This window comes from Lathyrus oleraceus, chromosome 2 (genome assembly GCF_024323335.1).
Source record: "Lathyrus oleraceus cultivar Zhongwan6 chromosome 2, CAAS_Psat_ZW6_1.0, whole genome shotgun sequence".
Classification (NCBI taxonomy): Eukaryota; Viridiplantae; Streptophyta; class Magnoliopsida; order Fabales; family Fabaceae; genus Lathyrus; species Lathyrus oleraceus.
Window position 1 is genome coordinate 137,470,347 of NC_066580.1, and position 72,089 is coordinate 137,542,435.

Sequence of the window (72,089 nt, forward strand, 5' to 3'; positions counted from 1 at the left end):
GAGATCTACAAGAATCACATAATAAAATTGAGAAAAGAGAGAGTCGAATTCGTGACCTCTTGAAGAGCAGTTTGGAAATTCGTGTGTTCCAGGCCTTGTAGTGCTCAGATCTTCCTCTAGCAAGCTTGTGGAGTGGATTGGATGAGGTTTGGATGTTCAATTGGTCACGATTCCACAGATTCAAGATTTTACCATTGTTGAGTTCTTGCTTTGAGCAGCTCCAAATTTGCACGAATTCAAGTGGTTCTTGCTTGAATATTGATCAGTGATGATGCTAGATGACGAACTAAGCAAGAAAATGCAAATTGCTTGAAGAAAATGAGAGAAAAATTTGAGAGAAATTTGAGAGAAAAATTGTAGATCTGAAATTTGTGAAGTGTGGTTATGATTTTCTGTTAGGGTTTTGGTTTAAATACTCTCTACTAATCACCCTCTAAACATGATTAACCAATTGGTAATGGAAATGATTAAAATGGAGGTGTTTTGACAAAAATGGGATTTTCACCCTTGCATGGAAAATGGTGCATGAACAGTACACGAATGCAAGCTATTTTCACTCAAAATGAATTTTTAAAATCAATTGAAATGGCAAAATATTCAAATGATTTACCAAATTTAAATTGTGAAATTTCCCTCCAAAAAATCAAGATTTTGCAAATGATCATGTGATGATGATTGATGCAATGCAAGGCAAGATTATGAAATTATAGGTCATGACAACAATTTAGCAAAAAGAGCCACATGATTTGGAGCATTGGTTGAGAAGTTATGCACATTTGAACCTCCATGTACACTTGGCCATGTTTTGATCATATCTCCTTAACCACACATGAGAAATGGATGATCTTGGACTTTTTGGAAATGGGAGAGAAAGATCTACAACTTTCATGTTCAACAAAATTTCATTTGAAGCTTTCTTGATGATGTAATCTTGAGGAGAAAACCTTTCCATTTTTGGAAATTTTGAATTATAGGTCACTTTCTATTTTTGGAAAGTTTTGACCTGACTTTATTTTCTTCAATGTTGATGTTTGAAATGTCAAATGAGACCTGTTTGAACATGAATGAAGTATTTCTAATCACTTCCCACCTCCAAATCCACAGTTGACTGGGCAGTTGACTGGCTAGGATTTCAGTTGACTGAAGAATGCCTTGAGGAGATTCAAGCCTCTACCACTTGGGGTTTTGATTCAAAATGATGTCATAGCTCATACAAGCTCTTGTGGATGAATGTGGTGTCCAAATTCCCAAGAATGGCCACCACCTATGGCTCAAATGAATGCATTGACTGCCTTGACTGTTGATTGCTTCATCTGCAAGATAAGGGTTAGATGACATATTTTTGTACTTTTGGTTAGTGATAAAAGGAAATGCAATGATATACAAAATGCAAAACATGCTTGGTGATCAAGAACCACTCTCAAAAGATAACCCACCCACAGGAAAGCAGGCAAGATGCACAATGATCCTTAAGGCAATAAAATGATATGATATGATGCCATGAGGGATCTTAGGGACAAAATTGGGGTCTTACAGAACCCAAAGTGCGTCCAAGAAATGTGGATGCCCATTTAAAATTAGGTCAACTCCGACGAAAGATGGGTCTGGTTGGAAGATTGATGTAAAATGTGGGTTACATAATCATGGTTTACCTGATAGATTAGAAGGTCATTCCTTTATTGGTAGGTTGACCACAGATGAGAAACAACATTCAGCATTTGATTTCATCATACGGATCAGAGATATATGATTTAGCAAAATACCACCCAACCATGTGTGTGTGTCGTGTGAGTGCATTCGGTAAAGCAAATAAAGCTTGAAAATCAACCACAGAATGAAAATAGTCCTCACATAGCAAAATGCACAAGAAGTGCCATAGTCATACATCAAGCTAATACAAATCCAATACAATTCTCCAGAATCAGGAAGGAAAATACAAGCAAATGAATTCCATCAACATGCCTGACGATAATCCAACACAAATGACAAAGGTCTAGCCGGATGAGGGTCCCACAGAAGGCCCTATATCATCAACCATCTTCGCGAACTCTGCGGCGAACCTGAGCTCGGTGTTCTCTTGCTGTAATCTCCCCACCTCTTTCTGATGAATCTTCATCTGCCTGAAATAATGATCTCTCTCAGCAATGTAGTGATCTCTCTCGGCGATGATCTTCAGGTTCTCTGATTCCTTGATCTTCAGCTTGGCTTCCCACTCAGCAATGAGAACTCGGACTCTGTCGTCCCTCTGATCTCTCACGAGGATTTGCCTCCTCTTCTCATCTTCAATGACCCTTGAAGCTCTGGCTAGCTTTTCCTTCGTGATGTCATGCTCCCTTGTGGACGATGCTAAAGCCTGATTGACCTTCCCATAGTAGGCAGTATCCATCTCAAAGCGCTTTGCTTCCAAGGCATGTCGCTTGTCTTGATCCTCCATCTTCACTCTAATCTCCTGGTTGGCCATCTGAATACGAGCAACACTCATCTCCAATTCAGCTTTCTCTGCAAGCAACTGATCTCTGGCTCTCTTCATCTCGAGGAATTCTTCCATACTGACAGAAGCACGCGGACCCTCGATCATAGGACACCACGGATCACCTCCAGGAAATGGCAAATGTGTAATCTCGATCCTCTTCCGAAGCCAATCATCAAATAGAGGAAAATACCGGCTGTTGACCTTGCCAAAAGGAACCTTGCCCTTTCTCTGAATGTTACGCCATTACCCAGACACTTGTATCAACTTGGCCTGATCACCCTCAGTTGAGAAGTAAAAGGACTCCTGAATCTCTCGCTCGAGAGGAGGAACCTCCATGGCAAACCCCATCTGTCTCCTAAGAAGCGTTGGATTGTAATTGATGCAACCCTGAACACCTATGAGAGGCACATTGGGAAATCTCCCACAGCTATATATGAAATCCCGTCCAGCCATACCATTATGAGTCCAAGCTATGTCAGCAGCCCGCAAACCCATCAATCTGACCGACCACTTGACCGTAGGATCAAGAGAAGCAAAAGCACCTCGGGAAGGCAAATACCCCATAAACCATCTGAATAGCATCTGAGCACAACATCGGATCAGACCACCACGCCGCTTCTCATTCCTGTTATGAACCGAGTAGTAGACATCTCCGACCAGAGTAGGAATAGGGTTCCTCTGCATGAACAATCTGATAGCATTATGGTCGACAAAGCTCTTCTGATTAGGAAACAGAATGATCCCATAAATGCTCACAGCAATCAAAGCACAGACCGTCTTCCAATTACCCGCAGCAGCATGTTCCTTGGCTTTGGCTTCCAAGAAACTCAAATGAAAACCGGGTAATTTTCCTTTCTCCTTCAAACCCTCCTTGATCATCTCCGGGCTCAAATAAAGAGCACGAGAAATCCCAAGGACGTCAGGCACTCCTCTAATAGCACAGAAAGGAATCTGATCTCGGATCGGAATACCCAAGATACTAGCATAATCCTCCATCAGAGGCCCCAACAAGTAGTCCGGGAATACAAAACATCTCAGCCCCGGGTCATAGAACTGGAGAAGAGTATGAATGGCGCTTCTGTCGCTGTCAGTGAGCCTGAAAACCATCTTCAGAATACTACCGTATGACTCCCTAAACATCCCCACATGGTCGGGCGTGATCAATGCTATCATCTCTCTCAGCTCGTCAATCTCTGGGTTGAAGAAGCTATAGACAACATCGTCTTTCAAACCAGTTCTCATATCTGAGCAGAAAGTCTCTCAACCAGGATCTTGATCGAAAATGTCCCTGCATATGGATAAACATGTGTTAGATGCAAGTAAATGCAAGATGTAATGATGCTAATGAATGAATGCAATGCCTTGTGCCATCCTCCAAGTCATCTGATCATCTGTTGCTCTGAATCACAGCCCTGATCTCTGAACCGATCACAACCATCTGAAGGAAAATGTAACCACAAATCCAACTCAAGGGTTCCGAAATAAACGGAAGATACATCACCATTATCATCATCAAACAATCTCTGAGCAGATACCCATAACCATCTGAATCGGCCCGGGGAATCCTGAAATAAACGGATCCCCACTGATAAATACTCGGACAGCACTCCGGCGTCTCAGAAATAAACGGCCATAAATCCGACTTATAAATATGACTCTGATCAACGGAACCAAAAGTCACCATCAAAGTCACTGTCTGATCATGCATCTGAAATAATCACCCTCCCCTCACAGGTAAATTCTAATCAGGTTATCCTAATGCGGATAATAGTCTCGACAATCGGGCAGAGATACTCAATGGGTTTGCCCTTTCGGGTGTGCCATTGTAGCTCCCTTAAGATCGTCTAAACCAAAGATCCGGGAAATGATCGGTCACCGGAGTCAATAGCCCAAAAGAGATAACCCAACCAAAGTGGAGCGCTCCACAAAGGAAGAGCTCTCAGATGAACCTCGTCCGGCTTGTGGTATGTCACGTTGCAACAATATGCTAATAAAACAAATGAGGAACGTGAGACCACACTAATCCTAGGTGTACACTCGGGCCTGGGTTTTAGCCCCACTCAGAACACCCACCCCAAACAGAGGAACCACCTGCACAGAGGACGGCAACATGACAGTATGATGCATGCGAATATTTATGCAAATATATATGGTCATAATAATAAATGCAATAAATAACACAACACAAGCAACCTAAACTATCCTAGAACGCTAGGAGAGACTCGCTTAGGGAAGATGGACCAGCACAGATCAACACCTCAGGTATTCCCCAGCAGAGTCGCCAGCTGTCGCATCCGCGAAAAACAACCGGCGGGCTGAAACAAAAACAACACAGAGCCGCCACCGTGCGTTATTTATCCCAACAGAGGGAAAGGAAACGCTCAGAGTAAACCTGGAAAAAGCATGGTCTCGCGACCAAAGAGAAAGGGTACGGGAGTCGGTTACGCAAGGGGAAGGTATTAGCACCCCTCACGTCCGTCGTACTCGACGGGATCCACGCTCTAAAAGAAAGAAAAGGTTGCTAAACAAACATCACACACACACCGAAGACAACACAGGTGGGGTAAAAGAGGAGAGGGCTCGCTAGGACATCGCATCCTATGCCTACGTATCTCGTCTGGAACGAGAATCAGAGCTGCCGTAGTTCGGCTTACGCACGCCAAACTAGACACACACAAACACAGGCAAACCTGGAACCCGAACGCCAATCGCTGGACTTACATCGGCTTCCGAACCAAACAAACACACTCAGGATACGGACAGCCAATCGCTGGGCTTACATCCATATCCTGACACACAAGAGGATTAACAAGCAAACACACACAAAAAGAAAAAAAAGTGCCCGGAGAGACCTCGCACGGTCTCCTGCCTACGTACCTCATCTGGTATGAGGATCAGGGCGACGTAGTTCCCCTGAAAGGGAAAGAAATTCCAACCAGATACAAAGGGAGACACACTACTAGGGAGCTGGACTCGAGCCTAGGTGTTATCATGCATCATTGCCCTATGTTATGGTTTCTACCTACTTGCACAACAGCAAGCTAATCCTAACCAGGAAAAACAAAGCATGCAAGCATAAACAAAACATATCAGACATTCACAAGTAGCACACACTATATCCAGTCAAGTGAGGCTCAAACAAGGGTGAGGCTGCGAGAGCAAGCCAACTGTACAGGGTAGTGTTCGCTCTTAACCCTGACATTGAGAGTCAGGGTGAAGCAGATGAAAGGTGAGTGAAGATTAGACTTCACAGCTCTTATCCCTGGCCAGGGAGAGCTTCAGACAAAGGAGTGTGGGTCCAGAAAGTGGGAACCCTTCTACACTCAAGACTCTGACTCGACTGTACAACTGTACAAGATCTTGGGTTAATGTCCCAATGCATCAACACAGTGGTGTGAGCAGAGGGACGACTCAACAAGAATAGCAGGGGATGGATTGCACATCCCTTGGGTTCTGCCAATTGCCTTAATCAAGGTCTTTACCTGCTTGGGGACAAAATTAAACAATCACAAACATTGCCTCTTAAGGAGGACTTCAGACAATTGCCTGGCCAAGTAACAGGCCAGGTCTTCCAGACTACATGGAGACAAGAGAGTCTACCTCAATTGGTTTATACAACCAAGCAACAGCAAAGCAAGTTCTTAAAGAACTAAAGCGACTAATGTACCTGAAATCAATCAAGTACAGTCAGTATACCAGACAAACCAACATTAAACAGCAAAAGTCAAACACAAGTTAATGCACACAAGTGCAAGCCATGAGCTCAAACTCAAGCATCAAACCCTACAACACAAAGTCAAGGTTATTCCTAAACAATTCACAAGTCAACTTAATTAACTTGCATTTTCCTCCTTAAGGCATTTGCATCTCAACCTGAAAATCCAAACCAAACATGAGAAACAAGACCACTAGGCCAAGCCTAGGGTCCAAAGGAGATGAAAAAATCAAAACAGCAAGTGAAAATTATCCAAAATCACAATTAAACAATTTAGAAACAAATCCCATTGGTCCCATGCTCATATCATTCACCACTATCATTTCATGCACAAAAAGGTATCACACATGCAATTTGCAACTTCAAAAGACCAAACAGAATGATCAACATCAAATCCATACCAAAACAATTCAATTAATTCCACAAAAATTCAAGTCTAAACAGAACATATCCAATGAATAGCATGTCAAATTTCAGCTCAATTGGACAAAAGGAAGTAGGTCAATGAAAATCAGAAAGTTCAGACAATTTCAAACAAGCCAACACAAGGCATCAAAACAATCATCAACCTCCAATAATCATAAAACAGTGACAACATATGATAAATGAATGGGATCAAAACCATAATGACCTATAATGTGTCTACAATCCACATGTCAAATTTCACATCCATCCAATTAATCATGAGAATTTCACAAATCAAATGCCAACATGTGTCACAAAATGAGCCAACAGAAGAGAAAATCTCAATCAATTAGGAAATGCCAACAATAAATCCAGAAAAATTCACATGTCATCTCAACATACATATGCTCATACATGCAAAAAATTAGCTCAATTCAACATTCCTAAGCAAGGCAAATAAAATCATGAAGTTCATCAAGCTTGGTGTGACACAAATTGTCACACCTCTAATCAAAAATTCATATCTCCTCAACCAGGTATCCAAAAATTACAAACTGCATACCAAAATCACCATCAAAGAGTCCAGAATAAGCACAAAAAATTTCATGAATTTATTTGGAAATATCATCATTTCATAAGTGATATGGTGAAACATGTACAAAATGAACACATTCAATCAAACCTTAGGCATTTTGATTTTTTACACGTGCACAAAAATCACAAAAATCACCATTAAATTCTACACATTACAAGAAACATCATGAAAAAAACCTCACAAAAATTGGACAAGAAATGAATGATTTGTGAATTTTTTAAGAACATAGATCAAAATGAAATAACAATGAAAAAGAAAAATGAAATAATATTAATTAATATGAACCAGTGGCATAAGCGTAATATTTAAACGCACAGGCAAAACGACGTCGCCTCAATTAAATGCCATGGCGCGCTCCTATTGGTCCAAACCCGCGGCAAACACCAATTCAAAACGGAAATGGAAATAAGCGGATCAAACACACATTTCATCGTGTTCTTGAGCAAGAACACTTCAGATTTTCCAGAAAATGATGATGAACATTTTTCATCCAAAACGAGCAAACTATACATCATTGGAACCGTCTCTCAACCTAGATCATGGATATGTAACTAGTTTCTCCTAACTCTCAACATGTTAACCGGATCGATCGAAAAAAGAAATGCACATCAAACTTCAACTCACGATTTCTCATCCGATACTTAACCAAATCAAAAACTATAAACAGAATGATGATCTACAGTCAAAGACCTACAAAAGCCATATAATAGTTCATGCAATGGAGGAAATCAAAACTCTACCTCTTGGAGATTGCAGATCGCGAATCTCGTGTTTCCAAGCTTGAAAAGGTGAAACAGATGCAGTTCCTTGATGTGGAAGTTGATAGCAACGATTACCTCAGCTCAAAACAGCTCCAAGTGCAAGAATCATGAAGTTGCCATTGTAGATCAAGCTTTCCAACAGTCCAATTCAGCAAGCTTTGGCCACGAATTCAATGAAACAGTCCTTCACCAAGGCTTATGGAGCATGGATCAAGCAAGAATCAACAAGATTGATGAGGAATTCAATGAAAATTGATGAAAAAAGTATGAAGAAGTTTGGAGAATTTTGAGAGAAATGGAGGGAAAAGCAGTTAGATCCTTGAAGAATGTGATGTCATTACCAATTTCTGTTATGATTAACATTATATACCACATCCTTAATCCACTCCTTAATCCAAATTAGCAAAAATGACATGTATTAGTGAAAATGCAATTTCAAGTGAAAGTCCAAAATTAGCCTTTTCTAAATCAGGCCAATATGACAGCAAAAACCAGCTGGAGCAAGTCTAAAATGATGTATGTGATGTGTTGGAATGAGCCTTATGTGCCAATGCCTTGTATTTCACAAAGTCACTTGTTTTCCCACCAATTTTCAAATAATCCACTTGAAAAATGACTTTTTGCATTGCTTATTTTTGATGAATTTTGCCCATGCATCATGAAAGTACATGTGAAATGGGGTTTGCTCAAAGAAAGATCATCCATTTTGGCCATTCCATGTGAAAGTTATGCCACTTTGAATTTAGGCATTTTTGGAAAATGATTGGACCATAACTTGTCAACCATTCATGAGAAATTCAAGTTCTTGGACTTTTTAGAAAGGTGAGAGCAAGATCTACAACTTTCATGTTGAACAAAATTTCATTTGAAGCATTTTTGGACATATAATTTTGAAGTGAAAAACTTTCCATTTTTGGAAACTTTCATTACAAGTCACTTTCCATTTCTGGCAATTTTTTGTCTGACTTTATTTTCTTCATTCTTGATGTTTGAAATGTCAAATGAAACTTGTTCAGACATGAATGAAGTACATCCAACTCTCTCCCACCTCCAAATCCACCAAATCAAGCACAGTTGACCACAGTTGACTTTCAATTGATAGATGAATTTGGCTATGCATTGATCAAGTTGAGCCTCAAACTCCTGATGACATGGCTCAATGATGAAACCCTAGCTTCCATAAGCTCAATATAATCACATGATGATCCCCATATTCATTGTAGACCCCATCTCCTTGCCATGCCCTGATTGGCCCAATGCAAATGATTCAACTGATTAGGGTTGACCAGTGGTCAAAACCCTAATCTCAAGGTACCTGATCAATCTCTTGGATCATATCAAGACCATGATGATGATGATGTATCATTTCAAACAAGATGAAGATCAACCTCCTTGACAACCAAGAAACCCTAATTTGTACCACACATCCTCAGATGATTAATGATCAATTCAATAAAAACCCTCAGGCTTGAATCCCAACCTCTTATCTTCTGACCAAGACTTGAAGGATGACTTGCTCCATGTTACCACATGATATGAAATATGCAATGCCTAATGACCTAATAAATGCAATGCAATATGTTAAGCTAATCCCAAGAGAGGAGGGCAAATTTTGAGGTGTTACACCTTGCAAGACCGAGATCTTGAGAATGTCACTCGGATTACGCAAGTATACAAGCATAAGAGTGTGATACAAAAAAAGATATGAGGTCCTAGAAGTGAGATACAACATTTTTTTAAGCTTATTAAGGATGCAGGCTATGTGTATTGGAGTAGAAAAAAGGATGACAAGTTCACATTCACCAAATGTCTCTATTTATTGCATTGGTTTTGTTAACCAAAATCATTGGGTTCAGGTACGTATTTTGTATGACGAGTTATTTTATATGACTTAATATTTTAATTATTTCACTTTATTAAATATATGTTTTAAATATTTTCATCAGGTTAACATGAAAGAGGGGTTTCCGTTGCCAGCGGTCACATTAGATTGGAAGAAGTTTCGTTCTCATACAGTAACATCTTGGATGTTAGGATTTGCAGGACGTCTACAACACTGACAATTACTTACGCCTATATTAGCATGAATATGTACTCAAAACATGAATATGTAATCAAAACATGATAATTATATTATGTATATTATATTCAGTTCTAATGTGATCGAGAAATATACAAAGCTTCAAATAAATATGTAATCAAAACATGAATATTTTCTAAAACTTAATACATAAATCAATGTGAACGAGAAATATGAAAAGCTTCAAATAAATCTGCAAACTGTGGATCTTCCTCTTCGGTATTAACCTGTCTCAAATAACGATGAATCAATGTAGATACACGAGCCCAATTAGGATCAGATGGTCCTGCGTCATAAACAGGAACTGGTACCTCTCTTGGATCGTCACGATGGGGAGGGACCAAACGTGGATGCGAAACACAATAATACCACTCCAGATAACCATCTTCTACATCAGAAGGAGTGGTGGCCAAGGTAGTTGGACGGATCACAGCGATAACGCTCTGATGGTAACCAATCCAATCAACATCAATATCAACCGCCATCATACAATCAAGAGGTGGGGATGGAACATACTACTTGTACCCGAACTGACGTAAACATCTATCAGGCAAGTATGGAACAACTGTGTCACCCCACATCAAACACCCCTTGTAGAGACATTGTTGGTGTAAGCCCTAGAGGCCAATGTTTTTGGTACTTGTATCGAATTATTTATTAATAATAAAAGGCTTTTTCTTTATTATGGTTGATTAATAAAGTCCCTGGAATAGATAGTCCGTTTAATGTATTAAGTGTGACTTAATCATGAGAGCACATTAAACATAAGGACACTATTCTTAAAGTATCCGTAGTCGAGCTTTAGTGTGAAGTGGGATAACATTAAAGCATTAACACTATTATGTTTGTAGACAGATGATCACATCTTATGGATCATGGATAAAGAGTTATCAAGTCTTAAACATAGGTATGAATATTAAGAGTAATATTTATACCGGATTGACCCGCTATGAGAATACTATATAGAAAGTTATGCAAAGTGTCATAAGTTATTCTCATGGTGATAATGGTGTATACCACTCTTCGACCTGAAACCACTATGGATCCTAGATGTAGAGTCGAGTGCTTTATTGCTGATCCAACGTTGTCCGTAACTGGATAACCATAAAGACAGTTGATGGGTACTCCACAAAGCATGTTGAGGGACATGAGTGTCCTAGATGGAATTTGCCCATCCTGCGTAACAGGATAAATGTCTATGGGCCCAATATTGAACTGGACAAGGATGACACGGTCTATACCTTGTGTTCAATATAGACATAAGGGCAAAAGGGTAATTATACACATAATTATTATCACAGGAGGTTTTGTCAGATCACATGACATTTTCGTGTCTTGGGTAGCAGTGATGTGTTGCTAGATACCGCTCACTGTTTATTATGTTAAATACGTGATTTAATATAATTGCCAACGCCGCGAAAACCTATAGGGTCACACACAAAGGACGGATTGATGAGAGATAGAGTAACTAAGGAATACCGTAATGTATGGTGCCCTTAAGTAGAATACAAAATATGGTAAGGTACCAAATACTTAAGTGATTTTGTGAAATTATGGTGAAGTCAGAATTCAGATGTTCTACTCCAAGTCATGACATCTGATCTAACATTGTAACTAATACAGCAAGATAGTTATTAACCACTGTACTAATATGCATACGTTCACAGATGTCACGACATCTCATTCTATGTCACCCTAGAATGTATGAACGCCTGGTTCTGTGCATCAGGAAGAAGGACTCAACAGAAATCAATCCTAGCACTCACTTCTGTTGTTTTCTTCCACAGTTATCAGCATGATGTCTTACTGTTGATTTTGGACATCATCTGTTACATTGTTCTAGTGTGTTTTTCTTTTACTTGTATTTCCTGAATTAAAGGTTGAACACGTTAATCTAATTTCCACTTATTAGATTGCTAACAACTGGGCTATTTGTTAGGTTCATTAATTGTAGGTTAGTAGTTGGTTTCCTGGTTTTTCTCTAAGCTGTTGAATCCCTGAAGAATAGCCTGAGAAAAACACTGAACCAGAAAAACCAATCATCCTACACTTTAGCACCTGCTGTTGGGAATGAATGTCACAACATTCAGTTCGACATCCAGAACATATGCTGATTCTGTTATGTTTCTGGAAACGTACTGTGCTAAGTTTGCAGTACTGTAAAGGACCAACTAGTCTCTACTTCAGTATCAGCCTTCAGTATCAACTGTCAAAACATCCAGTTTGACAGTTTCACAATGATCCTTCAGCCAGGTCTGTTATCCTTGAAAAGAACAGACTTAAATAAATACTGAACTGAAGTTAACCTGCTTATTATTCAGTATGCACTATCCCTGATGAATGTTACAACATTCTGATTGACATTCAAACAGAAGGCTATATGCCAGGTCAGTTATCATCTTGATAAGCTGACTGGAATACCTGCTGAGTTATGACAGTAATAAACACATGCAGAAGGAAAACAAACACAGGAAATTGTTAACCCAATTCAGTCCAACATGACCTACATCTGGGGGCTACCAAGCCAGGAAGAAGATCCACTATTAGCAGTATTAATTCAGAGTTAAACTCACCCGTTTACAACTCTTCACTTAATCCCTACCCAATGCAATCTATACCTAGGAACTCCTAGATAGAAACCTCCAGTTTCCATTCCTATCACTACAAATACAATGTAATGTTAACACACCTTGAACTTGCTTCACAGCTTCATTCAAGAACAAAATCACTCTTGCCTACAGGCTTTGAGTTACAAATACTCTCAGCTTTGAACACTGAGAAACACATGGTAACCTTCCCACAGATTGGGAGGTTTACCTTACACACACCCCTAAAAAATCATTCTCAGAGGCTTGCAAAAACTAGGTTACAATCAGCTATTTATAACCTAATCACCCAACTGGATTTGGGCCTTCAGAAATCGCAGCAGACTTGTTTTTTGCTGTTACAACTTCAGCAGAAAAATTCTGCTACAAACAAGGTCTTCAATCCTAGAATCTCTCCATATATATCTCCATATTTTGAGCCTACATATCTTCTGATTGAGTCTTCAAGACCTCCACATGGGAGTTAGGATATTCACCTGATATCCTTGCTGATCCCAGAATATATACTGAATTAATTAATTCAGTTTTCTACACATGTGCGATGTCACAGACCTGATGTCGTGACATCGTACATGACATGTTGGTCCAGATGTTGAATTTCTTCAACCCAACATATTAAAACAACAGAGATGATTACATTATTTGTTTTCTAAAATTAATGCCAATCCTAAGGAATTAACAATCTCCCCCTTTGGCAAATTTTAGCTAAAACAAATAAACAATACACTGGACAAAACATCCCAATTTGGGAATGCTCTTCATCTCTGTCATTGGCTCCACCACCACAAACACCAAAGTTGGTGTACATGGGGAAGAAGAGGGACACGACTCAGTTGTACCAGAACCCTTCCCCTCAACCGGAGAGCTTCCTGAAGAATATGTAATGCTGAGTATATAGACAATGTAACTCAGATCACAAGGCACAACTGTCTTCTTAACTCAGATCACAAGACACAAGTGGTAAACCCAGTAGGTGGATTTTGTGCCTGATGCCAACTTCTGTTTGCTGCCACATCCACAGTTGGCTTGCTTCTGGTACATTCTCAACCCCAGGACTATATTTCTCTCCCCCTTTTTAGCTAAACATTTGTAAAGGCACCCTTCACAAAACCAGATCCAGGCGCAGCTTGCCCAAACCTTAACATACCCCATGATTCTGAGAGTGGAGTGTTTTTCTTGTGAGAGGAAGAGGGCTATTGCATCCTTTAAATAGTCCAGCCCGTGCTTAGGAATTTCCGGTAGAAATAAATGCTTGGTCAAGATGCATTTATTTTTGCTGAGAAACAGTCAGAAAATCACCAACAAAATCTCAGATTATCTTTGAATACCTTTTATAGCTCTTGACTGTTTCTTTTCCAAAACAGCCGTTCCAGTGCATGGAGACTATTCCATATATGCAGTCAGACACGTTGCACGCGATGTCTTAACATTTCACGCGGCTTTTTCCTGCATTCTGCCAGTATTCAACATTTCCCAAGGTTCCTGTCATACCTCCAGTAGAGACTTGACATCTGGCACTGATACAGTCAAATTCCCACACTTCAGCAGATGGTTACTCCCCCTGTACCACACAGTTGTAGCCATCGGGCTTATTCTGATTTATCAGAATTTGACATAACACCCTTATGATTCCTAATAACTTTAAGACTCAGAAGGAATTTATAGCATTGTCCAGGGCAATGTCATGACATCCGGTTAGACATTCTTCTGCTCACTCAGCCTTGACATACATCACAGCATCCTGATAACTGACAAGGTGCCATATCTAGTAGACCACAAGCTTGATGATTTCTTGCAGCACACAGACAGAACTCCCCCTGTCATGAACAACCTATTCTCCTCTTGAAGCTTGGAGATCACGCATGGGCATATCCAACATCCCAAAGTTGGACCTTCACATACTTCCTGATTCAAAGAGAATCCAGACCACTTGATGAATGGAAAACATAAGACGCATCTTCATGTCTTCAAGAGCACACCCTCTGTTCAACCCTCTTAGCTTAACACATTCACACTCTGTGTCAATCTCTCTTCTAACCAGAACAGAAGACCACTTCACAAGATGTTCTAACATCAGCTGGGACATCCTTCACAACAAGACAGGGCACACCATCTGATAGTCTTCAGATATCACTGAGTCACCGGGTTGATCAAGAAGAACCCAGACATACATTGGGACATATACATTTTCATCCCATTACAAGAGATAATCTTCCATAGATAGCTCAGAACTCCTACCACAAGCTCCAAGAGATGAATAGAGAGCACCTCCTTTTGTCTTCAACTTAATACTTTTCTGCTCAAAAGTAATTTGTCTCAGACTTTCCTCAAGAATAATCAGCTGCCATATGTTGATTAACTTGATTCTTCGAACTCACTTCTGAGGTGGACCAATTGCCACTGGTTGATTACCTCCTTCATGAATCCTCATATGAAAAGGTCAAATGCTGCTTTTTTTTTTGACCTCCCCAAGTTTATCAGACTTCTCCCAAAGATATTCTGACCTTCCAAGTGAGACTTGAACTTCAAGCTTTTTGAAGTATCCAATCTACAACCCTGTAGACCTTTCTATCTCAAGTTGATGTGCCACTTCACCAACTAAGAATCTAATGTTGAACCAAATGTCACAACATTGTGTTTTGACATCTAGCTGTTGAATTCAGCTCCTTCTTCTGCCACTTGAAAGAACTTCCTCCCTTCACAGAACAAGAGTTCAATGTTCTCATAGACTTGATTGTGGAACCAAGTTTGAGTAAACAACCTCCATCCTGCAGGTTTGCAGTTAAGTCATCCAAGCTCACACCTTGATGAATCCCTGCTTCTTCTCCAAAGACATCAGACACTCTGATGTATGAGTCTTCAGAAGGACCAGTTAGAAACTAACCCTTCAGCTCTACCAAGGATTCCACATCCTAAGGCAAGGCTGTTTCCATGATGTCAAGACTGCTGCCACTTGTTCTTGACTCCACAGTGTGCATAAGCTAATGCACTTCCTTACCTAGATCAGAAATAAACTGATCCAAGTAACCACCATCAAGACTATGATGTCTTCTTCTTCTTGTACATACCAAGGCTGAACATGTTTCTTGCCAGGAAACCATTTCAGAGATCATATGCTTTTGCTGCCACCAAAGAGATAGATCATAAGCCAATGTACTATCCTTCCTGTGATTCTGCACAGGGTCTTGAAGAAGTGATGTTCCAACATCTTTAAGAACATCAGTGATCTTGAACTCCAAGGATAATCAATTAAACACTTGTACTTGGCACAAGTAGACATTGATCTTAAATCCTTTCCCGATTATCCTTTCAGATACTTCCACCATAAGAATACTTTGAAAGTACTCTTCTTGTGTCAACATCTTCTGCTTGCAAGCACCTAGACAATTTTGAAAGTCTTCCCAGATTAAATTCACCCTTAGGAATGAGAGAGATGAATTCTTCCTTGCAAATGTGTCACACAACCACCAGAGCCCATGTGACACAGGTCAACAGCCAACCAGACCGTAGGCTGACCAAATGTGAGGAGGTTAACCAAAACTCCCCCTCAAATTAACAATCATGGAAACTTCACACCAATATCCATGCATTGTACAGACATGTCTCAACATGACATACTCCATCCCTACCAGTGGTAACTAACTCTATGAGTTATACCTACGCATACTCCTACCACACCAATCAGACTTTAGCTGACCATAAGTACTAGAGGAACACCAGTCAATAGCAGATATGCATTGCCAGAGCATACTACATCAACCAACCTATGAATCTTCGTATTCTCACTCCTTGAAAGAACTGCCACTTCTGATCGTGGTGCTTGAATAGCAAGATTCATGGTCCCAATCCTCTGAAATGAAGTAGCAGTCAGGTTACCCCATTGTTGACTGCTAACATCCAGAGGACTTGTCTTCCAACACTCCATAGTACTCTAGAGAACAGCCATCCATCCCTGATCAATCTACAGGAGTAGGACAAGCAGCAGGAAATTGCTCAATGTCACATCTCACCCAGCTCCACTTCTAGAGACCAGATCTCTACATGTGACCTTCTTGAGCATACACACAGTTGACCCTACCCTTGTCAACTTAGCCCACACAGATGTCTCCTCTTCCAGGTCAGGAGTAGGTTCCAAACAAGAGTATCCCTTTGTTTGACACCTAAAAACATCGGTTCTTCAACCAGCAGCGGCATACTTGTTGAACAACATGTTCTAACATCACATAGAACATTGGTTCCACCTCCTTGGAACACACCCTCCTTGAAAGACTTCAAGGTTTTCATATACACTACCCAAGAGTGTAAAAGAATCAGTGATCAGGTGATTCTTACCATCCTGACGTGAGAACATCATGATGAGTGGACTTGAGGGGACTCAAGTAGCTTTGACATCTTCAGAGGTTATGATGAAATCTTGAACACAACAGCCTTTCATCCACATGAGGGGAAACTACATCAGAGTTTGAGTTTTGCCAGGTATTATGCAGCGGAAATCATAATACAACTCAACCTAAGAACACACTTTTCACCAGATCAGCCTCAAAGTCCATACCAAGTTTGAACGTGACTCAATACTGGCACAGATGTCCCATCCAAAGGCCAATTGCCAACCTCCAGATACAGGTACACATTATTCCTGTCATGAACAGTCCATCCACCTACTTCAAGGGACCATTCAGGGAAATTACAGAACCTTCCACTGGTTCCAACATAACTTCTTGCAAGATACCAGAAAGTATCACCCATGGATCTCATCCAGAAGCAGAACAGGATGCCTGCTCTGATACCATTTGAAATTCTGGTGAAGTCAGAATTCAGATGTTCTACTCCAAGTCATGACATCTGATCTAACATTGTAACTAATACAGCAAGATAGTTATTAACCACTGTACTAATATGCATACGTTCACAGATGTCACGACATCTCATTCTATGTCACCCTAGAATGTATGAACGCCTGGTTCTGTGCATCAGGAAGAAGGACTCAACAGAAATCAATCCTAGCACTCACTTCTGTTGTTTTCTTCCACAGTTATCAGCATGATGTCTTACTGTTGATTTTGGACATCATCTGTTACATTGTTCTAGTGTGTTTTTCTTTTACTTGTATTTCCTGAATTAAAGGTTGAACACGTTAATCTAATTTCCACTTATTAGATTGCTAACAACTGGGCTATTTGTTAGGTTCATTAATTGTAGGTTAGTAGTTGGTTTCCTGGTTTTTCTCTAAGCTGTTGAATCCCTGAAGAATAGCCTGAGAAAAACACTGAACCAGAAAAACCAATCATCCTACACTTTAGCACCTGCTGTTGGGAATGAATGTCACAACATTCAGTTCGACATCCAGAACATATGCTGATTCTGTTATGTTTCTGGAAACGTATTGTGCTAAGCTTGCAGTACTGTAAAGGACCAACTAGTCTCTACTTCAGTATCAGCCTTCAGTATCAACTGTCAAAACATCCAGTTTGACAGTTTCACAATGATCCTTCAGCCAGGTCTGTTATCCTTGAAAAGAACAGACTTAAATAAATACTGAACTGAAGTTAACCTGCTTATCATTCAGTATGCACTATCCCTGATGAATGTTACAACATTCTGATTGACATTCAAACAGAAGGCTATATGCCAGGTCAGTTATCATCTTGATAAGATGACTGGAATACCTGCTGAGTTATGACAGTAATAAACACATGCAGAAGGAAAACAAACACAGGAAATTGTTAACCCAATTCAGTCCAACATGACCTACATCTGGGGGCTACCAAGCCAGGAAGAAGATCCACTATTAGCAGTATTAATTCAGAGTTAAACTCACCCGTTTACAACTCTTCACTTAATCCCTACCCAATGCAATCTATACCTAGGAACTCCTAGATAGAAACCTCCAGTTTCCATTCCTATCACTACAAATACAATGTAATGTTAACACACCTTGAACTTGCTTCACAGCTTCATTCAAGAACAAAATCACTCTTGCCTACAGGCTTTGAGTTACAAATACTCTCAGCTTTGAACACTGAGAAACACATGGTAACCTTCCCACAGATTGGGAGGTTTACCTTACACACACCCCTAAAAATTCATTCTCAGAGGCTTGCAAAAACTAGGTTACAATCAGCTATTTATAACTGTCATACGGTGAACTGACTTGGGGTGTTTTGCTTTTTATCGCAATGTCGCGGATAGCAAGAGTCGCCACCGACTTTTCTTTTATCCAATAAGGAAAGGTGGAAAAGAACAGGAAAGACCTCAATAGATTTTGGGTTCGGGAGGTACATTATACAAAGGGAAGGTGTTAGCACCCTTTGCATCCATGGTTATCCATGGGCTCTTAATTACTGGATCACTTATATTTTTGTCTGAAAAGTGTCGGTGAATTGCTTAAAAATGTTTGAAAGAGAGTTTAACTTTGTAATGATTCTCGTATGAATGTATACAAAGTATTTATCTCATTTGATTTTGAAAATGGTTTAGAAAAATATAACTCGGTAATGATTCTAGTATGAATGTATACCAAGTGGTGATTTTCTAGGATTTGTAAAGTGTAAAGTGTGAGGGGTGGAAAATGTTTTAGGTTATGATCCAGTAATTGAGAGTTATACCTTCCTGAGGTCGTTAAGGGCATTTCCTATCCTTATGAGGGTAAAACTGCCCTTACTATTGAGAAGTAAGTAATCTTACCCTTTGGATGTTTAAGGGTCACCGTAGGGTCATCGATAGGTCATTGAAGGCAACAGTTGTAAGGATACCTTAGCATTCGAAGGGACGATCATCATTTAACCGTAGGCTACACCGAAGGGTCATCGAGGGACAAAAATCATATATTCGAGGCAACATCCGAGGGACTATGATTTATTTTATGATGATTTAATCGAAGGGTCTTTGCTAAGTGTATCCCTACATTCGCGGGACATGACCGTTATACCGTAATACCGTAGGGCAGCAAAGAGAGGTCCAAGATCACTTATTTAAAGGCAATATTTTAAAGTCAATTAGGTAATTAGGACGAGCCTCCATATTAAAATCAATACATTAAAATTAATACATTAAAATTAACACATTAAAATTAATTATTAAAATTTAGGGTGAGCCTCCACAAGGGTATCCCGCAAATAAAGTGGAAGACCTAACGGCGGTCTTTTTTTCTGGGACATATGTGAACCTTTACAAAATTCAGCAAACGGGTTAGAATACCAATCAGGGTGCAATCGAGGATTACACCGCAAAAGAAAATACAGCAGCATGAATGTCAGGCAAAACAGTGCATAATTACATAGAATAGATCAGATACGCATAGGACATAACAAACAAAATATTAGCGACTGTTCCGTTCGCCTCTGCCTCGCCTAGCGAGGGCCTAGCGAACACTCGCTACATGCTCGCTTAGCGATGTGCTAGCGAGCGGCTGCGGGTTTTGAATTTCAGAACAGTATGACTTCAACCTGCGGCATGGCTTATGGCATTCAACACATAATTACATGGTTCAGCATTCACAATATTCAGGCACACTTAAATTCACATGCAAAACCTCAAATATGTTTATGAATTCAATTATAATATCACATGCAAGTTAAGAACATAAAGCGGTATCACATGCAAATTAAGAAAATAAAGCGATAATAGTAATGCAAACCTGTTTGCAATCGAATTGTAACCTTGAGTTGGCCGATCGGATCGAATTGAGCGGAAGTGACCTTGCTGCCGCCGGCTTTTCCTTCAGGGTTTCCTTTAGGGTTTTCCGTCTGTGAGCGCTAGGGTTTGCTTGCTAGGGTTCTCCTTTCCTCCTTTTTTCGTCCTCCCTTTCATTACTGAAGTGCTGGTATTTATAATGCCCTTTTTCATGACCTAATGGGCTCAGAACGAAGCCCGAAATTTTTTGTTGTCTGTCAGCCTCGCTAGGCGAGCTGGTAGCGAACGTTTGCTTCGCTAGGCGAGCGTGTAGCGAACGTTCGCTAGGCGAGCGTGTAGCAAATGTAACGTTCGCTAGGCGAGCGTGTAGCGAATGTAACGTTCGCTAGGCGAGCGTGTAGCGAATGTAACGTTCGCTAGGCGAGCGTGTAGCGAACAGGCCAGTTTGGGCCATTTTCTGGATTGGGCCATTCGTGAGCTGGGCCTTTGTCCCTTTAAGATCAGTGCCATAAAATGAGTCGGAATGCCCCTGAAAAATGTCTTGAAATATTAATGGGCAAATTTTGGGGTATGACAGCTGCCCCTGTTCAATATTCTTGAACCGAGAGAGTTAGGATGGCGTGCATGCCATTCGTGGTCTGGAGGTGGAAGATTATTGAACACTAGAATGCCCCCAAAAATTTGCACTTGTCAATTAGTCTTGACGGAGATGGGCTTAAAGATGCCATCCAGGAAATTTGATGATGAAAGCTTCAGATTGCGCCGTACATTAGGCCAATTTGAAGACATGGGCGCCACACTGGGTCGTACGTTAGACCGAATAATGAGTCATCCATTAGGCTGTTGACTTCGCTGGGGAGTCGGAGTGTGTCATATGCTGCTGGGGATAAAGGATCAGAATGGATCATGCGCTATATCGTATCTGAGTTGAAGAGAGGGCCGTACGTTAGGCTGTGTCTGATGATGAAAGGGGGTAGTCGTACACTAGACTACACTTCAGAAATGTACCTTACACTAGGTAGCATCTGAGGAGACGAAGGTCTAATTGGGTCGTACATTAGACCGTATCTGAGCAGAATGAGCCGTCCATTAGGCTGAATCTGATGATAAAAGGGGGTAGTCGTACACTAGACTACATTTCAGAAATGTACCGTACACTAGGTAGCATCTGAGGAGACGAAGGTCTAATTGGGTCGTACATTAGACCGTATCTGAGCAGAATGAGCCGTCCATTAGGCTGAATCTGATGATAAAAGGGGGTAGTCGTACACTAGACTACACTTCAGAAATGTACCGTACACTAGGTAGCATCTGAGGTCAAATTGGGTCGTACATTAGACCGTATCTGAGCAGAATGAGCCGTCCATTAGGCTGAATCTGATGATAAAAGGGGGTAGTCGTACACTAGACTACACTTCAGAAATGTACCGTACACTAGGTAGCATCTGAGGAGACGAAGGTCTAATTGGGTCGTACATTAGACCGTATCTGAGCAGACTGAGCCGTCCATTAGGCTGAATCTGATGATAAAAAGGGGGTAGTCGTACACTAGACTACACTTCAGAAATGTACCGTACACTAGGTAGCATCGAAGGAGATGAAGGTCTAACTTGGTCGTACATTAGACTGTATTTGAGCAGCATCTGGTCTAACTTGGTCGTACATTAGACTGTATTTGAGCAGCATCTGGTCTAACTTGGTCGTACATTAGACTGTATCTGGGCAGAATCCGAGGACTTGACGGTCTAACTTGGTCGTACATTAGACTGTCACTGAGCAGAATCTGGTCTAACTTGATCGTACATTAGACTGTATCTGGGCAGAATCCGAGGACTTGACGGTCTAACTTGGTCGTACATTAGACTGTCACTGAGCAGAATCTGGTCTAACTTGATCGTACATTAGATTGTATCTGGGCAGAATCCGAGGACTTGACGGTCTAACTTGGTCGTACATTAGACTGTCACTGAGCAGAATCTGGTCTAACTTGGTCGTACATTAGACTGTATCTGAGCAGAATCCGAGGACTTGACGGTCTAACTTGGTCGCACATTAGACTGTCACTGAGCAGAATCTGGTCTAACTTGGTCGTACATTAGACTGTATCTGAGCAGAATCCGAGGACTTGACGGTCTAACTTGGTCGCACATTAGACTGTCACTGAGCAGAATCTGGTCTAACTTGGTCGTACATTAGACGGTATCTGAGCAGAATCCGAGGACTTGACGGTCTAACTTGGTCGCACATTAGACTGTCACTGAGCAGAATCTGGTCTAACTTGGTCGTACATTAGACTGTCTTTGAGTGGTATTTGAAGATTTGAAGGTCAGAATGGATCGTACGCTAGATCGTATTTGAGTTGAAGGAGTCATATATTGAGATGAATCAGGATGAACCGTACGCTAGGCTATATCTGATAGTATTTGTGTATGCTGTATTTGCGATAAATATCTGGGATGGGCTTATAGATGCCATCGTTAGGAGGATGTCAGAATGAATGTTGACATGGAGTATATCTGAAAGTATCTGAAGAAGAAAGTAGTCGTACGCTAGACTGCACCTCGGAATATACCGTACGCTAGGCAGTATCTGAGGGGTATAGTTGAATCTTGAATGTAATTGATAAAGATGCCCGTCTGAATGGACCTTTGTTTTGATTGTATCAAGAGGATAATTAACCTGAAAAATAAAGTTAGCTTCATGCCATGTCGTGATGCATGAGATGCAAATGTTGTATGCATGCGAAATGATGTAATGAGTGAATTATGCGTCTGGAATAAATGAGAGCATTGTATACATGTATATGTTATGAAATGATGTAATGTATATGATGCGGAATGAACATTGTATGTAGGTATGTGATGTGAAGTGATGTAATGAATGCACTATGTGTCTGAAACGTTCTTCCAGGGGACTCTACTGGGGAAATAAATCTCAGTCTTCTGGTCGGAGATATTTGTATTGATGACCCTTCCTTAGCTAGGGGTATTTGACTTCTGTCTGATGGTAGAAGATATTCAACAGAGCCTGGCTGGGGTAGAAGAGATGACCAGTCTAGTGATGCCAAGTTCTTCTGGGGCATAACTGGCTTAGCCGGGGAATAGAATTGGCAACAGATTCATTGGAAAGCCTGGTTAGACCTTCTCCTCGATCTTGAAGTCCTTTAGTAATTGTCATTGTTATTTTATGCATGTATTTTGATAAACATTGATCATATTCAAATGCATATATCAATTCAAGTTAAATCAATGGACGTTTATGCAAACAAAATAGAGAAAGTAAAACAAAAGCATTTTTTTTTTGAAACAGAATTGTATTGATTTAGAAAGAGGGCCTCTAAACAGGCAATTTGTGTACAAGGAGACAGAAATCCTAGTAAGAGGAAATCGTCAAGAAACGAAGACAAAGCTATGCAGAAAAAGTCCTGTTGATTTTAATTCCACTACTGTCATTATGTCTTCAAGCCTCTCATCTCCTGCTGTCGGATGAAAGTGATTGGCTTGTTCAGTCCCTTGAACTTGGTTGAAGCAGACAGAGAACGGGGCATAGTCATACGCTTTAATCCCTAATTTTTGCCTGGACCGCCTTTTTCAGGTTTTCAGTCCACCGGGATACCCTTTTTTTGCTCAAGCCGCCTTTTCAGGTGTTCGACTTGCCGGGTGTATGTCTTTATATGTTTATCCCTAATTTTTCGCCCGAACCCTTTTGGTTCGCCGGGATGCCCTTACTTTTGCCTAGGTACGTCGACCTAGCGGGTCTCTTTTATGCGTAGTATTTTTTAACTATGTCAGCGTTCACAGGATGCGGGAACTCTTCGCCCTCCATTGTAGCAAGCATCATGGCTCCACCAGAGAATACCTTCTTAACTACAAATGGCCCTTCGTGTGTGGGAGTCCATTTGCCTCTGGGATCACCTTGTGGAAGAATGATACGCTTGACCACCAAGGCGCCAAGTTGGTACACCTGTCTCTTGACCTTTTTGTTAAATGCTTGGGTCATGCGCTTCTGATATATCTGCCTATGACAAACAGCCGCAAGTCTCTTTTCATCAATCAGATTTATCTGATCAAGTCGAGTTTGAATCCATTCATCCTCATCTAAGCCTGCATCTTTCGCAATTCTTAGAGAGGGAATCTGAACTTCCACTGGTAAAACGGCTTCCATTCCATAGACTAAAGAGAAAGGGGTTGCCCCTGTCGAAGTGCGGTAACCATGAAGAGCAAAAGGTAACATCTCCTGCCAGTCTTTGTATGTTACTGTTATATTCTTGATATTGTTAGCAGCCTCCACGGCGCCGTTCGTCTTTGGCCGGTACGGAGAAGAGTTATGGTGTTTTATTTTGAACTGCATGCCGAGTTCAATTTAGTACCATTATCAGTGATAACTCTTTTAGGAGACAGCAGGTTTCTCGAATGTATATTTGATAAGATCCATCTTAGAAATCAATAAAGTGGTATGATTCAACATATATTGTCTTAGTCGGCGAGCAGCCCAAGCCAAAGTGCAACAAGCTTTCTCGAGCTGTGAGTATCTTGTTTCACAGTCGGTACCTTTTGCTAAGGCAGTGTATGACATGCTCTTTTCGACCAGACTCGTCATGTTGCCCCAGCACACCCTATTGAATTTTCTAACACGGTCAAATACGTGATTAAAGGTCTTCCTTCAACTGGTGGCATCGGAACTGGAGGTTCTTGGGGATACTTCTTGATTTTGTCATTCATCATTCCATACCATCTCTTGATTTTTCTTTTTTAGTAATTTGAAGATGGGTTTGCAGGTAGCAGTCAAGTGTGGAATGAATCGGGCAATGTAATTCGAGTGCCCCAAGAAACTTCTGACTTCTCTCTTGTTTATTTCAGTACCCAGATTTACAATTTCAATTGATTCCTCATGCGGCTGTATAGTCTTTTGTAGTACCAGTCTGGCAAGTTCTCTAGGGACTTCACAATCTTCCTCACTTCCATCCTCGGCTTGGTAGATCGGATTTTCAAAGTCATAATGAACAGTAGCAGAGTCATTACCAATAGGATCCAGAGTGGATATGGATCGGCAAATTGTTACGTGAGTGTGTGCAAGAAAACATAGCTTGTTTGAAAAATGACAGGAAAGATAAAGAGCGCAATATTTGAATGCAAAAAGTCCATTGATTTATTGAATATGAATATGCTTATGAAAATGACAAACCCTTAAAATTAGCTATTATGCCCCGGGTATAGACATAATGCTTTTGAAATACTAAAATAGCAATAACAATTACTCTCGACTAAAGGAAATCGGGATAGTGTCTTCAGCCTTCCAATTGTCGAGTCCGTCACCAATTGTTGGGGAAATCCAGCTATCCAAGTCATAATCGTCATCAGTATCTTCCACAGCATTGACAGTCTCGTCCTGCTTAGGCAGAGGAGCAGTGATGACATTAGGAGTCTCAGGCGGATCAAATTCAAATTCTCCGGCGTCGATCATATCCTGAATTTTGTTCTTCAACGACCAACAACTGTTTGTATCATGCCCGGGGCTATCGGAGTGATAGGCACACTTGGCATTGGGATTATAACAAGGAGAAGTAGTGTTGGGTTTTGCAGGAGGATCTCTGAGGGTAATTAAATTTGCTTTTAGCATACCCTGCAGTGCTTGTGCTAAAGTCATATTGATCTTCGTAAACTGCCTCCTTCCCGGGTTAACGTGCCTCACAGGTTTCTGGTCTTTCTTTTTCTCGAGCAAAAGAGCCTTCAGTTCCTCCTGCCCCCTGGATAAGTTCAAGATCATCTTCTGGAGTTGAGCATTCTGAGCCTGGAGATCTCTGACAATTTGTTCGAGGTCCATTTTTCTGTTTGGAGGAAAACCGTGAGAACATTGATCCCTTTAGAACACCTGTTATGCAATGTTATGCTATGCAATGTATGTAATGTTTTCAAGGCCTTTTGGAATTTAACTTTGCATAAACTACCGAAAAGGGAAACTTTTTTTGTTTGTTTTTTGTTTTTGTTTTTTTTTCATACAAAACAGAGCAAAGTTAAATCCCTAAGTCCTTGAAATGGTTAGTACAATGTTATGATGTCATGATGTCATGATGTTATGAGGTTAAATAAATAACAAGCACAAACAAGTCACACAACCATCATTCCTAGGTTTTAAGGCTTGCATGAGTTCTATAGGTAAGTACCCTCCCCACTGAAGTTTAGTTGGTTCAACCTGTCCTAGAATAGTAACCGGGTTCTAGAAGGATCTCAAATCATTGACCTTTCTTTAAGTCCACTTCAGTGCAACACCAAGTGGTTGACCGAAGCTTCCCTAAAGTCCAATCTCAAAGAGTGTAGCATCGAGTATCAACCAACCTCAGTCGGAACCGAAGCCAGTCATCTCACTACTTTCTAATGGCTAGGATGAGTCAGTTAGGGTTCTAAAGGTCTGGTTAATGCTTTGGTGACACCACGCGAAATGCCAAATTTTTCCTCAAGTAAACATGAGGAACATCAGGACATCCAAAGTGTCACATTAACCGTAGCCATCATTTTAACCATTCCAGTATACGCCGGATAGTCGCGATGATCTATTGCTACTTACCTAAGGTACACTAGATCCGGGTGTAGGATCTTTCACTCAAGAATACCCAAGCAATCCCTTAAAAGTAAATCAGACAATTTGGAATAAGTGATCTTGTTTTTAAGGTAACCTCTCTTTTTAAAGTATCCCCAGCAGAGTCGCCAGTTCTGTCATACGGTGAACTGACTTGGGGTGTTTTGCTTTTTATCGCAATGTCGCGGATAGCAAGAGTCGCCACCGACTTTTCTTTTATCCAATAAGGAAAGGTGGAAAAGAACAGGAAAGACCTCAATAGATTTTGGGTTCGGGAGGTACATTATACAAAGGGAAGGTGTTAGCACCCTTTGTATCCATGGTTATCCATGGGCTCTTAATTACTGGATCACTTATATTTTTGTCTGAAAAGTGTCGGTGAATTGCTTAAAAATGTTTGAAAGAGAGTTTAACTTTGTAATGATTCTCGTACGAATGTATACAAAGTATTTATCTCATTTGATTTTGAAAATGGTTTAGAAAAATATAACTCGGTAATGATTCTAGTATGAATGTATACCAAGTGGTGATTTTCTAGGATTTGTAAAGTGTAAAGTGTGAGGGGTGGAAAATGTTTTAGGTTATGATCCAGTAATTGAGAGTTATACCTTCCTGAGGTCGTTAAGGGCATTTCCTATCCTTATGAGGGTAAAACTGTCCTTACTATTGAGAAGTAAGTAATCTTACCCTTTGGATGTTTAAGGGTCACCGTAGGGTCATCGATAGGTCATTGAAGGCAACAGTTGTAAGGATACCTTAGCATTCGAAGGGACGATCATCATTTAACCGTAGGCTACACCGAAGGGTCATCGAGGGACAAAAATCATATATTCGAGGCAACATCCGAGGGACTATGATTTATTTTATGATGATTTAATCGAAGGGTCTTTGCTAAGTGTATCCCTACATTCGCGGGACATGACCGTTATACCGTAATACCGTAGGGCAGCAAAGAGAGGTCCAAGATCACTTATTTAAAGGCAATATTTTAAAGTCAATTAGGTAATTAGGACGAGCCTCCATATTAAAATCAATACATTAAAATTAATACATTAAAATTAACACATTAAAATTAATTATTAAAATTTAGGGTGAGCCTCCACAAGGGTATCCCGCAAATAAAGTGGAAGACCTAACGGCGGTCTTTTTTTCTGGGACATATGTGAACCTTTACAAAATTCAGCAAACGGGTTAGAATACCAATCAGGGTGCAATCGAGGATTACACCGCAAAAGAAAATACAGCAGCATGAATGTCAGGCAAAACAGTGCATAATTACATAGAATAGATCAGATACGCATAGGACATAACAAACAAAATATTAGCGACTGTTCCGTTCGCCTCTGCCTCGCCTAGCGAGGGCCTAGCGAACACTCGCTACATGCTCGCTTAGCGATGTGCTAGCGAGCGGCTGCGGGTTTTGAATTTCAGAACAGTATGACTTCAACCTGCGGCATGGCTTATGGCATTCAACACATAATTACATGGTTCAGCATTCACAATATTCAGGCACACTTAAATTCACATGCAAAACCTCAAATATGTTTATGAATTCAATTATAATATCACATGCAAGTTAAGAACATAAAGCGGTATCACATGCAAATTAAGAAAATAAAGCGATAATAGTAATGCAAACCTGTTTGCAATCGAATTGTAACCTTGAGTTGGCCGATCGGATCGAATTGAGCGGAAGTGACCTTGCTGCCGCCGGCTTTTCCTTCAGGGTTTCCTTTAGGGTTTTCCGTCTGTGAGCGCTAGGGTTTGCTTGCTAGGGTTCTCCTTTCCTCCTTTTTTCGTCCTCCCTTTCATTACTGAAGTGCTGGTATTTATAATGCCCTTTTTCATGACCTAATGGGCTCAGAACGAAGCCCGAAATTTTTTGTTGTCTGTCAGCCTCGCTAGGCGAGCTGGTAGCGAACGTTTGCTTCGCTAGGCGAGCGTGTAGCGAACGTTCGCTAGGCGAGCGTGTAGCGAATGTAACGTTCGCTAGGCGAGCGTGTAGCGAACAGGCCAGTTTGGGCCATTTTCTGGATTGGGCCATTCGTGAGCTGGGCCTTTGTCCCTTTAAGATCAGTGCCATAAAATGAGTCGGAATGCCCCTGAAAAATGTCTTGAAATATTAATGGGCAAATTTTGGGGTATGACAATAACCTAATCACCCAACTGGATTTGGGCCTTCAGAAATCGCAGCAGACTTGTTCTTTGCTGTTACAACTTCAGCAGAAAAATTCTGCTACAAACAAGGTCTTCAATCCTAGAATCTCTCCATATATATCTCCATATTTTGAGCCTATATATCTTCTGATTGAGTCTTCAAGACCTCCACATGGGAGTTAGGATATTCACCTGATATCCTTGCTGATCCCAGAATATATACTGAATTAATTAATTCAGTTTTCTACACATGTGCGATGTCACAGACCTGATGTCGTGACATCGTACATGACATGTTGGTCCAGATGTTGAATTTCTTCAACCCAACATATTAAAACAACAGAGATGATTACATTATTTGTTTTCTAAAATTAATGCCAATCCTAAGGAATTAACATTTTGGCATATTATGAGATATGGGCAAAATGCACTTAAGTGGGTTTTTTAGCTTGAAGCCCACACAAGTGGTTCTATAAATAGAACCCTTGGGTAGAAGCATTGGAACATGAGAATACAACACTACTGAAGAGTTGGAATTTCGTATCTCTCTTCCTCTCACTCAAAGCCTTCATTCGTACCAGCTAGCACTGAGATTGAAGGAATCCATTCGTGTGGGCTGAGTAGAGACGTTGTCATCGTTCAACGTTCGTGATCGCCACAAGAGGTAACGATTCTATCACTGATCATGTCCATTCGTAAGGATCACTAAATGGAGAAATTTTTAAATTCCGTTGCGCCTTGGATGGCAATTCTCCTTCAGTGGTATCAGAGCCACTTACGAAACCATGAATCTGATAACTGTTTTTGTTCTGTATTAATATGATTAAAGACAGAATGAATCAAAGATTAAATTGAGATCGATCAAGTTATATATATGATATATGTAATCCTGATGCAAAATACATTATATATGATATAGTGTTCTCGTTTCGTTCATTCAAACACTCAATGGTTGTTTTCCTTTGAGCGATCAATGGTCGTTTGCTTCTTGATCCGACATTAGTATGGTGAAGCAATGACGTGTTGATCAATCATACTGAATCAACAATCGAGATGTGTTTGACGGTCTGAAATTGGTGCATCAGGGTTAGTGACGACACAAGGGTTGTGTTGTCAGAGAGTTATGCGATTGGGGTTGTGATTGCACAAGAGTTGTGCTTTCTAAACACTTTTCCGAACAGTGTTAACCGGTTAACGCATATGGTTAACCAGCTGACGCAATACGAAATAAAAAATTTAAGGTTTTCAAACAGTGTTAACCGGTTAACGCATTTGGTTAACCAGTTAACGCAAGACGGAAAACAGGTTTCCAAGAGAATTTCAAACAGTGTTAACCGGTTAACGCTTTTGGTTAACCGGTTAACGCAAGGCAGAAAATAATTTTTTGAACAGATTTCAAACAGTGTTAACCGGTTAACGCATATGGTTAACCGGTTAACGTAAGGCAAAATTCACCCGTTCGGCTAACTTAGTGCTTTAAAAGTATCAAGTGTTGATGCGAAAAGCGACATCGATTTTAAATGAATTGTTCATTAAAATGTGGTGATCGGTCGTCGATATTTAATTTGATTTTAATTAATTAAAGGAATTAATAATAATAAAGTGTTTATTATTGTCTTGTGGTGATCGGTTATGGCCTTAGTTTTCCTTTATTCTGCTTTGGGTTTAAAATACGACCTGCGTGTCGTGCCTCTCTCTTAATCTCCCAAATGTAACTTCTTTTCTCATCTCACTCCCTCGTATGTAAAACGAGTTTCTTTATGTAATGTAATGTTATGAGGAAAGCAAAAGAGTCAGTGCCAAAAGAGGACAACCTTGAAGATCTTGCTTGGAGAAGCTTAGATCGTTGTTAGGTTAGCTTAGGTTCTCTCATTGGCTTGGGAGAACAATTGTGCTAGGGGCCATAACTGTTTCATTATGTATGTATGTATGTTGATGCATGTGAATGTATGTTGATGCATGTGAGAGGCGATTTATATGATAAATATGCCGGTGAGATAAAAAAAATTGCAATTCCCTCAAATTAAATATTAAGTTTAAGCTTTCCAAGTTTTAACACTCATCAAGACTAGTAATGGATAATGTAGATTTCGCCTACGCGAGGTGCATGTTCTATATTAGTAAGGTGCGATGGGATAATTGTAATATCCAACTGTTAAAACAATGGGTCAAACTTAACTAAACAAATTATAATAAGATTATAAATGTTTAGAAGCAAGAGTTGGGAATGATCCATATGATGGATTGGAATAAGGAGTTATTCACCCAACTGAAATTTTCGAGAGTTGTATGAGATACAATTGGAAGGAGTTCCTACCTAAATAACCTAGTTTTGTGTAATCCGCCTACGCGGACTTAGAACGAAGTGAAATATGGATCTCGACCCACTAGAAAATCTTCCAACGGGATTTTCCGAATCAAGTGATGAGGGTCATTTGTTTTGAGTAAAATAGTGGGAGCATATTTAATTAAAGGCCTAATTAAATATGTCAATGATACTTATATTTTAATTAATCCTTATGTAGATTACCATAACAACAAACACCTCTAACAACATATTGCGATCAAACCTTGACAAGGAAAAATTGTCTGGGACAAATTTCCTGGATTGGTACCGAAACCTGAGGATTGTCCTCAAACATGATAAAGGGAAAGGCAAGGAAGTTGCCAAACCCAAACCCACTAGTGCTTCTTTAAAGCCTAGTGGAGGCATAGAAAAAGAAGGCACCTGCTTCCATTACGGTAAGACCGGACACTGGAAGAGGAACTGCCCAAAGTACCTGGAAGATAGGAAGAACGGAGTAGAGACTCCAATTTCAGGTATTTTTGTTATTGAAATTAATTTATCTACTCCTGCATCATGGGTATTAGATACTGGATGTGGTTCTCACATTTGTACAAATGTGCAAGGACTAAAAAGGAGTAGAAAATTGGCAAAAGGTGAAGTCGACCTACGAGTTGGTAATGGAGCAAAGGTTGTTACCTTAGCCGTAGGAACTTATGTATTGACTTTACCTAGTGGTTTAATAATTCAGTTAGAGAACTGTTATTATGTACCTGCAATTAGCAGGAATATTATTTTTGTTTCTTGTTTGGACAAGTTCGGTTTTTCGTTCATAATAAAGAACAATTGTTGTTCAATTTATTTGGATGATATATTCTATGCTACTGCTCAAATGAACAATGGATTATATGTCCTTGATCTTGAGATGTCAGTTTATAACATTAATACTAAAAGGATGAAACCTAATGAGTTAAATCCAACTTACCTTTGGCATTGTCGATTAGGCCATATAAATGAGAAACGCATTTCAAAACTCCATAAAGATGGACTCTTGGACTCTTTTGATTATGAATCATATGAGACATGCAGATCTTGTTTAATTGGAAAGATGACAAAGTCTCCATTCACAGGAAAAGGTGAAAGAGCTAATGACCTTTTGGCCCTCATACATACTGATGTATGTGGACCACTGAACATACCAACCAGAGGAGGTTTTCAGTACTTCATCACATTCACTGATGATTTCGGTAGATATGGTTATGTGTATTTAATGAAACACAAATCAGAGTCCTTTGAAAAGTTCGAGGAATTCAAGAATGAAGTACAAAACCAACTAGGTAAGAATATTAAAACTCTTCGATCAGATCGAGGTGGTGAATATTTAAGCCTAGAGTTTGATGACCATCTGAAAGAGTGTGGGATCCTTTCCCAACTCACTCCTCCTAGAACATCCCAATGGAATGGTGTGTCTGAGAGAAGAAATCGAACCCTGTTAGACATGGTCTGATCCGTGATAAGTCACGCCGATCTTCCAAACTCCTTTTGGGGGCATGCGCTATTGACGACAGCTTACACACTTAACCGTGTTCCATCCAAAAAGGTTGAGAAAACACCATATGAGATATGGAGTGGTAAGAAACCACATATGTCTTACATGAAGATTTGGGGTTGCGAAGTTTATGTGAAATGACAAATTTCAACTAAGCTTGAGCCCAAATCTGACAAATGCTTATTTGTGGGGTATCCTAAAGAAACAAGAGGATATTACTTCTACAATCCTTCTGAGGGCAAAGTGTTTGTCGCTCGAATTGGAGTTTTCCTAGAAAAGGATTTTATTTCCAAAGGAACCAGTGGGAGGAAAGTAGAGCTTGAAGAAATTCAAGAATCACAAAGCATCGATACACCTATGGAGGAATTAGAGCAGGAAACACAAGTGGTTATGGAAGAGCAACCTGCTCAAGTAGAACAAGACCAGCGTAGGTCAGACAGGATACGTCACCTACCTGAGAGATATGGATATCTCATAACAGATCAAGGTGATGTATTAATCATGGATCAAGATGAGTCTATGACCTACCAAGAGGCCATAACTGGTCCCGAGTCTGAGAAGTGGCTAGAAGCCATGAAATCCGAAATAGATTCCATGTACACAAACCAAGTTTGGACCTTGGTAGAGCCTCCTGTAGGAGTTAATCCTATAGGATGCAAGTGGGTCTTCAAAAAGAAGACTGACATGGATGGTAAGGTACATACCTATAAGGCAAGACTGGTTGCAAAAGGATATAAACAAATTCATGGGGTTGACTATGATGAAACCTTTTTACCAGTTGCAATGCTTAAATCTGTTCGGATTTTACTTGCTATCGCTGCATATCATGATTATGAAATATGGCAGATGGATGTCAAAACTGCTTTCGTTAATGGGAATCTTCTTGAGGATGTGTACATGACACAGCCTGAAGGCTTTGACATACCAGAAGAAGCCCAAAAGATATGTAAGCTACAAAGATCAATCTATGGATTGAAGCAAGCTTCCAGAAGCTGGAATCTTCGTTTTGATGAAACGGTAAAATAATATGGATTCATCAAGAACGAAGATGAGCCTTGTGTCTACAAGAAGGTTAGTGGGAGCATGATCGTTTTCCCGGTATTATATGTAGATGACATATTACTCATTGGAAACGATGTCCCTACCCTGCAACAAGTAAAAACTTGGTTGGGGAAATGCTTTTCTATGAAGGACCTAGGTGAAGTAGCCTATATATTAGGAATCATGACCTATAGAGATAGATCACAAAAACTGCTTGGCCTAAGTCAGAGTACATACATAGACAAAGTGTTGAGACGCTTTAATATGCATGATTCCAATGGTTATGTGTTTTGCTTAAATGGTGGCACTGTGAGCTAGAAAAGTTCAAAGCGAGATACAGTTGCTGATTCTACAACCGAGGCCGAGTATATTGTTGCCTTAAGTGCAGCAAAGGAAGATGTTTGGATCAATAAGTTCATTAGTCAACTTGGCATAATCCCTAGCATTGTGGATCCCATTGGTCTCTATTATGATAACAATGGTGTTATCGCACAAGCTAAGGAGCCTAGATCTCACCAATGATCCAAACACATACTTAGGCATTATCACCTCATTCGAGAGATAATAGATAGAGGAGATGTGAAAATATGTCAAGTACCTACACTTGACAATATTGCTGACCCACTGACAAAGCCTCTTGCGCAGCAGAAGCATGATGGCCATACTAGATCAATGGGCATAAGGGGTATGCCTGATTGGCTCTAGTGCTAGTGGGAAATTGTTGAGGTAAGCCCTAGAGGTCAATGCTTTTGGTACTTTTATCGAATTATTTATTAATAATAAAAGGCTTTTTCTTTATTATGGTTGATTAATAAAGTCCCTGGAATAGATAGTCCGTTTAATGTATTAAGTGTGACTTAATAATGAGAGCACATTAAATATAAGGACACTATTCTTAAAGTATCCGTAGTCGAGCTTTAGTGTGAAGTGGGATAACATTAAAGCATTAAGACTATTATGTTTGTAGACTGATGATCACATCTCATGGATCATGGATAAAGAGTTATCAAGTCTTAAACATAGGTATGAATATTAAGAGTAATATTTATACCGGATTGACCCGCTATGAGAATACTATATAGAAAGTTATGCAAAGTGTCATAAGTTATTCTCATGGTGATAATGGTGTATACCACTCTTCGACCTGAAACCACTATGGATCCTAGATGTAGAGTCGAGCGCTTTATTGCTGATCCAACATTGTCCGTAACTGGATAACCATAAAGACAGTTGATGGGTACTCCACAAAGCATGCTGAGGGACATGAGTGTCCTAGGTGGAATTTTCCCATCCTGCGTAACAGGATAAATGTCTATGGGTCCAATATTGAACTGGACAAGGATGACACGGTCTATACCTTGTGTTCAATATAGACATAAGGGCAAAAGAGTAATTATACACATGATTATCATCACAGGAGGTTTTGTCAGATCACATGACATTTTCGTGTCGTGGGTAGCAGTGATGTGTTGCTAGATACCGCTCACTGTTTATCATGTTAAATACGTGATTTAATATAATTGCCAACGCCGCGAAAACCTATAGGGTCACACACAAAGGACGGATTGATGAGAGATAGAGTAACTAAGGAATACCGTAATGTATGGTTCCCTTAAGTAGAATACGAAATATGGTAAGGTACCAAATACTTAAGTGATTTTGGCATATTATGAGATATGGGCAAAATGCACTTAAGTGGGCTTTTTAGCTTGAAGCCCACACAAGTGGTTCTATAAATAGAACCCTTAGGTAGAAGCATTGGAACATGAGAATACAACACAACTGAAGAGTTGGAATTTCGTATCTCTCTTCCTCTCACTCAAAGCCTTCATTCGTACCAGCTAGCACTGAGATTGAAGGAATCCGTTCGTGTGGACTGAGTAGAGACGTTGTCATCGTTCAACGTTCGTGATCGCCACAAAAGGTAACGATTCTATCACTGATCATGCCCATTCGTAAGGATCACTAAATAGAGAAAATTTTAAATTCCGCTGCGCCTCGGATGGCAATTCTCCTTCAGACATAACTCATCAAACTGACGCCATGCTCTATGATCCTCAAATGGATGCCATATGATGCCGGCAGGTGTCAGCTCATCCAAAATAGGTCATAAATCATCAACCTTCGGGACTCTTTGCCTATAGGACCATTTCATCGCTCGAGGAAGACCACAATTATCAGCTGGTTTCCAATTCTCTCCTCTTTTTCCAACAGTTGGAAAGTACTTGTGAATCCAGCACTGTTACAAAATAAAAACATAATAAACAAAATAAATTAAGTTAAAATACTTTATAAAATGAATCCAACACTTAATAAACAAAATTAAATTATATACCTGTAGGAGAGTCGGATATCCATCGAGCTGTTTGCAACTGAACATGGACGCATCTCCAAGATATTTGTATAGTATGAGGTATCGTGCCTCGACAAGTGTAAAGGTCTCTTTGGCAAAAATGATGGAATCCACCAACATCAACAAATATGCTCTGGTCGCATATGCCCAGCTGGAAGCAACTCTATGATGTACGAATAAATCATATAACTACTCCAATTTATAATACGAACCCCTGCAGCTACGAACATGTGATTGTGTCTCACCCTGTGACACTCTTAAGTAGTCAACAACAAGTTCAACAGCAACCTCTTTAGTGACATCCTGAGGACTCCAGAAGACACCCCTGATGGACAAGTGCAGCAGATGTGAGACGTCATCCAAAGTAATGCTCATTTCACCAAACGGCATGTGAAATGAAGATGTCTCTAGATGCCATCTTTCCACAAATGCAGAGATCAGATTTGTGTCTATCTTGTTCAAACTAGTCCTCTGAAGTGAAGATAAACCAGATCTAGATACTCAACTTTCCATCTGTTGTGGAAGAGCTAGTGGAACCCTAGATGTCAGTTTTAGTCTGTGTCCAACAACCTTTAACTCTTTCTTTGGACCTCTTTCCTAAAAACAATTAAAACACATATTAGAAAACACAATATAAAATATTCAAATATTATTCATTTTTAAATATATCCTGTTTATTTACCTCACCAAACCATAAATGGCGAGCAACACGATGCTCGTACTTCACCAAAAGAGACGTATCGTACGGTCCTCCTGGATATCCAGTCGGCTATGTTGTAGATGAAGATGTGCCCCGGCCTAAACTGCGGTCTGGAATCCTACCATTTGCACCTCGTCTTCGAACCACTACAAAAAAAATATTATAACAAAATAATTAAAAATACAAAAAAATAAATAAATAAACGCACCGGAACACTTCAAAGAAGAGTTCCTGTGTGGAAAAAAACAAGGTTGACTACCGGAACACTTCTTAAAAGAGTTCTAGTTTAGTTCATCCAAACCGGAAGTCTTTAAGAAAGAGTTCTGGTACATACACTTACAATCTAGAAGACTTTCTAAAAGACTTCCGGTTCAATGCCCCAAAATGCAGCGAATTAGAAGACTTTGGAGAAGTGTTCCGGTATACATTTTGTGAACCAGAAGATTTACTCTTAGTGTTTCGGTTTACAATATCAAAAAATGCCAAAATTTTCTCTTCCGGAAGTCTTCAATCGCAAATGGAAAAACTTCCATTTCTGAAAAATATACCCTATTGAAGGTATTTTGGTCCAAAAAAAATTGTAGGGTATGGGTACAATTGTAGGGGTACGAGGTAAAGTTTTCCTGAAAATGGTGCGGGGGCCATGAAGCTCTTGGGCAAAAAGCCCAAATTCTAAACACCAAATTCTGGATCCACCCTAATCTCAGCACTACCCTGAAACGCTCATGCTAACACCACTAAATCGTGAGTTTTCTCCTCCCGGTTTTGTTTTCTCTCCTCTTCTTCCATGCTACACTTCTTTGATTCCAATCTTCTTTGGTTTTCTGTTTCTGTTTCTTTCTATCGATTTCTGTTATGCGATCGTTGTAAGGGGTGTTTTGGGGATTGTGAGAAGTTGGCGATTGGGAGAGGTTGATTCTGTTACGATTTTCCGTTACGTTCAATTTTTGAAGTCATTTTTTTTGTTTTCCTTCATTTGCAGGTTGTTCAGAAGAATCTGTTAGGGAGAGGGAGGTTATGGAGGATGGAGAGTGAAGAAGTTGTTTTGCTCTATTCGGTTCAAGGGTGTTGTTACGGAGTTAGTCGAGTTTTAGTTGGTTGAAACTTGGTTATATAGTTTGTTAGGATATGGATGTTTTTTGTGAAGTTTTTCTGGATTTTGCTAGGATGGGGGTGATTTGGTTAGGCATTTTTTATGGAGGTTATGATTGTCGAAGGGAATTTTGAGAACTAGTTATGTTTGTTGCAGCAGTTGGGAGAGATTAGTTCATTTATGGAGGGTGAAGAGTTTTGATTTTGTTGGTAACAGTTGGAGGGTGTAAAGAGTTGGTTGAAGTAGTTGGAGAGAACGAGATTCCACCCTTGTTTATGTTGAAGGTTCTTCCGGTTCTCTTCCGTTTGTAGGTTGAGAGGGTCATTGAAAGATGGTTAGGGGGTTCAATGAAAAATGGTTTTAAGCTCTTTTCTGTTAGGATGGAGGTGAAGATTGTTATGAGTTGTAATTATGTTCAAGAAAAGTTTTTATTGTGATGCCAAAAGATATTGGTTTTGTGTTGTCCAAATAAGCTTATCAACTTGTACTTCACTTTCTTCTTCCAGCTTCTTCCCATTTATGTTATATGGTTATGATAGTTGGGTTGAAAAATGTAATGCTTTGGCTCGCATTTATGCAGGTTGCACCTCAGAATTGCTCACAGAATTTCCATGGTGGTTGATTCTTTTATTCATCCACTGGTCAGACTAGCACCAATAAGTGATCTGTTGGAGCATAGCCATCAATTATAGATCATTTGGAGAATTCTTGCAGATTTGTTGAAAGTTGGGTTGTGGAAAGCTTGATATGCTATGTTAATTGGTGTGAAGTTTACTTTTTGTTCAGACATTAGGATGGGAATGCAAGAGCAATGTAGCAAGGCTTGGTTGTTTGAATTATGAATCATACGCTGTAGATTGTGTAAGGATTGAAAATGTAACTTTGTAATTCAAATTCAAATTATGTTACAATTGGAAATGGAAAGTATAATGGTTGTAATGTGACAAAATGGTTAAACAATATGGAAATGTATTAGGAGATGAATTGGGATTTTGAAATGAATGAAATGTTATTAACGTATATATGGAAATTGAATCAATGCATTGATAGTTGAATTGAAATTCGCTCATATTGAATGAATATGAATGGTTAAAAAATGATTAGAAATGTTTTAAAATGAAAAGATGGCTTGAAAATGGAAATTGGATTAAAAGGTGGTTTATGTATTGGTTTTAAAATAATGAACACGGTTAAAAAGAAACATGCGATTATGATTTCAAAATGAATCATAGTGAATCAGGGATGGAATAAGGGAGAATAGAAAAAGGGATTTGAATGAAAAATGACTTAATGGAATGAATGAAATAGACTTTGAAGTGAAGTATGCACCACAATGCTCTTAGACCAAATGAATCATGTCATGCCATGAATTGAATCAAGTGGATATTGTGATGCCATTGAACTAGACTTGAACCAATGAACATCAACCAAGCAAAATATCATGAACATGTAAAACCTGATTAAATGCATCTTAATCAAGGCAATAGGACCATAAACATGAATGACCTTCGATAATCAAACCAATGAGTTCTCCATGAATAACCAAAGGAAACAGATAAATCTCAGTCTAGAATGCATACGTGGGGGTATGATAGCCATAATAAAAAACTAGGATTTCAGAGACTTGAATGATCCTGATGATGCTCACAATCCAACATCCTAGATTCAAAGTCATGACCACAACTATGGTCCAAGAATCAGGGTTTCAAGCTATGCTCCACGATGAAGACAACCAGGATGAAGGCTCACCTCCTATTCAATGTCATGTGTGATAAAGACCCTTGAATCCATTATTTTATGTTTTCCTCAATGCAAATGGAATGTACATGATATAATGGGTATGCATATGAGATGAATGCTCATTGGAAGATGCAAATGACTAGGGTCAGTGACCTAGATGAACATTGTGAGTGGTAGGGCAAATTTTGGGGTATGACATCTCATTTTCATAATTTATCTTTATAATTGGTTTTCTGAAGTGGTTCTTTATAAAGCCCCAAGTGCTAAAAATAAAATTTTAAATATAATTGGCTCGGTCAAATCCACTTCCCAACTGAGGGCAAACCTATGATAAGTCAATTCAGATATTTCTATTTTGATAGACCATTTAGGTACCTCTACTAGGCACAGTCACATTGATAATATAACTCAGAAAATTTACGAAACCTCGTTAAAAACCTAAGACCCCGACTATAATAAGTATATCTAGACCAATGGTTCTTTTTTATAACAAGCTTTCAAGGCATTTACCGCTCCTCTTCTTTGTAACGGTGTTAGAAGAATTCGAGACCGGGAACACAAAGAGAACACAGTGAAACTAAGCGAGTTTGACTACCAAGCAATTGTTATGACTTTTACAAAAATACATGGATAAGGGTGGAGTGAGTCTGTCAATTCCATATAAATAGGCTGGCGGTGCGGTAAATGCCTATTTTTCATAATTAGATGCTATTAATGAAATCCATTTATGTTGAGATTTTAAGCATTCTGTAAATTAATAAACTCCAATTTACTTGTATACGAGCATATGTGATGAAAGTTATCCATTATTCAGTAGAATTAAAATGTGATTTAATCTTCATTAGGTACACCGGCAGCATAATCGAGATTGTATTACAAATACAATCATCACCAAAAACTGACTTGCTTAAATATTGTTCTAGCTACCATAATACGATTGCTATTTAGTACCTTCATGCTATCGAATTTTTCTTACCTAATTAAATATGGTAGTATACTTTTAACTATATGATATATACATGTTGAAGGATACTTTTGGGATTATTTTTTTAAAATAATCTAACATTTTCAAAAATAATTCTAAAATAATAATTTTTTAATTTTTTTCTTCAAAATAATCACATTTTAAAGAGGATGTGTCAGATGAATTGACGTATTTCTTAAAGATCAAGAGAAGGCGTTCAAGACATTGACACCTGTATTGGGCCCGTCATGAGGAGACGTCAATGCCCTTGACGCATGCATTGACCCTCATGAGAAGGCACCAATGTCTTTGGCACCTGCATGGTGCATGTGGTGTATCCGTCAATTCATCTGGCACACACACCCTTGTATTTTTTTTTATCAAATAATAAAAAATAATGTAAAAAAAAAATTTATTCAAGATATAATAAATATTACATGGGATTGATAAAAATTTAATGACTGGCCTGATCGAAACTTCCTCCTGTTCCACAACCAGGTGCGTTAGTTTGTCTCCGAGATCTCCCACGATTTTCTTGAGGTGTTTGGGGTCTTTGTGTGCTGACATGATCGAATGATGGCTGGTGTGAAGGTCCGACGGAAATTCCAGCGGTATTTGACAGATGTGTCATCATTTGTTCCCAATATATGGAGGGGCTCTGGCCAACGGCGCATTCGTAATGGAGTTCGGTGTCCATGTCATCATAGTTAGGTCGATGGGATTTGGTGGATTGCGGACGGTATAGTTGCTCAAATTGGGACATTGAATAGTTTTGAAAACGAAGCAATGGTTCCTAGGGCATACTATAGTTAAACAATGGTTGTGTGTTTTGGTGATGGGATGTTTGAGCGGTCATTGGTGGGGACTACGATGAAGTGACCCATATGAATCATCAGGGCTATAGAAGGTTGTGGTTGTAGCGTATGGTTGTTGGTGGGTAGGATTTGATTCTTGGTTTTGTGGTTGGGTGGGTGGCATGAATGGATTGCGACGTTGGGTGGTTGGTTGTTGGGTGGATGACATGAATGGGTTGCGAGGTTGGGTGTTTGGTTGTTAGGCTTATGTGGTAGGTTGATGTTGTGAGGTTGGTTGTTGGGTTTGGGTGGTTTGACATTGGTGTTGGACGGGGAATTGTTGTAGGGCATACGATGACGAAGCTAGTTGGCGTGGATCCATCAAATACCGCGACTCAGATATAAATTATTAAGTTGTTACCGACCTAAACCATGTCATATATTGTTGAGTTGGTTTTGCACCATGGATGAATGGTTCGTTTAAGATGTGTTGTCGTCAATTCCTTCATTGACGACACATCTTTTTTGCAAAGTCTCTCCAGTCTGAATAATCTCATTGTGCATCAACTCTTTTTTTATGTCAATTCCCCAAGCACGTGGGAGGTTCTGGAATCTGTTGTTGCATGCTGAACTGCAGTTTGACCCAATCACTCTAGTGCATTTCCACAGTAATGAACCGGATAATCGATGTCTTTGATGTCCAAACTGCATCATCGTCATGGTTCACATCATGATCAAGACCCTGATATGGCCTCCAGATAAACTGTAAAACAATACGAAACGATTAGATGATAAATAATTTGATAAGTATTTTTAAATTAAAATATAGTTGTGTATGAGTATTACATCGTCAGGTCCAATGTGATCCAATAGATTGCGATAGACTACAATAGCGTGTTTCGGACACCTATTGTAGTTCATCCCCCTTACTGACCACCTTAGATTAAAAAAAATTGAAAAATATTATTTACAGTTAATTGTAATATGAAATATAATTAATTAAATGGTAAAGTCTTAGACTTACTTTGTTGCAAACAGAAACATGAATGGGTTCTCGTTTATCGAGCGAGTGACGGCATTCTTGACCAACTCCATGCTTGTAGCAGATACGCACATGAAAAAAACGTACAAGTATTCTTTTTTGCAGTTTTACACATTGCACTATATAGATGGGCCAACACAGCTGAACCCCAACTATATGTGCTTACCTTATTAATGTTGCGTAACAAAGGTAAATACATAATATTTACTGAATTACCTGTACTTTCGGGAAATAAAAAATTACAAAATAAAATCATAATATAACACCGAGCTTTAATTATTTTCTCGTACTCGGTTGATTCTTCGGACAATATTATACTCGCATAATATTGTTTAAGGTATTTTAAATTTATACCTTTCCCCCTTGCTTGACCGGATGACTCTCCCTCAGTTTGTCGTCACACAAAGGGGCACCCAATAATTTGTTGCAAATAGAGTTATCCTGGTTTACTCCATCATTCACGGCCTTACCATCTATACGGCGATCCAACAATATGTATACGTCCTCAAGTGTGACGGTACACTCACCGATAGAAAGGTGAAATGTGTGGGTCTCGGGTCTCCACCTCTCCAATAAAGCAAGAATGAACTTGTAGTCCACCGAGTACGAGACAATGTTGAGGAGATTTCCAAATCCACATCCTCTAATATATGGTTCTATCAAATGATCGTGGGGTACATATTCACGTACACGGCATCGAAGACGCTTTGGGTCCTAATAACACATAAGTAAGAAATACAATAAGAAGAAGTAATATATAATACAAACATAGATAACAAAGGTATACGACTTAAAAATGAAATAAGTAAAAAGAGAGTGATAACATACGAATGTCAAGATATTCTTGAGTGTTCCTCTGTGTTCATCACCCATAGTCAACAGAGACATAATTTGATGTTGCAGAGCTTGAGTGTGGCAGAGAAAGAGTGTGGTAAAGAAAGAGTATAGATAATTAGTGTTGTAGATGATTTGATATTGTGATTTGAAGCCTATTTATAGATGAGAAAGTCTTACTAGGTTTGCAACATATGCAACATGTGATTGGTTGCATGCAATGCAAAAGTAGAGTAACCATGGTCTTAGGCGCATGCATGTGATTGGTTGCCACTTCTTATTTAATAATTATTTAGTATTTCAATCTTACGTTTGATTTAAATTTTGTTTTTATAAAATTTTCTTCAAGAAAATCAATGACAATTAAAAATTATAATATTGAGCAATGGATGAGTCATAAACACTCACGAGACGATCTTCTAGTAAGTGCATATCACTCAGTAAAAAAAAGTATTAAGAAAATGAAATATAAAGCAAAGATGTTACTTAGGAATGAACACTAAACAATATCGAAATTTCTACTCAAATATTCTATTTTTTCAAAAAAAATCTCAAAATAACCCAATTTTCAAAAACATTATCGAACTATCTCAGTTTCAAAAAAAAACGTAAGGTATAGGCGTCAGACCAATTAGCGTCTACCCTTAAACTTTAAGAGGGGGTGCCAATTGAATTGGCTAAAGCACATAGTGCTGCCAATCCAATTGGCGTCCATGTGTAATTTATAAGAGGAGACGTCAATTGGTTTGGCGCCTCAGTGTAATGTGAAATGTTTTGGTTATAAATAGATGTGTTGTGTGATTCATTTTTCCACATCTCATTTTATCATATTACAAACATGTTTAGTGTTCGTCGTCGCTATGAAAAAGTGATTTATTCGAAAGACAATCCTCTGATGTATGCTTTTCTAGAACATCTGTAGTTTCGATCAACTGAAGAGATAGCTGATTCGTTGGTTAGATGGAAAAATACCAGAAGGGGGAAAAATAGAAGTATTGAGAGACTCGGTAGTATATTTGGTCGGGTGCGAGTCAAAACTGATAAGGATGCTAGGGAAATGATGTTTGGACGATATGACATCAATTTGATTGTTGTAATCAGTTAGAAATGTTTTGCTTTAAGTTTAGTTATGTTGTAGTGATGTTTGTTGTTAACATTGTTGTAATAAAAGATAATGATATATAAAAATCCAAAGTTACAAAAATTGAAAGGAAATACTAAATTATGATACAGATGTTGCTCCTATATTTGGACATTTGTTCTTATTGTGTCCTGGTTGACGATATATACTACATAATCTTATCATTTTATCAGTCGTATCCATTTCTATTCTAATATGCGTGTTGTTTGGTCGTCCTTTTTTTTCTCTTCACATCTCATCATTGTGCCAAACTGTGTCATCTTCATATGGAGGACAGTATTCCTCCATTGGTAGCACTGATAAGTCTTTGTTATACACATTCATGACGGTAATGGCCTTGTAAACATCAGATAGATGGTTGTAAGTGTCCTGGCGAGTATGTGCGCATGCCGCAATGACATGGGAGCAAGGAATACATAAGGCTTGAAACTTTCCACAATCGCACCAACTTCGGTTTAGTTTGACAGCATATGATAAATTTGGCATCCCCTCATTGTGGTCCATTGTTTCCATACACTTGAATTTTGCCTATGACAGTCAAAGACTGTAACCGCGTGTGTGCTAACTTTGATACTTTCCTCTTTCATCACTTTCATATAACATTCACTGAATATTTGACCCGACATTAACACTGCACTCCATCTTTCACCTCTGGTTGCGAAGGTAGAAGTCAACCAAAAATAGGTTGTTCTGACCAAAGCAATTATTAGTAGATTTCTAATGCCTTTGAATACGTCGTTTATGCATTCCACAAGGTTTGTTGTCATGTGGCGTCATCGACAGCCTCTGTCAAATGCCTTTGTCCATTGCTCTATTGGTATGTTATCCACCCATCTTCCCACATTTGCATTAGACAATCTAATTTCATCACGGTAATGTTGAAATGACAGTTGAGTTAGAGCATACCCTGCATTCACCACTTTTTGCGAAGGACATTTGTGGAAGGAGGATCATGTCATCCGTTATCATAGTTATTGTAAGCACTCTCAATGGAAGCATGTCTATCTGAAATCAAACAGAGATTGACTTGTGGAGCAACATGTGTTCTGAGATGTCGAAGGAAGAAACCCCAACCACCAGCGGTTTCACCTTCAACCAGAGCAAAGGCAATGGAAAAGACATTATTGTTGCCGTCTTGTGCAACATCCATAAGCAAAGTACCATTGTATTTGCCGTATAACCATGTTCCATCAATTTGAATAATAGGTTTGTAGAATGCAAAACCTTTGGATGCACGGTTTAAACGCCCAAAAGAGGCGGTGAAAGATTATATTTCCAGCAACACAGGTTCTGTCTGGCGTAAATGCTGGCAATATCTCCATAATTGCAACAGTTCCTAGTATGTATGTTTTTAGGACCCATAAAAACCGTGACAATTCTTTGTATGAATCCTCCAAGTTGTCGAATACATGTTCAACAGCTTTTGTCCTTGCAATCCACGATTTCTTGTAAGATTGAGTATAATTATATCTTGTGACGATATGAGATATTATTATACTCACCTTCACTTATGGGTCTTTGTTAACAAGCGGCAAAATATCTTGACATATCAATGCAGCGCTTAATTTACGGTGATCTTGTTCAACATTAGTTGCAATGCAACTGTGAGGTGGGTCTATAGAAGCTATCTCCCAAGAGTCGCTTCTCTTTTTATGAGACGCATCCAACCGAAACTTGCAAAGGATCTTACGACATTCGATGACATGCCTTCTCGAATCAGTGCGTTTCACGGTGAAATCAGCAAAGTTATTCATTTGAAATTTTTTGATAGCTCGCACACATTCTTCTTTAGTGCAGAACACGTCTTCCACTTTTAACTCACCCTCTGATCGTGGATACGGGTTATAAAAAACACTGTTGGATGTTTCATCGTCATGCAAATCCATGTTTGCATATTTAATGTGGATTATATACATGACTTGCAGGTAACGATGATGAATGACCGTCATCTTCAATATTGTTGTTCAACATATGATCAACATGTGTCTCGATCTCTTCTTCTTCTTCTTCAACGACGTTGACTTCTGCTTCTACTTATGGGTCGGCTTCATCTGAGTTTTCTAAATCAAATTCATCAGATTCAACTTGATTAGTTACCTGAGATTGTTGAGATGATATACTTGGTTGAAGAGTAATATATACTCAATAGAGTTGCAACCAGAATATTCGTGACTAACAAACATATATTCAACATTTTTATCGTCTCGTACCTTTAGCGGAAAATTTTTGCATTGACTGTTCTAAAAAAAATTGGATTTTGATACGTGATTTGTGACACAAGACCAAATCCTATGCAGGATTCAATTCGTTTTTTAAATGCAAGAAATCTGAATTTCTCTTGATCGTAAGTCGGATAGTATCGGTGTTTCAAAAACAAAACCTGTATAGATCAGACTCATATGTCTCAACGTTGCAATGAGCATTGATAGTATATTTTGGTGCATATGAAATTGTAATATTTCTTGTGCAGATGAAAAGTAATATTTTTTTTGTGCAGATGAACTTGTGTTGATTGTTGGATGTAAATAGTAAAACACTTAAATAGGCAAGTGAAGTCAAGCATACAAGCCCTAACGCCAGTCCAATTGGCTCAAGCATGTATTCCTTGTATGGGCGCCAGTCCAATTGGCACTACCATGTCTTCCTTGCAGACCTCATAACCAAGCATGCAGAGCCTAGGAGGCGCCAGGCTAGGTGAATACCATGCATGCATGCAAGCCTAGGAGGCGCCACTTTGATTGGCGCTAGCATGTGGCATTTACATGTGTAAGCCAAACCATTTTGCGCTAGTATGCAAGCACAATTATCCATGCATATCTTAGCATGTCACTCATTATAAATAGCAATGCAACTCTCACATTTTTTCCACGCCAACAATCATTTCTTCCTCTATAACAATCACTTCTTTCATCTATAATAACCATTGTTTCAAATATTTACTCCGACAAGATATCTCTCCTCACTATGGATGAATCGCACAGATGCACAATTGCAAACATAGTAACTTATCTAAGTGTTTAATTCTTGTATTACTTTTCTAGTATATTTTTTAATAAAGTAACGTACTTGTTGTTTATCTTTAATAAAGTAACGTATTTCGTTGTACATATGGACCCGATGATTCAACTATATGTCAAACTCGACGATTTTGAACATATAAGCAAAATAATGTCTTGGTCAGTTGATAATAAATTTATTCTTGTGTTATGTGAAAGATGGCATCCCGAGACACACATTCTGGTTTCCAACCGGTGAATGTAACGTGACGTTAGAAGACGTCTACATGTTATTGGGACTGCCTATCGAAAAAGGTAAGGCGGTAAATGGTAAAACCAACTATGCGAATTCAATTTGCATGAACCTCTTCGATGTTGATTTGTTAGATAATAATTCGAGAGGTCAAACTATACTCCTTTCACGCCTTAAAGCATATATTATAACAGTTTACAGTCAGATGAGAATTCTATCGAAGAGGCTCGAATAATAAAAACTAGGTGTTACATTATGCTTTTAATTGGTTTATTTTTATTTCTCAAAAGTAGTGGTTCAAGTATGCATGTTATGTATTTACATTTACTAAAACATATAGATAGAATAGGAAGTTACAATTGGGGTCTACTTGTTTGACTTATCTTTATAGCTTTTTGTGTAAAAATACACACAAAGACACATCTACATTTTTTGGATGTTCTATTTTGCTCCAAGCATTGGTCCAGACTACTGTCCATAGCGCCCGTCAACAACAACCCATTCACACCGTCCCTAACGCTCATCAACAACAACTCACTCATATTTCTGTATGCACAAAAATGGACTATATTTACTTACTGTACCGATTATTATCTCTAAATAATATTTTAATTTTATGGTGCAGATGGTTGGCACAGGGTATGAGTTATAACAGATGTCAAAATATTCAACATCGTTATGCACACAACACATCACCCTATCATAGTTGTCTCAACCAAAACACTCAACAATCATTTAACATCAACCGTCTCTCCTCCTACCATAGCACCACAACAATTATTTTCAACCTTTCCTCGACACATCATTCACACCAATGTCTCCCTTCACTCGTTTCGATCGCCCTCCAACAACTCAAACACAGTCCAAAAACTCTACAACTACTATGGCATGGATCATAAACCCAACTATGATGGTACCCCTTCGATGCATACACAAGACTACGCTGATTTGTTTGACTATCTCAGACAATCTCCTACAATTGGTGGTGATGTTCTTGGGCCCTCGGATACTCAAACACATGGGGTGAATCATTAACGTGGATTAGGACAACAAGTTCAAGGATGTGTAACCGTCAATTAGGTGATCCAGGTCATCGACATTAGTCTCTCTTTTTTTGTGTAAAATAATATTATTATTAATATGAATTGGTTCAATTTCAACTTTATATATCATTACAATGTTTTTCGAAAGAAATTACAAAACACATAGGTGTCACACCAATTGGTGTGACCTTTAAAACTTAACACATATGCAACAATTGAATTGGCAACACAAGATAGACTAACTAATCCAATTAACGTCTACTCTCTAAGTTTAAGAGCAAGCGCGAATTCATTTAAATTTTTTTTTTTGAAAATTAGATTATTTGAGTAAAAGTTTCAACAATATCATTTATAAAAGTAGCAAATATATTAATAATAATAATATACAACTCCAATCTTGATTGTTGAAAGATAAATATTATCTAGAGGTATTAAATAAAATTTAAGGTGCATTAAATATAAGATAAATGTTATCTAGAGGTATTAAATAAATTTTAAGATTTAAATATAAGTAACATATAGAACACTACTTATTCTATGAATAAAGCAAAAGTCAAGAGTATTATAATCCAACAATTACTTTATCAAATACATCTAGATAATATTTAATATCTAATAATCAAATTTGTAACAATTTATTATTAATAAAGTTTCCACTTTTTATAAATAATATTGTTTAGTATTATTTAAGGGGGATTAAGGATGAGATATATACGCTTACCAAAACAAATCTTTTAGTGATACTGTATCACTCATTCATTGTTCAACTTCAGGATATCTAATTCTCATTAACCTGTAAAAATTTGTAAGAAAATGAAATATAAATAACAATTAATATTTAACATTTAATAACCAAGTTTGAAGCTATTTATAATTAATAAATTTGCCACTTCTTATAAATGATAGGAGTATTGTTTAGTATTTGTTTGATTTATATTTTATTTTCTCAAACAATGGATGTTTATTTACTTGTTATTTATCTTATTGTCACCAAACATTAAAAATAACAAAAATATGATAAAATGATAAGACAAAAATATTCATTCCACTCTTAATCAACTTGGACTTAGAGGATTTCATTTTAGGACCTTTGCTTGGAGGCATTTTCCTTATCTTTGTGATACTTTGTAAATGTTGGATTTTATTTGTAACTTACATTCATGTTGTAAGAATGACATCATGACACCACCTTAGGGGGACATGTTTGTAAGACCATTATCCTTTGTTTAGCTTAGGTCACTTTCGCACACAAAAGGCTTTCTCTTGGGCTACCTTACAATGAGACCCCTTTAATTTCTTGTTGGTTACTTTGCATTCATGTCGCATAAGCCAAATTTCATAATCAAATAAAACAAATCTTTGATTCAACGTCAAGCGGCATTTTCATAATCAAATTCAAAAATACTTAATAATTACGATTATTATTGTGCGCCATGAGCCTTAAGTGGTGGAGAATGAGTAAGAATGGAGCATTCTTACCCTTACTCTAATTATTTTGGACGCAAGACGCTTGGCTTGTTGTCTAGAATAATCACCTCCGCCCATAGACTTTAGTACAATATAATCACAAACACTCATTTCATAAAACCCTTATTCAAGGTAAAAATAATACAACTCATCAAACTCATTTTTGTGCCTTAGGGCATCATCCCGAAAACCCTTTTTTCAAAGGTAAAATCAACCAACACACAAACATGTTCTACTCCGAACTACGGAGCTCTGATTCCTCATCCCCAAATGAGTGATACGTAGGCACAAGGGCATCAGTCCTTGGCGAGCACTATAATAACAAAAACACCCCCCCCCCCCCCAATTTTCACACATTCTTTTGAAAATAAAACAATGATAGATAAATCTCATGTATGTAAAACAACTCAAATGGTTCCCATGGAGTACCATGGACGTAAGGGGTGTTAATACCTCTCCCTTACGTAACCGACTTCCGAAATCAAATCTCGGTTCTGAGACTGATTCCTTATTCTCTTTTAGCGCTTCCCGCGCGCGTCTCATTTCTGAGAGTTTTATCGACTATTTCTCCTCTCCTCTCCGATAGAGGTAAACTAAATAAAATTCGGTGGCGACTTTTCTGACCTTGCCTCTCTTTGGCATGTCTTTAGTTCCGGTTTCGTTATCGTGAAATCCCAGTAGCGACAACTGGCAACTCTGTTGTGGAACCACTCTCCAAAGCTGACTTTTCGGTACGATACACGAGGACGTCGACAAGCTGTCATGGAGCAACTTCAAGAGAACCAAGTTGTCCTTCAGGAAGAAGTATCTCAGATGTGGTTCCAAATGCGGCAGTTGACGGAGACTATTCAAGCAGTCGCAAGAGGCCAAGAGGTTATGGCAAAAATGCAAGAAGAAATGAACCAACGTGTCAGTACTACCAATCCTCCTACCCCTCTAGCGGTCGAGACTCCGACCCCAGTTCCTCAAGTTGATCCTCTAATTAACATTAATGCACCCGGCGGTGTTCCAAACGACAATCCTCGTTCTCATGTTTTTGAGACAGACAACCAACACGATGCATTCTTCAGCCCAAGGGATACTTCTCAGGATGACGCCTTCGGTTCAGTAACCAACGAGGTGGAGAGAAAGGTGAAGGCTATCGAGGAAAAGCTCAACGGTGAAGGGAATTAGCTGCTAGGGTACAACCCCCATTGCTAGAAAGAGAAATGGTAGACATGTTTATAGGAAACCTGCAAGGTCTATACCTTGATAGAATGGTAGGGAGCACCTCTTCGGGCTTTTCCGACCTGGTCTTAGCCGGTGAAAGGATAGAAAATATGATTAAAATGGGAAAGGTCCAGAACTCTTCCAGTACTTCTAGTGCATCAAAGAAACCTTTTGTTCCCTACGGTAAAAAACGAGAAGGCGAGACCAATGTCGCCTCCATCATTCGAACAAGAAATCCCACTTATCCACAAGTAGCCTCCATAGCTCCCGTCCAACCAAGTCAACAACAACCATTTGCAATTCCTGTTCAAACTCAACAACAACAACGGTATCAACAACAATCGCAACATCAGCAACCACAATATCAACAACAACAACAAAGGATGCGAAGGCCCGAGAGAAAATTTGACACAGTTCTCATGCCTTATAGCCACATTCTACCATATTTATTGAGGGGATCACTTGTACAACTAAGGAAGTTAGGACCCCCACCAGCGGTTCTTCCTCCCGGTTATGATGCAAATGCCCGCTGCGAATTACATTCTGGCGCTCCTTGGCATTCGATCGAGAATTATAAAGCATTAAAGTACAAGGTTCAATATCTTATTGATTCTAAGGCAATATCATGTTCGCCCCCAAGAGGCCGAATGTAAATAATAACCCGATGCCCCCTCACAACAATGCATCAGTGAATATGATGGAAGCTGTTAATGGAAGGAGATTGATGTCCTGTGTGGACGAGTTAAAAACACCACTCGTCGAGATCAAGAATGTTTTAATGAAGGATAATGCCTTTCCCATCTGTAGTAATGACTGTGAACACTATCTGATTAACCCGTAACAATGTAGAATGTTGAAGTCTGTCATGCAACAATTAATGGACCAAGGGATCTTGGTGGTAGACTGCCCGTCCACAAAGGAAGATGTGTCTACCCTCGAGATACCATACGACGAAGTCCCTCCTCTGCAAATTCCATATGACTTCTCTCAGTTAACTCTGTCGACAAATCCTGTTACTCCAATCATAATAACAGTTCCCACACCATTCCCATATGTTGACACCAAGGCAGTCCCATAGATGTATGACACCTCAGTCTACATTCATGGTCAGAAGATTCAAGAAGAACCGTTAAAGTCTAGTGATCGAATGATCAATATCATCGGCACTAGTGGAATCACGAGAAGTGGAAGGATATTTGCGTCGACACCCACTCCAATTGGAACTATTAATCCTTCAACTTCAAACAAAGGCAAACAAATTAATGGCACTCAGCAAAGACAAGACCCCGCACCTTCGAATGAAGTAGACGAGTTCTTACGCATTATCAAGAAGAGCGATTATCGAGTAGTTAATCAGCTTAACCAGACACCCTCGAAGATCTCAATGTTGTCTTTATTAAATTGCTCGGAGGCCCATAGGGATGCTTTGGTAAAATTTCTGAGGACAGCTCACGTACCGCAAGAGATATGTGTTTTTCAGTTTAAATGAGTAGTTAACAATATCGCTACTAGTTTAAGCTTGGGTTTCAGTGATGAAGAGCTTCCCCCGAGGGGAGGAATCATAACAAGGCTCTCCATGTTTCTATTGAGTGTGTGGACACAGTCCTATCAAGAGTTTTGGTAGACAATGGGTCTTCCCTCAATGTGATGCCTAAGAGCTCCTTTGCTAAACTAACTATTGAAGGACTCGTAATGAAGCCGAGTGAGCTTATAGTAAGAGCATTTGATGGGACTAGAAGGATTGTAATCGATGAGGTGAATTTGCCTATGAAGATTGGTCCCCATACTTTCCTTATCACTTTCTTCGTAATGGATATCTATACAGCCTACAATTGTCTGCTTGGGAAGCCTTGGATCCATTCAGCTGGTGCAGTCACTTCAACGCTCCACCAAAAATTGAAATTCTTAGTTGATGATAAACTAGTTGTTGTCGAGGGTGAGGAGGACATTGTGGTAAGTCACCTCGCATCTTTCTGATACGTTGAAGGAGAAGGGGAGATGAGGGAAATCCCATTCCAATCATTTGAAGTTATCAATGTTGAAATGGTTTGCCCAACAAGGGATGAATCAAAAGATGTCGAATCTCCAATGGCATCTCTAAAAGACGCCCTGACAATCATAAAGGATGGACACCCCCAAGGACGGGGAAGATTGCTTGAACTTCCTACCAACAAGGACCGCACCGGTTTAGGATACAACTCCCAGAATTTGAAGAAGCATGCGCTGATAGCTACAAGGGGATCAGTGCTCCCGCTATCCGAAACCTTCTCAAGTGTTGGTTACCTTGATGACAACCGTATCTGTGTCGTGGAAGAAGAAGAAGAAAATGTTGGGTTGATCTTCACAAAGACTGATGGAAAGGGTGCCACCAAATGGACCGAGATTGAAATACCTAAAATGACCTTGATTGAAATATAATTCCCAATGTTATTTTCCTTCCTTTTTTATCAAAAGAATCCATGTCAAGCCTAAGGCATGGGGGAATCATTTGTAAGGCCTCACCAAATTTCCTTATTAATCATTAATGAAAAAGGTTCATGTTCGCAATCAATTTTGAGATCCTTGCCTTTCATTTATTTATTTCACCTTTTTTAAATGACATTTTTCTTTTTAAAAAAAAAATACAAATCATCCTTCTTTCATACCAATAAAAGCGTGGACCTTAAATCATGCAAATCATCCTCGACAACCACCAATGACAATTTTGCTACGGTCTCATACGACTTTGACAACCGGATTAATCAAGCTAATGAAGAGTGTGAGGAAGAGGTCGGACTCCCAGAAGAATTAGCAAGGCTGCTCAAGCAGGAGGAAAAATCATTCAGCCGCACGAAGAATCAGTGGAAGTGATTAACCTTAGGACAGATGAGGAAGCGAAAGAAGTCTGAGTCGGCTCCTCTCTACAAGACGAGGTGAAGACAAAATTTATTGAGCTCTTGAAGGAATACAAAGATGTGTTTGCATGGTCATACCAAGATATGCCCGGCCTCGATACTGACATTGTGGTCCACCATCTACCCCTTAAAGAAGAATGCCCTCCAGTAAAGCAAAAGCTACGAAGGACCCGTCCCGACATGGCTATGAAAATCAAGGAGGAGGTACAAAAGCAGCTCAACGCCGACTTCCTAGAATACCTGAAATCCGCCGGAAAGATCAAACAGTTCAGTGATGATTCTTAGCAACGACTAGACTACCCGACTCTGCTGAGGAGAATACAGATCTCAAGTGACGATTCCTAGCAATGGCTGGAATACCTGACATCTATTGGAGAAGATGAATTCAAGGATGATTATCGGCTATGAATGTCTGACTCGGCTTAGGGAATGAGCCCAAAAGGCCTCTAGTCTAAAAAATGAGAATCAGTGACGATTCTTAACAACGGCTAAGAATACCTGACTCTGCGAGGAAAATATGTTGATGACTTTCTAGGGATTGAAGAAGTACAGTGATGTTTCTCAACAATGGCTAGAATGCCTGACTCCTCTGGGGAAACTTGACAATGAAACGAAACAGCTTAGCGACGATTCCCAGCAACGGCTGGAACGCGTGGTTGTGCTTGGGAAATGTTTTGAGAGTGAACATTGATTTTATTGGGGAAAAATCCTAACGACAGTTGGAAAACTCCGAACTCTGACGAGTTAATTTGAGTAAGTTAAGGAGATACTTATGATGTGATGTTATGTATGCCAACGCATGTTTGGGCTTTCCTGAGGAATATATGAAATTCAGGGTTTGCAAATTGTTCCAAGTATGTTTGGGCTTTGCGGAGGAGTGTATTTGGGGAATGCCAATGGTGATTGGGCTTAAAAAAGGTGATTGAGGGAAGTGTTCTGACTTTCCGATATTTGAGAAATTGGAGCTCGACGCCCGAGCAAGCGCTGAATGTAATGTTTGAGAATTCCTACTATGTGGAGAATGATTGGCCAAGTCCAAGGGACTGTGTGACACCCCGGGTTGGAAATTCCAAATGCGTTTTGGTTACCTTTAGCAAATTTAGGAAAGAAATGTAATTCAATGTTGTCTTCCTTCTAATTTTTTCTTCTTCTGAAAAAGGTCTTTTAATCGAAAATTTCCAATGTAATATTATTTATAAGTGCCCCCCCCCCCCCAAAAAAAAAGAAGGGATTTTGTACAAAGGAGGCAATTCCTAAAATAGGTGATTACGAAAAGAAAACGATAATTATAATGGCAATGAAACATCTCGGGTTTCCACCAAATTCCAACTCTGTTATAGCCTTTATGCCTTTGGTCGCCCTTTGATCTTGCTTTTTTGAAGGAGGATGATAGGATTGACTTGCTCGGGACCCACATAATTGACTCACCAAGGAATGAAGAAGGATACCTTATGGGATGCAGCCTCTTACTCTTATTAAATCCCTAATTTTTGCCTAGACCGCCCTTTCGGGTTTTCAGTCTACCGAGATACCCATTTTTGCATAAGTTGCCCTTTCGGGTTTTCAACATATCGGGCTATATATTTTTTTAAGCATGGTATTTTTTTACTGCATCCGCATTCACCGGGGATGGAAGATCTTCACCATCCATAGTTGCAAGGATCAAGGCTCCTCCGGAGAAGACCTTTCTTACAACATACGGACCTTCGTAGTTTGGCGTCCATTTTCCCCTTGGGTCAGTATGGATTGGAAGAATCTTCTTCAATACGAGGTCTCTGGCCTTTAGGCTGAGGGGAAAAACCTTTTTGTCATGTGCCCTCTTGATGCGCTTTTGATAAAGTTGGCCATGGCAGATGGCTGCTAAGCGCTTCTCATCAATGAGGTTTAGTTGGTCAAATCGAGCTTGTACCCACTCAGACTCATCAAGCTTAACATATGTCAAAATCCTTAAGGAAGGAATCTCTACTTCGACCGGTAAGACTGCATTCATGCCGTACACAAGGGAGAAGGGAGTTGCCTCAGTGGAAGTGCGTACGGAAATACGATAGACGTGCAATGCGAATGGGAGCATTTCGTGCCAATCTTTGTAGGTTTCCACCATCTTTTGCACGATCTTCTTGATGTTTTTGTTAGCTGCCTCAACAACGCCATTCATCTTAGGCCTATAAGGCAATGAGTTGTGGTGGTCGGTCTTGAAATTTTGGCATAGCTCTTTCATCATTTTATTATTGAGGTTAGATCCATTATCAATAATGATCTTGTTGGGGACCCCAAAACGGCAAATGATTTCTTTCCTGAGGAATCGAGTCACCACTTGTCTAGTAACATTGGCGTACGAGGCTGCTTCTACCCATTTTGTGAAATAGTCAATGGCTACAAGGATGAAGCGGTGTCCGTTCGAGGCAGTTAGCTCTATGCGTCCGATCACGTCAATGCCCCACATGGCGAAAGACCAAGGTGATGTTAGGACATTGAGAGGCATTGGCAACACATGGATCTTATCGGCGTAGATCTGGCACTTATGGCAGGTTTGGTGTAGCGATGACAGTCAATCTCCATAGTCATCCAGTAGTATCTGGCCCATAAAATTTTCTTCACCATAGTGCCTCCACTGGCATGCGTCCCAAAGGATCCTTCATAAATTTCCATTATAATTTGGTTTGCTTCTTACTTGTTCACACATCTAAGCAAAACCGAATCATAATTTCTCTTGTATAATACCCCTCCACTTAAGAAGAATTTGGATGACAGTTTTCGAAGATACTTCTTGTCGGTGATAGACGCGCCCGCAGGATACTCTTGGTTCTCTAAGAATTTCATGATGTCATAGAACCAAGGATGGCCGTCAGTTTCGTCTTCTATTGCCAGACATTAAGCAAGTTCGTCTAAGTAGTTCAGGTGAAAGGGCAGGGCTTCATTCTTCCACTTAACTTTAAACATGGACGCCAAAGTTGCCAAAGCGTCAGCTAGCTGATTCTCTTCTCGAGGGATGTGGTGGAATGTAATTTCATCGAAGTAGGGGACTAGTTTCAAGACATGCTCTTTGTAAGGAATGAGCTTATGATCTCTAGTATCCCAATCTCCTTTGACTTGGCTGATTACCAAGACTGAGTCCCCATAGACTTCCAGGATTTTGATTCTAAGATCGATAGCAGCTTCAATACCAAAGATACAAGCCTCATATTCGGCCATATTGTTTGTACATTTAAAATATAATCGGGCGGTGAAGGGGAGGTGGAAATTAGTTAGAGAAGTGATTACTGGCCCCAACGCCATTGCCATGAGCATTAGAAGCTCCATCAAAAACCATGGTCCATTGGGATCCAGGCTCGGGTCTTTCCTCGGGACCGGGGATGTTGCAATCCCTAATTAACATGATATCCTCGTCGGGGAATTCAAAACGCATATACTGATAGTCCTCCAAGGGTTGTTGTGCAAGATAATCAGACAATACACTCCCTTTGATGGCCTTTTGAGTGACATGTTGGATATCGTATTCAGTTAAAGCCATTTGCCATCAGGCTACTCTACCGGTTAAAGCCGACTTCTCAAAGATGTATTTGACAGGATCCATCTTAGAGATCAACAATGTCGTATGAGTGAGCATGTATTGTCTTAAACGTTTGGCAGCCCATGCTAGTGCGCAACAAGTCTTTTCAAGCATCGAATACCTACTCTCGCAATCAGTGAACTTCTTGCTCAAGTAGTATATTGCATGCTCTTTTCTACCAGTCTCGTCATGTTGGCCAAGGACACAACCCATTGATCCTTCGAGAACGGTGAGATACATGATTAATGGTCTACCAGGTATAGGAGGCATCAACACAGAAGGTTCTTGCAAATATTCCTTTATTTTCTCAAATGCGTCTTGGCAGTCATTGTTCCAAAGGATGGCTTGATCCTTTCGAAGAAGTTTGAAGGTTGGATCACAAGTGGCAGTAAGGTGAGATATGAACCTAGCAATGTAGTTCAATCTACCTAGGAATCCTTGGACTTCCTTCTCGGTTTTGGGTGCAGACATAGCTTGTATGGCCTTTACTTTCTCGGGATCTACTTTGATGCCACGTTGACTGACGATAAAACCTAACAATTTGTCGGATCTTACCCCAAATGTGCATTTGTTGGGATTAAGCCTCAATTTGAACTTCCTCGGCCTCTCAAATAGCTTTTCTAGATTGACAAGGTGTTCTTCTTCGGTTTGAGACTTGGTTATCATGTCGTCGACGTAGACCTCAATCTCTTTATGGATCATATCGTGAAAGAGAGTGACCATGGTTGGTTGGTATGTGGCGCCGACGTTCTTCAATCCAAAAGGCATCACCTTGTAGCAGAAGGTGCCCCATGGTGTTATGAAAGCGGTTTTCTCCATATCTTCTTGAGCCATGCGAATCTGGTTATAACCGGAGAAACCATCCATAAAAGAGAAAACAGAGAACTTAGCGGTATTTTCTACTAGCACGTCAATGTGTGGCAATGGAAAGTCATCTTTGGGACTTGCTCTATTTAGATCTCTATAATCTATGCACATTCTTACTTTGTCATCCTTCTTAGGTACAGGCAAAATGTTAGCTATCCATTGAGGATAATTGGAGACCGCTAGGAAGCCGGCGTTGAGCTGCTTTTGTACCTCCTCCTTGATTTTCATAGTCATGTCGGGACGGGTCTTTCGTAGCTTTTGCTTTACTGGAGGGCATTCTTCTTTAAGGGGTAGATGGTGGACCACAATGTCAGTATCGAGGTCGGACATATCTTGGTATGACCATGCAAACACATCTTTGTATTCCTTCAAGAGCTTAATCAATTTTGTCTTCACCTCGTCCTGTAGAGCGGAGCCGACTCAGACTTCTTTCGCTTCCTCATATGTCCCAAGGTTAATCACTTCCACTGATTCTTCATGCGGCTGGATGACTTTTTCCTCCTGCTTGAGCAGCCTTGCCAATTCTTCTGGGAGTTTGGCCTCTTCCTCACACTCTTCATCAGCTTGATTAATCCGGTTGTCAAAGTCGTATGAGTCCATAGCAGAATTGTCATTGGTGGTTGTCGAGGATGATCTGCATGATTTAAGGTCCACGCTTTTATTGGTATGAAAGAAAGGATGATTTGTAAAAAAAAATTAAAAAGAAAAATGTCATTTAAAAAAGGTGAAATAAATAAATGAAAGGCAAGGATCTCAAAATTGATTGCGAACATGAACCTTTTTCATTAATGATTAATAAGGAAATTTGATGAGGCCCTACAAATGATTCCCCCATGCCCTGGGCTTGACATGGGTTCTTTTGATAAAAAAGGAAGGAAAACAACATTGGGAATTACATTTCAATCAAGGTCATTTTAGGTATTTCAATCTCGGTCCATTTGGTGGCACCCTTTCCATCAATCTTTGTGAAGATCAACCCAACATTTTCTTCTTCTTCTTCTTCCACGACACAGATACGGTTGTCATCAAGGTAACCATCGCTTGAGAAGTTTTCGGATAGCGGAAGCACTGATCCCCTTGTAGCTATCGGCGCATGCTTCTTCAAATTCTGGGAGTTGTATCCTAAACTGGTGCGGTCCTTGTTGGCAGGAAGTTCAAGCAATCTTCCCCATCCTTGGGGGTGTCCATCCTTTATGTTTGTCAGGGCGTCTTTAAGAGATGTCATTGGACATTCAGCATCTTTTAATTCATCCCTTACTGGGCAAACCATTTCAACATTGATAACTTCAAATGATTGGAATGGGATTTCCCTCATCTCCCCTTCTCCTTCAACGTATCGAAAAGATGTGAGGTGACTTACCACAATGTCCTGCTCACCCTCGACAACAACTAGTTTATCATCGGCTAAGAATTTCAATTTTTGGTAGAGCGTTGAAGTGACTGCACCAACTGAATGGATCCAAGGCCTCCCAAGCAGACAACTGTAGGCTGGATAGATATCCATTACGAAGAAAGTGATAAGGAAAGTATGGGGACCAATCTTCATAGGCAAATTCACCTCATCGATTACAATCCTTCTAGTCCCATCAAATGCTCTTACTATAAGCTCACTCGGCTTCATTATGAGTCCTTCAATAGTTAGTTTAGTAAAGGAGCTCTTAGGCATCACATTGAGGGAAGACTCAGTGTCTACCAAAACTCTTGATAAGACTGTGTCCACACACTCAATAGAAATGTGGAGAGCCTTGTTATGATTCCTCTCCTCGGCGGGAAGCTCTTCATCACTGAAACCCAAGCTTAAGCTAGTAGCAATATTGTTAACTACTCCTTTAAACTGACAAACAAATATCTCTTGCGGTACGTGAGTTGTCCTCAGAAATTTTACCAAAGCATCCCTATGGGCCTCCGAGCACATTAATAAAGACAACATTGAGATCTTCGAGGGTGTCTGGTTAAGCTGATCAACTACTCGATAATCGCTCTTCTTGATAATGCGTAAGAACTCGTCTACTTCATTCGAAGGTGTGGGGTCTTGTCTTTGCTGAGCGCCATCAATTTGTTTGCCTTTGTCTGAAGTTGAAGGATTGATAGTTCCAATTGGAGTGGGTGTCAGCGCAAATATCCTTCCACTTCTCGTGATTCCACTAGTGTCGGTGATATTGATCATTGGATCACTAGACTTTAACGGTTCTTCTTGAATCTTCAGACCATGAATGTAGACTGAGGTGTCATACATCCATGGGACTGCCTTGGTGTCAACATATGGGAATGGTGTGGGAACTGTTATTAGGATTAGAGTAACAGGATTTGTCGATAGAGTTAACTGAGAGAAGTCATATAGAATTTGCAGAGGAGGGACTTCGTCATATGGTATCTCGAGGGTAGACACATCTTCCTTTGTGGACGGGCAGTCTACCACCAAGATCCCTTGGTCCATTAATTGTTGTATGACAGACTTCAACGTTCTACATTGTTGCGGGTTAATCAGGCAGTGTTCATAGTCATTACTACATATGGGAAAGGCATTATCCTTCATTAAAGCATTCTTGATCTCGATGAGTGGTGTTTTTAACTCGTCCACACAAGACATCAATCTCCTTCCATTGTCAACTTCCATCATATTCACTGAGGCATTGTTGTGAGCGGTCACCGGGTTATTATTTACATTCAGCCTCTTATGGGCGAACGTGATTGCCTGAGAATCAATAAGATCTTGAACCTTGTACTTTAATGCTTTACAATTTTCGATCGAATGCCCAGGAGCGCCATAATGAAATTCACAGCGGGCATTTACATCATAACCGGGAGGAAGAACCGCTAGTGGGTGTCCTAACTCCCTTAGTTGTACAAGTGATCCCCTCAATAAATATGGTAGAATGTGGCTATAAAGCATGGGAACTGTGGCAAATCTTCTCTCGGGCCTTCGCATCCTTTGTTGTTGTTGTTGATACTATGGTTGTTGACGTTGCGATTGTTGTTGATACTGTTGTTGTTGTTGAGTTTGAACAGGAATTGCAAATGGTTGTTGTTGACTTGGTTGGACAGGAGCTATGGAGGCTACTTGTGGATAAGTGGGATTTCTTGTTCGAATGATGGAGGCGGCATTGGTCTCGCTTTCTCGTTTTTTACCGTAGGGAACAAAAGGTTTCTTTGATGCACTAGAAGTACTAGAAGAGTTCTGGATCTTTCCTATTTTATGCATATTTTCTATCCTTTCACCGGCTAAGACCAGGTCGGAAAAGCCCGAAGAGGTGCTCCCTACCATTCTATCAAGGTATGGACCTTGCAGGTTTCCCATAAACATGTCTACCAGATCTCTTTCTAATAATGGGGGTTGTACCCTAGCAGCTAATTCCCTCCACCATTGGGCATACTCTTTGAAGGACTCCTCAGACTTCTGAGTCAGATTTTGCAACTGCGTGCGATTAGGTGTCATATCAGTGTTGTACTGATAGTGCTTGAGGAATGCCTCGGTCATTTCCCTCCATGTGTGAATATGGTTGCCCTCAAGTTGCATGTACCAATCCAAAGATGCCCCACTGAGGGAATCCTGGAAAAAATGCATTAAAAGTTGATCATCGCTGGAATAGGCAACGATCTTTCGGCAGTATGCCCTAATGTGCGTCCTAGGGTCGTTATTTCCCTTATATTTTTCAAAGTCCAGAACTTTGAACTTGATCGGAATGATGACCCTAGATACCAAGCACATTTCTGCCGCATCAAGGCCCAAAACATCAGTGCTCCCCATTGCCTTGAGCTTTTCCTCGATAGCCTTCACCTTTCTCTCCACCTCGTTGGTTACTGAACCGAAGGCGTCATCCTGAGAAGCATCCCTTGGGCTGAAGAATGCATCGTGTTGGTCGTCTGTCTCAAAAACACGAGGACGAGGATTGTCGTTTGGAACACCGTCGGGTGCATTAATGTTAATTAGAGGATCAACTTAAGGAACTAGGGTCGGAGTCTCGACCGCTTGAGGGGTTGGAGGATTGGTAATACTGGCACGTTGATTCATATCTTCTTGCATTTTTGCCATAACCTCTTGGCCTCTTACGACTGCTTGAATAGTCTCCATCAACTGCTGCATTTGGGACCACATCTGAGATACTTCTTCCTAAATGACAACTTGGTTCTCTTGAAGTTGCTCCATGACAGCTTGTCGACGTCCTCGTGTAGCGTACCGAAAAGTCAACTTTGGAGAGTGGTTCCACAGCAGAGTCGCCAGTTGTCGCTACCAGGATTTCACGATAACGAAACCGGGACTAAAGAGATGTCAAAGAGAGGCAAAGTCAGAAGAGTCGCCACCGAATTTTATTTAGTTTACCTCTATCGGAGAGGAGAGGGGAAATAGTCAATAAAATCCTCGGAAAGGAGACGCGCACGGGAAGCGCTAAAAGAGAATAAGGAATCGGTCTCACAACCGAGATTTGAGTTCGGAAGTCGGTTACGTAAGGGGAAGGTATTAGCACCCCTTACGTCCATGGTACTCCATGGGAACCATTTGGGTTGTTTTACACACATGGGATTTATCTATCATTGTTTTATTTTCAAAAGAATGTGTGAAAAGGGGGGGGGGGTGTTTTTGTTATTATAGTGCTCGCCAAGGATTGAGGCCCTTGTGCCTACGTATCACTCATTTGGGGATGAGGAATCAGAGCTCCGTAGTTCGGAGTAGAAAATGTTTGTGTGTTGGTTGATTTTACCTTTGAAAAAAAGGTTTTCGCGATGATGCCCTAAGGCACAAAAATGAGTTTGATGAGTTGTATCATTTTTACCTTGAATAAGGGTTTTATGAAATGAGTGTTTGTGATTATATTGTACTAAAGTCTATGGGTGTAGGTGATTATTCTAGACAACAAGCCAAGCGTCTTGCGTCCAATGATGTGGAGAAAACCACTTTCATAACACCATGGGGCACCTTCTGCTGCAAGGTGGTGCCTTTTGGATTGAAGAACGACGGCGTCACATACCAACGAGCCATGGTCACTCTCTTTCATGATATGATCCATAAAGAGATTGAGGCCTACGTCGACGACATGATAGCCAAGTCTCAAACCGAAGAAGAACACCTTGTCAATCTAGAAAAGCTGTTTGAGAGGCTGAGGAAGTTCAAATTGAGGCTTAATCCCAACAAATGCACATTTGGGGTAAGATTCGGCAAATTGTTAGGTTTTATCGTCACTCAACGTGGCACCAAAGTAGATCCCGAGAAAGTAAAGGCCATACAAGCTATGCCTGCACCCAAAACCGAGAAGGAAGTCTGAGGATTCCTAGGTAGATTGAACTACATTGCTAGGTCCATATCTCACCTCACTGCCACTTGTGATCCAATCTTCAAACTTCTTCGAAAGGATCAAGCCATCATTTGGAACAATGACTGCCAAGACGCATTTGAGAAAATAAAGGAATATTTGCAATAACCTCATGTGTTAATGCCTCGTGTATCTTGTAGACCATTAATCATGTATCTCACCGTTCTCGAAGGATCAATGGGTTGTGTCCTCGGTCAACATGACGAGATTGGTAGAAAAGAGCATGCAATATACTACTTGAGCAAGAAGTTCACTGATTGCGAGAGTAGGTATTCGATGCTTGAAAAGACTTGTTGCGCACTAGCATGGGCTGCCAAACGTTTAAGATAATACATGCTCACTCTTACGACATTGTTGATCTCTAAGATGGATCCTGTCAAATACATCTTTGAGAAGCTGACTCTAACCGGTAGAGTAGCCCGATGGCAAATGGCTTTAATCGAGTACGATATCCAACATGTCACTCAAAAGGTCATCAAATGGAGTGTATTATCTGATTATCTTGCACAACAACCCTTGGAGGACTATCAGTCTATGCGTTTTGAATTCCCCGACGAGGATATCATGTTGATTAGGGATTACAACATCCCCGGTCCCGAGGAAGGACCTGGGCCTGGATCCCGATGGACCATGGTTTTTAATGGAGCTTCTAATACTCATGGCAATGGCGTTGGGGCAGTAATCACTTCTCCAACTAATTTCCACCTCCCCTTCATCGCCCAATTATGTTTTGAATGTACAAACAATATGGCCGAATACGAGGCTTGTATCTTTGGTATTGAAGCTGCTATCGATCTTAGAATCAAAATCCTGGAAGTCTATGGGGACTCAGTCTTGGTAATCAGCCAAGTCAAAGGAGATTGGGATACAAGAGATCATAAGCTCATTCCTTACAAATAGCGTGTCTTGAAACTAGTCCCCTACTTCGATGAAATTACATTCCACCACATCCCTCGAGAAGAGAATCAGCTAATGGACGCTTTGGCAACTTTGGCGTCCATGTTTAAAGTTAAGTGGAAGAATGAAGCGTCGTCCTTTCACCTGAACTACTTAGACGAGCCTGCTTACTGTCTGGCAACAGAAGACGAAACTGACGGTCATCCTTGGTTCTATGACATCATGAAATTCTTAGAGAACCAAGAGTATCCTGCGGACGCGTCCATCACCGACAAGAAGTGTCTTCGAAAACTGTCATCCAAATTCTTCTTAAGTGGATGGGTATTATACAAGAGAAATTATGATTCGATTTTGCTTAGATGTGTGAACAATCAAGAAGCAAACCAGATTATAATGGAAATTCATGAAGGATCCTTTGGGACGCATGCTAGTGGGAGCACTGTGGTAAAGAAAATTTTAAGGGTCGGATACTACTGGATGACTATGGAGATTGACTGTCATCGCCACGTCCAAACCTGCCATAAGTGCCAGATCTACGCCGATAAGATCCATGTGTCGCCAACGCCTCTCAATGTCCTAAAATCACCTTGGTCTTTCGCCATGTGGGGCATTGACGTGACCAGACGCATAGAGCCAACTGCCTCGAACGGACACCGCTTCATCCTTTTAGTCATTGACTATTTCACAAAATGGGTAGAAGCAGCCTTGTACGCCAACGTTACCAGACAAGTGGTGACTCGATTCCTCAAGAAAGAAATCATCTGCAATTATGGGGTCCCCAACAAGATCATTACTGATAATGGATCTAACCTCACTAATAAAATGATGAGCTATACCAAAATTTCAAGATCGATCACCACAACTCATCGCCTTATAGGCCTAACATGAATGGCGTTGTTGAGGCAGTTGATCAGTGCGTTTTAGATGCATGTTCTTCCATGTTTGTACTTAAGCATTTCTTTGGTTTGCTTTCATTATTTTTATGTTTTAATGTGTTTTCATAATTTATGTTGTTTTTGCACTTATTTAATTTTCGTATTTAATTTTTAGCATTAGCAGCTTTCGTGAGAAAAATCATATTTTGAGCTAGGAGTATCGGATTGAGACGTGCTATCAGTCGATGGAAAGCTAAGAAAAAGATCTACAACCTTCCATCCCCGGAAAATGCGGATGCAATCAAAAAATACTATGCTTAAAAAATATATATAGCCTGATATGTTGAAAACCCGAAATGGCAACTTATGCAAAAATGGGTATTCCATTAGACTGAAAACCCGAAAGGACGATATAGGCAAAAATTAGGGATTTAATAAGAGCAATAGGTTGCATCCCTTAATGAATCCTTAATGAATCCTTCTTCATTCCTTGGCGAGTCAATTATGTGGGTCCCCAGCAAGTCAATCCTATCACCCTCCTTCAAAAAAGTAAAATCAAAGGTCGACCAAAGGCATAGAGGCTATAGCAGAGTTGGAATTTGGTGGAAACCCGAGATGTTTCATTACCATTATAATTATCGTTTTCTTTTCGTAATCACCTCTTTCATTACCACTTATCAATAAAATTAGTTCCCTCACATGTGTTCCATATTTTTTACTTTTCTTGCTTTGTTTGCGAAATATGAGTTTTTGCCTAAATAATATTACATTGAAAATTTTCGATTAAAAGACCCTTTTCAGAAGAAGAAAAAAATTATAAGGGAGACAACATTGAATTACATTTTTTTCCTAAATTTGCTAAACGTAACCAAAACGTATTTGGAATTTCCAACCCGGAGTGCCACACAATCCCTTGGACTTGACCAATCATTCTCCACATAGTAGGAATTCTCAAACATCACATTCAGCGCTTGCTCGGGCGTCGAGCTCCACTTTCTCAAATATCGAAAAGTCAGTACACTTCCCTCAATCACTTTTTTTAAGCCCAATCACCATTGGCATTCCCTAAATACACTCCTCCGCAAAGCCCAAACATACTTGGCACAATTTGCAAACCCTACATTTCATATATTCCTCAGGAAAGCCCAAACATGCATTGGCATACATAACATCACATCATAAGTATCTCCTTAACTTACTCAAATTAACTCATCAGAGTTCGGAATTTTTCAACTGTCGTTAGGATTTTTCCCCAATAAAATCAATGTTCACTCTCAAAACATTTCCCAAGCACAGCCACGCGTTCCAACCATTGCTGGGAATCATCGCTAAGCTATTTCGATTTATTGTCAAGTTTCCCTAAAGGAGTCAGACATTCTAGCCATTGTTGAGAAACATTGTGCTTCTTCTATCCCTAGAAAGTCATCAACATATTTTCCTCGCAGAGTCAAATATTCTTAGTCGTTGTTAAGAATCATCACTGAATTCTCATTTTTTAGACTAGAGGCCTTTTGGGCTCATTCCCCAAGCCGAGTCAGACATTCATAGTCGAGAATCATCCTTGAATTCATCTTTTCCAATAGATGTCAGGTATTCCAGCCATTGCTAGAAATCGTCACTTGAGATCTGTATTCTCCTCAACAGAGTCGGGTATTCTAGCCGTCACTAAGAATCATCACTGAACTCTTTGATTTTTCCGACAGATTTCAAATATTCTAGTCATTGCTAAAATCTTCTAAACACTTACCAAAAGATCTTCTAGTAAGTGTATATCACTCATTCATTGCTCAATGTGTCAACTTTGGAGGCTTTTAATATGAAACAAAATAAATTTAAAAAATCCCCTTAAAAACATCAAATATTGAGCAATTCAAACGATTTAATTGGAAGAAATCCACTATTTATGTGGTATCAAGATTTGTGGGTTCATCATATGTCCTAGGAACCCTCTATCCTTACTAGAACTATTTATGTAGAATCAAGATTTATGGATTCATCCTAGAACTCCCCACTACTTCAAAACTATCACTATTCTTTATAAAGTCTACCACTTTACAAGTATTTATGGGTTTATCAATTCAATTTGTAAGGAGGCATCACTTATTTAATTAGCACTCCAAGGAAACGGAAAGATCACTAGTAAAGAAAAAGCCTAAGAAAAGATGCAAAAGAAGCAAATGAGAAACAAGTTGCAGTCTACCCATTTAAAAATAATTAAGAGGAGCAATAATATGACCAAGAATCATTAAAACATCATAACTCACATTCAACCGCTCAAGATTAACCTCGACTCCACAATGGCCCTCGAGTACACATATAGTGACATTGCCAATCCCATATCCTAAATCCTAGGGCATATAGCGAGTTCTCACAATAAGTATGGACTAATTTGAAGGCTCAATCTAGAGTTTCACTTGACAATCAAGTAGACCTTCCTCAAGAGGTTGGATACAAGAACCCATCACTATGCTAACATATAATTGCAATCACGCATCATAACCAAGTACAATTAATTTTTAATCTTGCAAGATACTCTTTAAACTCAAAAACAACTGAAATCTGAGCATTGAATTGTTTACCTTGTAGGTACATTCCCCTGTCAAAGAACTTGCTTGCTGCTGCTACTAGTGCAACCTCCGCTCGTCATCAATTTCCTATTCCACACTAGAATAGGTTTTATTCATTCTACATTTTTTAATAAGCACACCAAGTTTAAGAATATTTTTCTATATAACATAATTCATTCAATATTGAGTAATGTTATATAGAAAAATATTTTTAAGACCAAAGCAAAACTAGAAATGAAGACAGACTAGAGAGAAATGTGTTAATAAAAAAACATCTAAGAACAAAATTTATTCCCAACTTTTAACTTCTTACAAACGAGGAGTTAGATCCGAAACTCAAAAAACTAAGTGCTTATGAAGGCCAGTAGCTAAAAAATTACAAAGAAGCCCATTACAATTCCGTATAGTTCATATTAGTACAAAACATGGTTATAAAAATAAGTTAATATAATGACAGTATAATGTGAAACTCATATACACAAGACACATCATCAGAAAGGATAATTCATCTCATCCACAACCTAAGTTGTGTAGGAAGGTGTCCTAAGATTTATTCCAAACTCATCACATGATGCGTAATACTGTCAAAATGCCCTAAATAAACAGAGAAATTTCCATTATATAACAAAAGTATAGATTCAGAAGCATATAGATATATTTAGCATCACAGAATCAGATCAAGTGTTGGATTATATATTTTGCTTCATCCTTATCTACCACAGTTAACAAAACGTTTTCAAAGAAGCTAGATCTGTAAAAGCAAATTAAGATTTAAGCATTACTGAGAAATTTAGTTCCCCGACGTCCAAGTACAGCATCGAAATTGCAGTAGTGGATAGCGAGGGGAACACAATTATAGGCTTCAATTAAACACTACAAACACATTTGAAAAGTGAATGCAACAATAAATTCCAGATCTGAAGCCACAAAGTTTCGATAATTGAAAATTGAAAACTTATAAAAACAACAATCAAAGAGAAAGTGGGGAGAAGAACTAGTTAACTCAGCCCCTTAGATGTTCAATAAATCTGCGATCATTCCCGCAAATCATTACAGGTCTGTTAAGAACTCATCACAGTTAAAACTAGTCATTCTCCATAGTTGTTTTCGCATTCTCCCAGAACCAAAAAAAAGGATTGTGGAAGTGAAAATGGAAAAATAACACATATAACTATTGCTTCAAGGGAACGAGTCTAAAGGGAATTGAAAGAATCCACATCGACCAGATAGTGAAGCCAATTCCAACTGCAAATTGAAATTGAAACAGATGCTATGAAAAAACATACGACCACAGAGTGAAGATTGTAAGATGAAAATTAGAGAGTATAGAGTAGAAAGAAGAAGAGAAGAAGTGAATGTGAACGGCGCAGGAAGCAGTAGGTCTGTATAGTTGCTTATATAATGAAGATAATAAGTGATCCGACGGCTAGTAAATAAGTAATCCGGTCAAACTCTAATAGCCAGCTTGCATGTTGAATCGATAATACCGTTGGGTCTGAATAAGAGTAATAAAAGGCTCGAGGAAAATAAAAGAAATCTCTACCCCATATCTCTTCATTTATTTCATGAGAAAAGGGAATATGAACTAACAATGTAATATCACACTTTTATTTTTAATAAATGATTATGATTTGGTAATATATAATATTTTGATTGAATGTTAGTGTAATATTTTTTTACATTTACAATACATTATCTTTAATCTCTTATTTCATTATCTCTCCATTATAAATATTATTTTAACCAAAATACCTTCTTATAAATAGTTTATTTGTCAAAAAAAAATATTTTTTCACTCTCATTTTTTAAGTGTTTTGATTCAACAAAATTATCTTTTATTTCGAAACTTTTTTGGCATTTTATTTGATATATAACTTTTAAATCGGAATGAAATCAATATTTGATTTTATCATGTCATTGAAACTCTTAAGAATGGAATTTCGATTCTTTTGCTACACACTTGAATTGTTTTGTCCAGTAATCTAAGGAAACTCTCACCGAAACTCTTTTTACAAAGTGTTCTGATAGTTTGTAAACTTAATACACCGAAATTCTTACAACAATTGTTCTCGTTTGATTTTATTCTAGAGCATGGTTTAGGATGGAGCACTCGATCGTCGTTGGTAGGTAAGGATGAGCATATTGGTGAATTTGCATCCGCACCACAGTCGGTTGGGTTTCTATGAGGGTAAATTTTGTGTTTTATAATATGTATACTTTTAACTGATTTCTGGAGAGATGTTCGAAGAAATAGCTAAAGGTTGTTAGACATGGGACCAAGCTTACAAGAAGGGTTCCTCATTGTCTTCCACTAGACATGGAAAGTATAACTCGGTCTGGTCTATCTTCACTACATAGAATCAGTTTGACAAAAATAAATATAAACCCGGTATCAACATTTGTAGAGAGGTGACATTCAGAGACATTTTTATTTCACATGTCATTCGGTGAAATAAACATTACATTGGACGACGTCTCTTGTCTGCTTCATCTGCACATCAGGGATGCCGCTAAAGAAGTTATTATTGGTCTTGTTATTGAAGAACTTGAAAAAACATCAAATATTATCTTAATTGGGATTATGAAGGCCAGTAGCTAAAAAAATTATAAAGAAATCCATTGGCAAAGCAGTATGGTTCATATTATTAAAAAAAAAGGTTATAAAAAAAATTAATATGACATTATGATTGTGAAAATCATATACATTAGTGCATCATCAGAAAAGATAATTCAATTTACATGTATAATAATTAAGATTCAGCCATTTACGATGTCCATGCAATTTACATTTAGGTATCATAGTCATAGAGAAGAACCTTAGTCTGTTTGGGAGTTTTAGGGTAAGGGAGGGAAGACCTTTCAAAAGGGAAGAATTTAATGGAAAATTTTGAAGGATTTTTGTTAGGAAAGTTTTGGAGGATTTTTTATTTATTTATAACACTAAAGACCTTCTAATTTGAGAAACTCAAACTATAAGAAGGTTTTGGAGGACTTACATAAATTTTATGTTGTTACAATATTTTGAAAATTAAGAATATAGTAATGATAAACACTCTTTTATCATTTAGACAAAATCATTCTTTTCAAAGAAATCAAATATTTTTCTATATTCTTTTTTTAAAAATTTTGGAAGTCTTCATTTCCCCTCCCTTCCAAACTCCCATAATAAGTCTAAGTGTTCTCACTGAACTTTCACTAAATCAAACTTATATATATACAAAACTATCTAACTAAACATACTCAAATTCTATTGTCAAATTAGAACTTGTTCCTCAAACTATTTTTCTCACATGTTTCCTACAATTTCATTTTGATTATATCTTTTCTTGACTTTTGTGAAAATTTGGATCGAACTCTAGTCTCGACAGGGGTAACTTCTTAGTTCGACAAAGGCTTAGCATGCAGTTGAAGCATGTTCACATGTTGATCATGCATGTTGTAGTCGAAGTATGTTCAAGTATGCAGTAGTCGAAATGTTAGGTTTATTAGCATGTTGAATTGGGCATTTTGTTTAAGTCCAACTTTTTAAGTTAGCTTGTAGCCTAAGTTGACTTAGTAGTCTATAAATAGACCAGTTCTCTCAAGTTGTTGAAGAAGTTAGTTGTTGTTATTTACTTGTAATCTTTA

At 39.3% G+C, this 72,089-nt stretch overlaps 1 long non-coding RNA gene and 3 other non-coding genes across 4 annotated transcripts; 1 reads left to right on the forward strand and 3 right to left on the reverse strand.

Annotated features, from left to right (window-relative positions):
• The first annotated feature begins 37,677 nt into the window (after positions 1-37,677).
• Positions 37,678-39,040, forward strand: LOC127118501 (uncharacterized). The gene is made up of 2 exons (XR_007802236.1): positions 37,678-38,504; positions 38,601-39,040. It is a non-coding gene; the product is annotated as an uncharacterized LOC127118501 (long non-coding RNA).
• A 30,054-nt stretch (positions 39,041-69,094) lies between these two features.
• Positions 69,095-69,178, reverse strand: LOC127124756 (small nucleolar RNA snoR31). Its single transcript, XR_007804224.1, has one exon. It is a non-coding gene; the product is annotated as a small nucleolar RNA snoR31 (small nucleolar RNA).
• A 70-nt stretch (positions 69,179-69,248) lies between these two features.
• Positions 69,249-69,389, reverse strand: LOC127124788 (small nucleolar RNA snoR136). The gene has a single exon (XR_007804258.1). It is a non-coding gene; the product is annotated as a small nucleolar RNA snoR136 (small nucleolar RNA).
• Positions 69,390-69,459: 70 nt separating this feature from the next.
• Positions 69,460-69,545, reverse strand: LOC127124808 (small nucleolar RNA SNORD25). The gene has a single exon (XR_007804280.1). It is a non-coding gene; the product is annotated as a small nucleolar RNA SNORD25 (small nucleolar RNA).
• Between the last annotated feature and the right edge of the window lie 2,544 nt (positions 69,546-72,089).